We start from the raw sequence: 72089 nt of genomic DNA on the forward strand, positions 1-72089 counted from the left end.
TTTGCAAGCAACATAGAAAAATAAACATAACAATACAATAAACCAATGGATACTCCCATCACAAAGCTGAGTTTAGGATCCATAACTATCCAAGGATGCCGTAACAAGTTCAACTTGCTAAACATAATCTAAGAATCAAAAAACTAAGATTATCTACAGGAAAATCTGTAAACAAGTCTTTTCAACTTTTTTCATTAAAGAAGTAGCCTAATATTGAAATACCGTGAACAGATAACTAATAACAACTCCATTGCATTGAATAGCATTACGAGGGTATGAAGTGCAGCAAGTAGTTAACGGTTAAATAAACATAACTCTAAAAACACAATAAGTAGCAAAAGCGGAATATGGTAGCCTACTGTAATGTGCTTTTGTAACAATACGGTGTAGTTTCAATTGCCACACAAGCTGTCGTTGCATTACCTGATTCTGGCTGATAAAACACATCTCGCAATGTTCAACCAGGGGTAAAGAAAAAAGGTAACGGTGAGTCCCATAATTGAATCCAAGCATCGGAGGATGAGAAGATAAGGTTCTCATTATACTAAACCAGCGATTCTCAGCAAGTGGGCCATGGCTCACTGGTGGGCCATAGAAGCATTTTGAGGTGGGCCACAGACGTATATAAAAATTTGAGAGATTTGTTGATAAAATTTGTTTCATTTTTTTCATTATAGTTAATTATACACTTGTGTGTTTGTTTAGTAGTTTTAATTGTAGTAACAATGAATGATGCTGCTGATTTTAGCTGCAAAGTTGCAATCATTATTCTAATCATTGCAACACACAGTAATTAAGGCGATAAACTTTGTAATCCCTATCCAGAAAATTATTCTTGGAGATGAATGCTGAACACTTATATTTACTTTTCTGCACTAGGGTCCGTTGGCTATCAAAGGGCAATGTTTTAGCAAGAGTTTTGAACTATAGAATAAATTAAAAAAATTTGTGAACATGCAAGGAAAGTACGAATTGGAATCTTTATTTAGGGATAGTACTGGTCACAGCGGTAAACCATAATCTCTTCTTGGGAAAATTTTAACATAAAGTTCCCGAATCCGTTCGTCTGTATATAATGACCGAAGAAACACACACTTGAACTTCTTTTCAAACAGTGTATTTCTGTAAAATTAGCCCGAGGCTATCGAAAACGAGGGGGGTGCAACGCCGTACACCACTGAAAAACTGTCACTACAGAACAGATTACTTGGATAAAAGACGGAACCTTTGTCCAGCTAGCAAGCACTAAGCCAACAGTTAAATGTGCGGCCAACTTTCAAACAATCATTTTACGAATGACCAGAATAGATAGCAATATCTCAAATTCACGTATGCAGTACTGTGACGCAATAATGAAAGACAATTATGAAGTCATTCCAACAAGTGTTTAAAGCTGATGTAATATTTCCTGTTTAAACAGGCCCAAACAGGTTTGACACAATTCTTATGAACGCTGGTGCAATTTTGGCACATTTTCTAGCAACTTCCATGACGTAATATTCAGTAGACTTGAACGGTTTTTATATGACGTTTGAATAGGTGAACCATTGTCTGGAACAAGTACCTTCATGTTAAACTTGCTTATCTAGTTGATATTTTTGACCAATTAAACCGCTTAAATCTCAAGCTACAAAATAAGGAATACAACTGTACTTGACTTTATCGACGCTCTAAATCTTTGTCTAAATGCGTTTGTGCAAAAGCTTAAAAACTGGAAACGAAAAGCTGAGAAGGAAAATTTTGCAATGTTTGAGACCCTTTCATCTGTGATTGAAGATGACTTGGTCACGAATTTATTGTCTGAAATATTGCAACATCTTGTCAGTCTCCGGAAAAAAAGAACATGAATTTACGACTGCTTGTAAAGACATGTTTGAGACCTTATCTTTGCGAGCATTAGGCAAAGGCTTGTGTTTCTTAACGTATCGGTGAAGAATATAAAAATGCTGCTGCCTTTCAGCAGTATGTATTTATGTGAAGCAGGGTTTTCCACTTTGGTGCAGATGAAGTGCTAAATTGAAAGGCTCGGAACCATCTTGACTTGGAGGATGGTTCGCGTTGTACGCTATCTTCAACTTCTCCATAAATTCATATGTTGGTAAGGAGCAAGCCTCTCACTAATGATCAGTTAAATAAATAATCCGCTTTGAAAAATGTCCTGCTATTTTTTGTTTATAAACCTATTTTGTAGTTTTTTTCTCATATAAAAACTTAATGGGCCACAGAATTTTTACGCAATGAAAAATGGGCCACGAAAGAAAAAAGGTTGAGAACCACTGTAATAAACCTTCGGCACTAACGAGAGTAGGGTGGCCAGCTCCTTTTTCTCAGCCGCCTTTGCTTCAGCAACTACGCCCCACCCATAGGAACTTATTTTAGTTTTTACTCAAGAAAACTAAGCGTCGCAGCGTAGGCGCATCCACATTATACAAAATAATAGTAGCCATGTAATGGCCTGCACTAGATTTCGCGCTAAATCACTAATACTTGATAAGAATTAAAGCATATTTATGACATATTAAAGACTTTATCATTGCAGGGGGGGGGAGATGACTTACTAACGTCATACGGGGTTTTATTTTTTCTCCACAACTGAATAGTCTACACCAGGGCTTCCCAAAGTGGGGGTCGCGACCCCCAGAGGGGTCGCGTAACGAACTTCCGGGGTCGCAGAAAGTATACAAATTTTACACAAAGCACTGCATATTATCACTTATATGCAAAATGCTGTGAAAGTTATTAACTATTAAGAGTCGTGCACTCAATAGGCTACCCGTATTTTTTAAATTTATATAGCCTATTGAAATATGGAATAGGAGTTTAATATCCTCTTTTCTGCATTGTAAACGTGGATTTCAAAACTAAAGCCAATGCTTTAACAAGTTATTAGTGTTATACAGCTTCGGTAGAGAGTTTGTCTTGTTGAACCATAGGCATACGAAGCCGAGCAACGTTATCAAGTTTAACATATTAAAGATTACTATATTTACAAAAAACACAAAACTACGCAACAATTAAATATCGAACGTTTTCGACATCACAAGATGTCCTCTTCAGGAATAATATACATATAACTTAACTACATCTGAATAAAATACAATGGTTAACTAAATCTATAAACAGGAAAAGACAAAAAAAAAACTGCACAGTACTTCTGACTAGCTCAAACTCAACGATAGGCTCCACGAGAATCAAAGGTAACTGCATCAAAAAGTGTTTAAACAGATCACATGATGTGGTAGAAAGGCAAGGTGCGAAAAAACTAATTTTAAAATACAGAGAGCAAGAAAGACGAGCCGCCAGCATACAATTGTCTGTTCAAAAGTGGATTGTGATGTTTTATGTATTAGTGTTAAAAAATTAAGTCGTGAATTTTCCAACGGAAAAGTGTAGCCTTTGTCCACCGTGTTTGTAAAGACGTTTTTGGAAAGGCTTTTCAAATTATGCTATTTGTCAGGTTTGCCTGAAAAAGGGAAACGAATTTAATTTGTCTTTCCAAGGAGAAAAACATTTATGTTTTTACATGGAAATCTAAAGTTGGAGCGTTCATCAAAAAATTAAACATCTAGAAACAAAACATTGAAAATGATTTATTTAAAATAATCTCATTTACTGAAAAGTTTTTGGCTAACAATGGCGTGGAATCAAGCGTTATTTAGCCTCTGGTTATCGACACTTCTCAAGACTGTTGAAAGAGCTTAAAAGTATTTTCTTCCAGAATTGGACAATACTTTTAGATTTGATCCAAAACCCATTTGGTGGCTTGTTTTGAATCTTAATCAAAATCCGTAAAAATTTATGTTTTTAAAAATGCGTTAATTAATAGGCTATAGTGTTTTTGCGTTCACTTGGATAAGAACGAGGCCCTGAAATGTATTTGCAGTTGAGAGACTTTGTATTGTTTGTGAAAAAAATTGCGAATGCGAGTGAAGGGGAAAAAAATTAGCCGAGGGCGCAAAAAAAATTTTTGCACGCCCCTCCCCGATCTAAAAGTGCCCCGAGCCCCCCATCAGCTAAACCAGGCCTTGTGGAAACCGGTAACCAAACACGGCTTACCTGCAGGGTAGTTTTGGAGGCCATTCAACAACTTCTCGGCAAACATGGCCGCCTGGAGCTTAGAAGCCTGCGGCCATCCTACTTTCGTTAGTGCGGAAGGCTTAGTCTTAGTGCGTGATGAGAACCTTATCTTCTCATTCCCCGAAGTTCCATATGAGTGTGTGACCATCTTCATCTGACTGTAACGGAGTTTAACCAATGCGATATATCTTAGCACTACCTTGAACAAGACTTGTCGACTAACCACGACCACGTATTATCCCAACTATTTAATCCCAGCTTGTCCTCCTTCAATAGATAAGGTCTCAGACAAAATTACGATGTCCTCATATGCTCAGCGACTACCATTCTGCATCTAGCCTACACGACTTACACTGTGATTCCCGAAACAGATTTTTGTCTTGCATAACTCCTGAGAGATGGCGCAGGCGCAAGTCCATGTTATGCCAACAAAATAATAGGCTACACATCGACACTCTTACTCGGGTTCGAGACCGGATAAAACGTCGTCTCCAACGTGGTGTGGAAAGGCGAAAGCACGGGTTACTCAACCATTCAACGAGCGCTTTATGCAAATGAGGTGCTAAAGCAGATACGGAAAATTGTCTCTTTTTTATGGTGAAACCTGCTTTGCCGCCGATCTTGTAGAAATTAAACATAAAGCAATGCACAGGAATTTATGTTAGGCTATTCCCATTGATATATCCTGCTTTCAGGGCAGTAACATGTAAAACAATTTAAAAGGGGGGGGGGGGGAATGAGAATGATGCCAGTGAGCCCGAAAGCGACCCACTCTAGATTCCAGGGCCTAGAAGGCAATTGCTTCTTTTGCCCCACCTGACTACGCCCCTGCTTGCTTCGACCAGGTACATTTTTTTAAATAGATTTAAAGTAAAAGTAACATGCTGAGAGCTACAGGAAACAACCAAGCCTACATTATGCGATTTCTAGCATTTAATCTCACACTGAACAAAATTATAGTTGGTAAGAAGCAGTGTGAAACATTCTGCTGCAGTGTAATTAAAAATGAATTAAATCAAAATTAATCGAAACAAATATATTTTTATGCAATTGTGTTCGTTATTGCTGCAGTTGAAAAGAAAAATGAAACACGTGTTATGTTGTGAACCTTGCGTTCCGAAAATTAAGTCCGTGAAGTAACCTTGTTATGTTCTTCGATGGTTGGGTCTATGCTACTAATTAAGCTACCACCCAGACAGCCACTTTGCATGTCTTGTCCAGATCCGTAACCGATCTCGACCAGATCAAAAGGCTATCTGAGCGCTGCATAGGCCTACCTACAGGTTTCAAAATAACGAAAGGCTTACTTTTAAGTCATTTTCGTCACAAAGATATATTCCTGGCAGTTTATTTGTAGTTTGATATAAAAATAATTAGTTCCTAACTGATATGCAAAATAGACAGTAAATTGGCATTTCAGGCAATCTCGTTAAGTTTGAATCACGTGTTGGAATTAATCTTGGTTGTATGCAGCCATACGCTCGGTGGTTGAAGAGTTAAATTAAATTGGCGAGAAGGCAAGAAAGCCAATCTTCGTTTCGTCTACCTTTGGTTATGTCTTAAATGTCCTAACACAGCCGCATGCTCTTGAGCGGTGTCGAACCAGCACTCTTTCGAGTGCCGTACCTTGGTACTATAGAGCTCTCACCAATTGGATATGCAGCCAAGATCAGCCTGAGGTCGGCAGTAACAACTTTCTCACGTAAGAGTAGCCTAATTCACACTAGGGTTGGGATTTCGGGATCAAATTAGAAATCCCGGGATCGGGATTTTTCGGGATTAGCAAAGTAGAAAAATACACGTGCAAGCTACACAAACCACATTTATTTATGCTAATGCTGACACAAAAACATGAAAGCATCGAGAGTATCATCGTTAAGACGATTTCTGATTTTGCTTGCAAAATATGCAAGAGCTGAATGTGCGCGTTCAGCTTCAACAGATGTTGGCTTAATAATTTCAATGCCTCATATATATCGTTCAGGTTTTCTGGCCTTATTTTGCTTGCTTCATATAGGCATAGCAGCATTTCTTTTTGCATTACTCGAGCGCCAACATCACAGTTTTGTGCTTCTTCACTTTCATCTTCTGCTACGAAAGCATGCGCCTCTTGAGCTAAAGTCATTTCAGTGTCATTCCTACTACCTTCTGTAATGGCATTTTCATGCTATTTAGTAGAGCCTCGAATCAATTCAACAGTTGGGATTCGGTTCGGAACAATCTTTGAAGAAGGTTCGTGGCCCGGGCAGCAAGTTTCTGACGTACTATTTTATGACCAGGCTGATTCTGCGGTTGATCAATGTAGAGAGGTTTCTTGAGGTAGGCTACCCAAAACGTGAACCAGTTCGGCATTCCGACGCTCGTCGATTCGAACCTAAAGCTTATCTTCAAGTCCTTTCTAATTTCCAAATTTAGTTATTAATCCCTTTGTACTGGACGCTGAAGCTTCTTTCAAAACGACTTGATAGAAGTTACATTTTGCTTTTTCTGTAGATTAACAATACAAAAAGTTTTGCTAGACCTCGGATTTTCTCTTTAAACTTACATCTTCAAAATTCACCATTTTGAGCTAAATTTTAACTTCAAAAAGATAGGGCAGAATTAACAGAAACTGTCCGAGTAGCCTATGCTAAGACTGAAGCGATTGCGTAGTTCATTGTTATGCCATGGTTGTTATTATTATCACACTAATGTGGAGAGTTCAAGATAACCATCAGCTGATATTGTAAAGCTGCTTTAAAACCAAAATAATATGAGCGTCAAGCGATATGGCGCTGCATCAGCTTTTGTAGATGTTTTCTAGAAATCCAGGGATTTTAATAAAATTAATCCCGGGATCGGGATCATAAAAACGGGTTAAAATCCCGGGAATCCGGGGTCGGGATTTCCCGGGGTCCCAACCCTAATTCACACCACAATGAAATACGGTAGGCTACTGACCTACAAATCCAATGTTGAAAAACTTTCATTTCTTTCTAAAGAAATCACTGCACCAGTGCAGCTTCAAAACTAGGCTAGTGATAGCAATTTATGGACCTAGTCAAGTATTTAGTAGTAACGTTGCGTACCGTAGCCTACCTCTCAAAAAGAATCACAGTAACTTGTAAAATTTCATGCTTAAAAAGAACTAAAATAATTTGTTACATCCTACCTCTTTCAGAAATGTCGACTGATGCTTGTAGAAATGAGAAAGCTGTTTCTCAATACACAAATGTTGAAATGTTTATTGCAGATTTTCTCACTTTTCTAAAATACTTGTAGCCTACAGAATTAGACTATAGACCTATGTGAGGAGGTGACATGACTTTTATCTCACCTAAACAACTCAATGCATTGACTAAAGTTGAAAAATAGTTTGCCTAGTAGAAGTATGTACAATCAGACGCTTTATTTTCCAGGATTTATACTACTAAGAAAATCAAAAGTTTTAAGAAGCGTCAAAAGTGGCTCCAAACTACTTGCTTCACTACAGTACAGGGTTGCCAGACTGAAATTTGAAAAAAAGGCCAAACTCAACAAGAAAAAAGGCCAAATTGAGGCCAAATAGGTAGAAAAAAGGCCAAAAATAAGCCAAACTTAAACAAGATAAAATAAGCATTTTAATCAGGGTTGTCAGACTGTGAAAAGGTCTTAATGCCAAAATAATACAAGAAAAATCCATGGAAAATTTTCTTAGGAGGTGTAGGCCTAGCGCCTGCGGTCTTGTTTCATGTTTGCTTTGGACAGTCTAATTGCCGTTGTGAAATTTGTGCTTGGTAGGAATTTGAAACGCTGGCTGAAAATTAGGGCGTTTCCTCGGAATTTTCACCACTTATTAGGGTTTGATTTTACATATGTAGTTTTACGTTGTTGTAGGTGTTACGCATTTGACACATGCTGCCAGGCCCGTAGCCAGCCGGGGGCCAGGGGGACCTCGCCCCCCTGAAAAAAAATTTGCCCCCTGGCAAAATCCCAACATTCTCGAGCAACAGCCACAATTATAATGATTTTGCCCATTTAAAATTTTTCGGCCCTCCCTAAAAACAGTTGAACCCCCTTGCTCTGCGGTCTGGCGACGGCCCTGCATGCTGCATTGCTTGAAGCAATAAGCCCCTTTAAATCATTCGTTCAGCGTTAAATAAACACAGTCAGTTTGTGAGTTTCCAGTATGGTTTCTGTCGGCTAGTTGTGTGGTGCCTTATTTTCTCAGTCAGTTTGTCACGGATGCCTTTTTCGAAAGTCACGGTGTTAGTTTAATTATGGTTGTAGTGTAGTTTTTCATGTTCTGAATTAGTTTAGCTCGTTCTATTTGAATTCAAGGCATTATTTGGCTACAACGTTCCGACGTGGAAGTTCATTCATTTCTTTGTAATAAACTCTTACTCGCAAAAAAGCAAGGTATTGTTCTCAAGATTATCCCCACTACACGCTAGTACCCGGGATGTTGCTGTAGCAGCTACAGCTAGGTATGGGAGGATGTTTAGACCACTCGACGTCCGCTACAAAGGCAATACCTTAGCAAGGTATGAAAGGAATGGTCCAACAGGAAAGAGTCTTACTGTAGTGTCGAACAGACCTGAACACTTTTCATAAGAAGGTCAAATATGAAGGCAATCAATATTAAAATGTTGTCAGTAAATAAAGCTAAATTCATATCGTCATAATTGAATAATTTATGTTCATGTCGTCTAAATTCCTCAATCGTCGTAGGCTACTGCGTGATGTGCAGTCTGACCATGGGAAGAGCTCAACACTTTGCTCTCCTGGGCCGCATCGAAACGGGCTTTTGCTTAAGGATGGGTTTCTTTTATGCCTGGTTTTCTTTCTCCATCCTATTTTTATTATGATGACTGCTCATCCACATTAATATTGAAACTGGCAAATGCAAACCACAACACTTTTCATTAGGCTATCATTTATTGCTACATGTGTGCTTCTGTTTGTTTTTTGGGTTTTTTGGCCGTGCTAACTACAGACATACAGGCTAGGCTATACTACATGATTTACTATTCAGGCACGTTTTAAACCTTCCAAGGTTTTGCCACCATTTCCCGTTCATTAACGTCCTGGTAGGCCTATATCGACTATTGTAGTTACTATACTTAGTTAGTATCTTTTTCGTCCCGGACGCGTTAATGACTAAAAATAAATGAATGAATGATGTATGTATCATTTAAGTGAACATTACTACAGTAATTATTAAAAAAAGATTCTTTTGTAACAAGTCTATGATCAATAATATATTTGCTCATCACAAATTTATTTATAACATCACAATAATGGTAATTTGAAACGCACTCAATTGCACAACCACGAATCACTTGTATTGCTCAACAACTGAATTTCTGAAAGCATGCTCTGCTGGCAAGCCAGCGGTTATGTTGGACTACCGATCGATCGAAAATGCAGCTGACTTTAGTGACCTTTTGGTCTTTCGCTGCCATCCTTGTTGTGCGAATTATTTGTGTTTATTGTGTTTTTGTATATTTTTGTTTTTTTCTTTTTTACCAACAAAACAAAAATAAATTGAACTGAAAAGTGAACACGATAGTCGTTACATTTCTGTGTAGGCCACCTACTTTTGAGCGTTAACATTATAATTCCAAAATAATGTCTATAACATTCATATTTATCGATATCTTATGACTTATAGCGGATTTTAATACATTATAGCAAAAATAATTCTGAAAGTAGCAAGTATATGTATATAATAAGAGGACTGTAGCAGATAAGTTTTAATCCGCTACAGTGGTGACATCTGGCACCACTGGCTGGCTTAGAGGGGAGCGCAGTCTGACTCGGCGTCACATTACAAGTATTTAACAAGTATAGAACATGTATTGAACAATGGTGAATACGGTTTTCATCTGGTAAAGTTACGATATATGAGAAATATTGATTATTATGCATTTTAAAGATTAAATTAAAAAAAGGCCAAATTTAAGGCCAAATCTAGAAAAAGGCCAAACGTATAATTTCTAAGGCCAAACGGCTTTAAAAAAAGCCAAATTCGAGAAATTTGGCCTTAAAAAGGCCAATCTGGTAACCCTGCTACAGTAGGCCTACATTCTACCATAGATATCTTATATATTATTAAATTATATATTAAATAAATTATATATTTAAGATATCTATGATTCTACAAAGCAAAAGTACCACCAATCAGATAGATCAGTGTTGCAAGATGTCCACCATTTAACTTTACTATTTACAAACTTTTCCAAATCCTTAAAAGTTTTTCTAACTTTAGTTACACAAAAACATGTTTTTAAAAAGAAAATAGATTCTTACCAGTTTAAGACTATGTTTTTGCTGAGAAAAGTTTGCTAAATTTGTCCAATCATAATCTTCAATTTTTACTAAACATGGCAACACTGAAATTAACACTGTTAGTTGTAGGATGTAGGCTTCACGGAATTGTTGCTAGACTTTTTCAATATTGAAAAGTTGTCTCTACATTTTTTAATTGGATTAACCAGGTGTTCTAACCATTTTGCTCCTAAGTTTTAGATTATTTACAAATATTTTGTCAAGGTATCTCGGGAAGACTTTTATAATGCTAATGCTGCCAGAGTGCCAGCACCATTGACTTGGAAATCAACAACAACCACCGTTCTAATCACCCGGAATAAAATTTATATTTGAATAAAACCACAGGACTTCACTTGAGGATCGCAGCAGCACCATGATTTTTTTCTTTCATTAATATTATTGAACATCAGCCTATCTTGTTTCAACGTAATTTGCCGATGCTTGACATTTATCACAATTAAGAACTGGGAAGCAGCTGACTCTATGACTGATATAGTCTTTCGCTGCTTCCTGTCTGTTGTGGTATTTAGATAGCTATGGTACTATTTTATTCGTATTGTGTATAATTGTACCGTACTATTGTCGCAACAGACAAAATAAAAGGTTTCTCTTTCTCTCTCTGTACACAGCTGATAAGGTGTCAAATACTTTACTCAGGTCAGAAAAATGGGAAAAGTAAAGTTAATGTTAGGCTTATCAGTTTTTGAATAAATCATCAATTCAATTTTTTTTCTCATTTCAAAATAAATCATCATTAGAGCAAGTAGGCCTAACGTCAATTTTTTTAGTAAGTTATCGGGGTGTGGTTTTTAGTAGGCTATGAGTTCTGAAGTACGCGTGTTACCACAATTGTCTTGAGTACGCGCGCTACCACAATTGAAGTTTCTTTCGGCATCGACGTTTCATGCGGTGGTACCAACACCATCACACAAAAAATTCATCTTCGGAGTCGTGGTTGGTAGACTATCACTCTTGTCGGTATCAACGTAGCTTGATGCACTGTTGCCACTTTCTTGTACTGGAAAAGTACCAGATTTGACTGAAAAAAACTAGATTCACAAAAAAACACTAGTGTAGAATTTTGACGCGAATTCTACGTTAAAGAATATCTTTTTCACTGGCGCCAAACAGTGGATTGGATTATTATATGCGTCGCTCAGTTAATACGGTTATGCGCCTACAACAGACAGAAAAACAAGCCAAGTAGATTGAATCTGAACGCGGTCTTGAGTTCTGTTAGTTTATTGTGGCAGATAGGTTGCAAGATTACGAGTCAGAAGATCACAAGGTCACAAGATCACAAGTTGCAACCTATCTGCCACAATAAACTAACAGAACTCAATACCGCGTTCAGATTCAATCTACTTGGCTTGTTTTTCTGTCTGTTGTAGGCGCATAACCGTATTAACTGAGCGACGCATATAATAATCCAATCCACTGTTTGGCGCCAGTGAGAAAGATATTCTTTAACGTAGAATTCGCGTCAAAATTCTACACGGTTTAACAAACTCAACCAGCAAAATTCTCGCTTGGTTTTCTATCTTTTCTGCCTTCAAACGCGTTGTATGCTAAGAAGCGGAAAACTCTACAGCAAAATGGCCGCTGAAAATCTTTCTGATGCGGCCAAGCAATTAAGCGATTTCTATTTAGAAATCAACAACTTAATGAAAAGTCCTCATTGTTCAACAACAGTGCGTGCCCGGCTTTACGACCTAGACAAGTTATTTAGCGCCCTGATGGATCTCTGCACTGACATGCCTGATGACACGCCTTTGCTCGAAGCTTCCTCTCTTACAAAGGATGATTACATTCGAGGTAAAGGCGAGTTCATGGCCCAAGTCGACAGCTGGCTACAAGACCAGGACGAGCATGAGGGTAGTCAGGCTCACTCTTTGCATCTTTTCAATGTCTCCCACCATTCGAAATCGGGCTCCAGAACTGGAAGCCGCAGAACGACGACAACAAGCTCCAACAGAAGCTCTAAGCAAAAGGCGTTGCAAGCTAAATTAGAACTTGCACGACTAGCGGTGCAGCATAATGAGCAGCGTCGTCTCGAAGCAGAGCGTGAGAGACAATTAAAACTGGAACAAGAACAACGTGAGAGGCAACTAAAGCTGGAGAAAGCAGAACAAGAGGCGAAATTGAAAGCTGACCGAGCCGCAGCTGAAGACCTTCGCCTTTTAGAAGCGGCTAGGGTCGAAGCAGAAGTATGGGAAGCAAATTCTCAGGAAGGTTCTGTAAGAAGCGTTCGTCACCTGTCAATTCCGCCCCAAGTCTCAAACCCTAAACAAATAATTAATGGTTCACAAATTTATGATAATTTGCGATCAAATGATCAAACTTTAATTTTATCTCAACAAAATGAACGAAGCTATAATGACAATGTAACTCAAGAAAAAGCCAAAGTCGCGTTTTCCACGAGCCCGTCACGCCCAAATAACTTCGAAATTAATGACGAACCCCACTTCGGACATCCAAGCTACGGTAGCCGGGATATGAGGTACTCAAACCCCGACATCGATGTTTTTCAATCTCGACGTATTAACCCATATAAATTTCAGGCCGAAGTCAGTGAGCGACTACTTCCCAAGCCTGACATAAGAAAGTTCGAAGGAGACCCCATGGACTTTCGTGCCTTTCAACACCGGTTTGAGACTCATGTTGGCAGTTGGCTTCCCTCAGAAAAGAAGTTGTCATTTCTTTTGCAACATTGCGGCAGGGGTGTTCAGAAACAGATCCAGCACTTTGCAGACTGTCCTGACCGCAGAAATAACTACCAGGGCAGTTAGCAATAGAAGAACTTCGTCACAGGTATGGTGAGCCCCATATTATAGCCCAGGCCTGTGAAGAAGTTCTTACTAACGTACCGAAATTCACGCGGTACGACCCAGAACGTCTTACAAAATTGTCTGTGCTTTTAAACCGCTGCAGCGCCTCCCTATTTCGCACGCCTGATGGCAAGGTGTCTGCCGTCAGCTTAGACAGCGTCAATTTTATCACGATGTTGGTGGAAAAATTGCCACACGCCATGCAATTAGATTGGATAAAGAAATCATGTGTGATAATAGAAAACAATGAAGGCAAGAAACCAGCTGGATTTCTTGACTTCGTAGCATTCATAGAAGAGAATACTATGAAGCTGTTGGTGGCTCACACTTCAAAGATGCCCCTTGTCCAAAAGAAAATAGCACAAGCCTTCTTGTTAGAGGCGCTAAGTGGCCCGTAGATACCGAAGACATCCAGGACTTAATCATAACCGACGAAGGAGAAACAATTTCACCTTCAGTCGACACAGACTTATTCGACATGGAAAGCCTTATGAAATTCTTGCAATCTCATAGAGAACTACTAGAAGAGAATACTATGAATGCAAACTCCGTCTACGGCCGAAAGCTACTATCGAGTAATCCACACAAGTCCAGTGTACCACAATCTGGAAAAAATAAGGTATCTTCATTTAGCACTAACTTTGTACAAAACCCTAAAACTCCTCTAACTAAGCCTAGCAAACGGCAAGAGGATTGGAAGTGTGCATGCTGCTTAGATGCCTTTCATAGTGTATTTCGATGTAAAAAATTCCGTGCTCTATCTTATCGACAACGAGTACGCCTTGTCGAAGAAAAAGGCTTATGTAAACAATGCCTAAGCCCAAACCATTTAAGTTCAGCGTGTACTTCAAGGTTTTCGTGCCAAATAAACCGTTGTGGGAGCAGACAACACAACACTCTACTACATTCACCTAATCTTTCAGAACAAGGTACGTCAGGACCTGCAATACGGACAAAAGACGATACCTTCCGTCACAATGACCACCATTGGAATTCTAAAGTTATGAGCGACCAATGGCACCGTAATCCTCGCAGTCGCCATGACAACACATTAGTAAAAGCGCCTAACTTCGCCGTGCGCTCAGAACCGGAAGAGCTAGCTAGCCAAAACTCGTACCTGGACATCGTTCCCGTAAAGGTAACTTGTGGTGAAAAAACTGTCGAAACCTATGCGCTGCTAGACTCTGGTTCTGACCGTACGTTCTGCGAAGAAGCACTAATAAAACTTCTGGATACCAAACCAGAGTGTGAGCGTAGTTTTGCTCTCCAGACGCTATCGTCTGAGAGTCCTCAACGTTTGAAAGCCCCCGTCGTCTCCTTTGTAGTGTCATCTTTAGATGAAGAACAAGACTTCGAGCTACAAGAAGTCGTCGTAGTCAACAAAATCCCTGTTGATCCACAACTGAGCCCAAAGCCGAAAACACTGCAAGCATATCAATATCTGCAAGGTATTGATTTGCCTGCAGTCGAAAATTGCTCAGTAATGTTATTGATTGGCAATAACTATGCAGTTACCCATCGATGTCTTGAAAGCAGATTTTCGCCACGTCCAAACGAAAGTCCAGATGCTATCCGCACTCCACTAGGTTGGCTTCTTCGTGGCTCACACTTCAAAGATGCCCCTTGTCCAAAAGAAAATAGCACAAGCCTTTTTGTTAGAGGCGCTAAGTGGCCCGTAGATACCGAAGACATCCAGGACTTAATCATAACCGACGAAGGAGAAACAATTTCACCTTCAGTCGACACAGACTTATTCGACATGGAAAGCCTTATGAAATTCTTGCAATCTCATAGAGAACTACAAGAATTTGGTTTTAAATTTTCTCGTGAGGACCCAATTGCCTACGACATGATGTGCAGACGGTTAACCCGCTCTGATGGTCACTATCAGCTGCCACTTTTATGGCGCAATGACTGTGCTAAGCTTCCTGACAGCCGCGAGATGGCGCAAAAGCGCCTGAAAAGCTTAAAGAAACGTCTGCTTGCAGACAATTCTCTTTTAGAAAAATACATTGATCAAATGGAGTCAAATCTAGAGAAGGGCTACCGGTACACTGAAGAAATACCAGAAGACGACATCGACAACACTAATCGGAAATGGTATATACCGCATCACCCAGTTATCAACCCAAAAAAGCCAGACAAGGTAGCCTACGTGTCGTGTTTGACTGCGCTGCTACCTCTCACAATCGATGTTTAAACGATTACCTCATGTCTGGTCCCGACCTAAACAATTCTTTGGTCGGTGTATTAATGCGATTTCGCAAGGGCCGAATTGCAATAGTCTCTGACATTGAAGCAATGTTTCACCAAGTAAAAGTTTCACCATGTGACCGCGATGCATTGCGTTTTTATTGGTGGAAGGGCGGCGATCTAACGCGTGAACCCACCGTGTACAGAACAAAGGTACACTTGTTTGGAGCAAAATGCTCTCCTTCTGTAGCAACATTCTGCTTGCGTGAAACCGCTCGAGAGCATGGAAAGTTGTTCGACCCTCATGTCGCTCAAACCTTACTGACGTCATTCTACGTCGATGATGCGCTGCTAACAGCTGAAAACGATGAAAGTGCATGTAAGCTCGTAAAAGACTTACGAGCAATCCTTGGCATGTCTGGGTTCAAACTAACAAAATGGCTATCCACCAGCGATAAGGTAATGAATTCTATCCCTGATGAAGAAAAGTCCAAATCGATAAAGAATCAGCTGCCTGGAGAAGGGCCAAAGCAACGCGTCCTGGGCATGGAATGGGACGTACAAACCGACGAATTTCGATTCAACGTAGAGCCGTCTACAAAACCATTGACAAAAAGGCAAGTGCTATCAGTTACAAATGCATTGTTTGATCCATTGGGATTAGTAGCCCCAGTAGTTCTTGAAGCTAGACTCATATACAGTGAACTTTGTCTAGCAAAGGTAGGGTGGGACGACCCTGCCGAACCAAACACTCTAAAAAGGTGGAGATCATGGGAAAACACTTTAGAACGTCTAAAAGAAATTCGTATACCTCGCTGCTACAAGCTGAAGTCCACCACTGCGACCCCGGAAGTTCAACTCCACTTCTTCTCCGACGCTTCAACATTAGCTAGGGGATCTGTGTGTTATCTACGTTCAATATTACCTGATTCAACCGTTCTTTGCAGTCTGATTACAGGAAAATCCCTTCTACCCGGCGCTGGAAGACACACGATCCCGCGCCTAGAACTAGAAGCTGCTTTGGACACCGTCAACCTGGCTCGGACCGTTAAACAAGAGCTCGAGCTAAGTGATTGTCCATGCATTTTTTGGACAGATTCCATGATTGTCCTGCAACCTTGTGGCCGACCTTGCGACCTGCAACCTTGTGGCCGACCTTGCGACCTGCAACCCCGTAGACCTTGCGACCTGCAACCCCGTAGACCTTGCGACCTGCAACCCCGTAGACCTTGAGACCTGCAACCCCGTAGACCTTGCGACCTGCAACCCCGTGGACCTTGCGACCTGCAACCCCGTAGACCTTGCGACCTGCAACCTATGTGACTGAACCTTCGACTTGCAACTTGTGATCTTGTGACCTTGTGATCTTCTGACTTGTAATCTTGCAACCTATCTGCCACAATAAACTAACAGAACTCAATACCGCGTTCAGATTCAATCTACTTGGCTTGTTTTTCTGTCTGTTGTAGGCGCATAACCGTATTAACTGAGCGACGCATATAATAACCCAATCCACTGTTTGGCGCCAGTGAGAAAGATATTCTTTAACGTAGAATTCGCGTCAAAATTCTACAACTAGTATCATAAATACACGATCACTTACACGCACAATATACAAAAATTACAGCCAATGGCGTTAGTGAGTGTTACAAGTCCTTAAAATTTCAAAATAAAACTGAATTTCCTTGAAAGTGGGAGCCCTGAAGTCATAGTGTAGCGATCCATTATTTCAACATATAAGTTTTCCTGCCTTTTACTAAAGTTTCTGTAATTTTCCATGCAACTGCTCCCAAAGAAAATAGAAAAAAGGGCGCACACAATAAAATGGTTTGTTCGTCCTTTGACGAGAGCTCTATCATATCAAACCAGCTCAATTAGACAAAGAGCTCTATCAAATCGGACTAGCTCACATCAAACCAGCTCAGTTAGACCAGTTCAGCTCTCAGAAAAACATTAAATTGATTGTTTAATTAAAATGTAATAACTCGTGATAATGTTTCACTATCCCGTAATTTCATTATTCTGTACTGTTTAAATTCAAATTGTGTTATAGACCTACAACATTATACGAACACCTTCTGATAACTTAAAATTATAATTCGAATAACAATTGTGTGGAAATTAGTTCATGGAGTCAGATAGCCAAACTAGATAAATTAGATAGATAGAAATTTCATCAGGCAGTCAGACAGCTTTCATCTTAATTCAACTTATAAACAAACCATTCTCATACTTAAACTCATATTTAAATAACCTAATAAAATGTAACCACAATAGCTGTAGGAGAGTAAAATATTTTAGGGGGGGCGAACAAAATTTTCCCAAATTTGGCCTTTGCAAATATATTGTCAAAAACGCAATATTACTCACAATCATCTCTTAGGTAGTGTAGTCTAAGAACTCCACACTCATTTAATGTAAGCCGACAAAATGTAAGCCTCCGATACCATATGGCAGGCTATGCTACCAAACCTACTTTAATCTACTTTAAACACTTTTCACAGTCATTTACGTGTATTTTTTAAAGTATTTATGCTAAATATCTCAAATTTGGTCATCGTTGGGTGTAACTAAACAAAAAACTCATGTCCACTTTGAAAAGCACTACAAACACATTGGTGCAGCCAAACACAAATAGGTGGGGCTACTTTAAACACTGTCCAAAGTTATGCACACCAATCTAAAAAAACACAAAAAATCTAAAAAAAAAACACTAAATAGCAAAAAAAAACACTAGAACTCTAGATGCAACCCAAAAACACTAGATCTAGTGGAATAACACTAGTGGCACCACTGGCTTGATGTTACCCGCAATAGCCGAATGATTTTTGCTTTGATTTTTTACGCATTGTTTCCATAAAAAATCTGCAAAAACGAATTATTTTATTCACATTGGAAAGTATAGTAGGTAGCGGGAGTGCGTCTGTAAGAAATGCTGCGCCTCTCCGCTACTGCTACATTGAAAAAAAGTAGCAGTCCTATTGCAGCCGCTAAGGTCTATTTGTAAGAGAATAAACGTTTTCTGTTACCTAACAAACGCCTTCATTGGTACATTTGACCATAAATGTGTTTTGCAAGAAATCTTTCCTGATGTACTCAAAAAGAGTCTGATGATACCTGTACCAAAAGTTAGTTCACCTTTACACTTTACAGATTTGCGACCAATTTTTTTATTGCCAATTTCTGCCAAAATTTTCGAATTTTTTTTATATAAACGGATGATGAAGTTTATTGACAAATATAATATTCTAACCCCAGCTCAACATGGTTTTTGTGAAAATGATTCAACAAGCTTAGCATTGACAAAAATCTATGATGATTTACTTTCTAACTTGAATGATCACAAATAGACATGCTCGGTTTTTGTTGATTTAAGTAAAGCTTTCGATTTAGTTGATCATGGCATACTTTTAAAAAAAACTTCACCATTATGGCTTTCGTGGCAAGTTTTTAAACGTTTAACATCTTATCTAACAAATAGAATGCAAAGTACAAAAATTAACATTAATAATTCTAATTTCAATGATGTTAAATGTAGTGTCCCACAGGGGTCAATCCTTGGTCCCTTGCCTTTTCTTCTTTATGTGAATGATCTTCCAAATGCATCTTCTTTTTCAATTACACTTTTTGCTGATGACTTAAACTTTCATGTCTCAGATAAATGCCTGTCATCTCTCCAAAAAAATGTCAATAGAGAAATAGGAAAATTGATGTGTGGATGAAATCCAATAAACTTTCATTAAATTATAGTAAAACTACTTAGCCTATATGATCTTCCTCTGCAACAAAAAAAGTGCAGCAGAAAATTTTAGTCTGTCCATCAGTGGCCGATCCATCAAAAGGAAAAAAGTATAAACTATCTAGGTGTAACTTTGGATGAGCGATTGACATGGGATATTGGGATAGTCATATTATTAATCTTAGAAAGCAGCTTGCAAAGGTCTGCGGCATAGCATTTAAGCTGAGATACATTGCCCCTTTAACAATATTACAAACTTTATATTATGCTTTGTTTCAATCCAAGATCCAATACTCGATTATAAATTCGGGACGAGCAAACTCTACATTGCTTGCTCCACTACAAGTGTTACAAAACAAGTTCATTCGATCCTGCTTATTTTTGCCGAGGTCAACAAATACAACTGTTCTTTATCACCAATTTAATGTGCTCAGAATTGACGATATTATTAAATTAGAGACTGCAAAATTTATGTACAAATAGGTGCACAAAATGGTGCCCCGGGCCTTTGCTGGCTGCTTTATTTTTGTAAACAAAATTCACCATCATAAAACTCATCAGAACTAAAAGAATGATTTATATTGCCTTCTACAACGTCAAACTCTGGTAAGAAGATGCTATGGAGTGAAACTATGGAATCAAGTACCAAAGAAAATAAAATAAAAATCTTATAGTGTTTTTAAATTTAAATATAAATGTTTATTAAAGAATTTGTACAATGATCACTCCTGAAATGTATCATCCGCTTATTTCTCTACACAGCTTTTTTATGTTGCCCTGTGTTATTCCATTGTTAATGTATTATGTAAAGTGCTGGTATTGTGCTTATATTATATAGGCTATGTGTTAATGTTCTTAATTTTGGGTCTTTTGTTTAAATGTTTGCATGGCAGCTGACTTTGGTGACCTTTTGGTCTTTCGCTGCCATCCTTGTTGTATGAATTATATTGTCATTATTGTGTTTTTGCTTTTTGTGTCTTTCTTTTTCGCCAACAAAACAAAAAATAAACTGAACTGAATTTAAAATTTGTAATCGGGCCATGTCCTTCTCTCTTCGAAAATGTCGATTCCTTATCGTTGTTGTGATTGTGTAGTGCAAACATGCTATTGTTCAAGAGTGGTCTTCGGTAGCAGGGCCGTATTAGCTGCACCTCGTACTCTCAGGGGGGTCACGGTTGTTTAGGGGCCCCTACCATTTTAATTTGTTTATTGTTTTTTTGGCTATTGGAAATGAAAAAAAATGGTGTAAATATTGCCACAGAAGTTCGATATTCAATAGCTTAAATTATGCAAGACCCTATTTTCCGCTTTCAAAACCCCGGTTAGTAGGCTTACATCTCTGTTAGCTCATCTCTGTAAAGGCTCGCCCACCCATATTCATATATGACAATACTGCTACGAAAATTCGAATTTCATAGTTTAGGATGCTTCCATCATTTTTGTATCGCTAATCATCATTTTGAATGACTAGGCTATTTTAAATCAGCAAAACCAGTAAATTGGTTGAAGTTTACTGAAAAAATAATAGACCTACTGCACTTTAGCCTTCTTTGAAAATATCTCTCCACAGTTGTTAACATAAAACTTGTCCAAAGTTACATGCTCGTGAAATCACGAAGATGTTCAATAATGACATCCAAAAGTGTTGACAGGGATTATCCAGCGTGTACTTTTACATTCGTGATAATTTTTTTAATTCAGGAGGAGATGAGATGATGCTCACACTGTAGTGCAGTCGTGGGAGCTTAAAAAGTGGTGTTTGTGGGAAAATTTTTTTATCAAGCTGATACGTTGTTCAGACCTTCCCCCTATTATGCAAATGGCTCAGAAAAAAATCCCCATCAATCGGATGATGGGAAACCACTTTTTGGGCTCTTTTTCCAAATGACGTCACAATCCCTTTTGGGTCCAACATATGAAAATTTCAAGTTTTTCAAAATAGGACATATTATACATCATTTTTTAGATTTTTCAAGGGGAACAACTTTTTCTATTAACCAGAACACTAAAAATGTACAGAAAAATAGTTATTACCGATTAAGCAAAAGGATAAATCCATGAAGTTCAGGCAAATTTGAAATTATTCGTCACTGTTGGACTTATTCTTCTGTATTCTCAAGAATTAAACAAAGTAAGCGAAACATAAATTGAAGCTATCATCATCATCATCATCAAAAACGTCAAAGATGTTGCTTTCCTCCTCGTCTTGTCCCGTTTCATCTTCATTGTACGAGCATTCCTCTTCTTGAGTACCAACATCGACGTTTTGCAGAAGTGAAGAAAAGTCTTCATTCTTAAGTTTTTCGTCTAGTCTCTGGAGTATGTCGTTCATACTAATGATTACTTTGATACAAAAAAGATGTGAAACTATCTTTGTATTTCAAGCATACTTACTATACTATCACATGCAACACCATGACATTCACCACACGAAGAAACACATGCCATTCCATAGTTACGACAGGTGCAAGTTTTCGTTCCACATGAATTTTTCCTTGATTTCTTACATCTGCATCTAATTACTTTGGTCAATGCTTCTGGTGCTATATGCATATATCCGTCATTATTGGGAAAAGTTCGTTGTTGCTATTGTTTCTCCATCCCCATTCACAAACATTGAATTTAAATTTTTCACCAAGTAAAGACGTAGCCCATGGAAGTAGGCTGCTCTTTGGCTTGGTGTTAGCTTTTCCTGTGCAATTATTTACTTCGTCCAGGAGCGCTTCAACAAAGCCTGGAGCATCAAAAAAGCCAACCCAAGCATTAAAGATATCAAAGAAGATTTTCTTTTTCTCCATGCATGGTCAGGATGCGACACAACGTCATCGATATTTGGAAAAGGGAAAGGAAGTTTGGTTACGAGTTTGCGAAAATCAGAAACGCTGAAAGAGAATTCTGCAATTATCAGCAATGTCTGGAGTTCCCAAAATAAGGTCAGAGAAGCATCTATAGCTGCATTCAAGATCTGGTATGGTGACAATGAAAATTCAACGCTTACTACACTCAGGTACGTATTTTTACGTAGGGATTATATAATAATGTTTACACTTTTAAGATATTGTCCAATTTTAGATATCCTGTATGTAATATTTATCTTTGTTTACTTTTAGACATGGCAAATACATGCATATGGCATGCAAAGGGATAACATCATGAGTGCCAGTCTTCCAATGATGCAGTAACATAATAACTACATCAGTATCATCAGCAATGGCATTTACTGGACCTTTTCGAAGAGAAGCATAACCAAGGGATTTCGCTACAATGGAACTGTCAGCATCATCAGAGCAGTTGTGAACTTCAACTTCGGATTGTCTCAGCAGGGTAGAAACAAACTTGATGAATTCAGCCTTGTTTTCGATGCAGATGAGGTAGCTATCTTGAGCAATGAGCAAAAGGAAGTGAATTGCTCGGATCTATTTTCACAAATGTGCTCTGTGGAACGGAATTTCGGCGCAAAGTGCTCGTAACTTTTAGTACTTTCGTCATCATAGCCATCAAACACAACAACAGCATGGGTATAATGGTTTTGGATATATTTCACATACGAATTTCAAACTTCCGAAAACTTCATTCCTTTTTTCCAGCGAACTTTATGTAGTAATGCACCACCGTAGATAATAGAAGTCACTTGCTTGTTGATTTCCTCCAAGGCATGCGACGAAGAACCAGGCAGAACTTTTCGAAGGGAGGGTTTGTCAGGCATTCTCATCATGCCTCCCTTGAACATCGACATTGGCTCTGAAGTCTACTCGAATTCGAAAAATTGCCATCTAACACAACAACAGCATGGGTATAATGGTTTTGGATATATATATTTCACATACGAATTTCAAACTTCCGAAAACTTCATTCCTTTTTTCCAGCAAACTTTATGTAGTAATGCACCACCGTAGATATAATAGAAGTCACTTGCTTGTTGATTTCCTCCAAGGCATGCTACGAAGAACCAGGCAGAACTTTTCGAAGGGAGGGATTGTCAGGCTTTCTCATCATGCCTTCCTTGAACATCGACATTGGCTCTGAAGTCTACTCGAATTCGAAAAATTGCTCAAGGCTTTCCACTCTTTCAGCAGCAGCAATCATCCTATTGAACATGACTTTCGGACCAATACCACTTGCACCACTTTTTGTTTTGTTTACTTCCATTAAGGATTCTAATGGCTTGATCAATCTTTGCGTTTGATTGATGCGTTAGTAATGGCTACCCCATCTAAACCTTTCTGGATATTTTGACCAATTTGCTCCGCTTGTTCACAATTGACGTCATCTTTTCCATCAATGGACACTAGACCATTTGAAAGAGAAGATAGGTTTACAACTGGTACCAAGAATGGGTGTTTCGTTGTTAACCAGGCCAGAAATCTTCGTAATCCCTCTTTTTTCTTGAAGCACCCAACTCTTCATGCTGGTTGCTTCATAGAAACTGAGCCTTGCTTAGTTGTGTCATTGCTTCATGAATACTTGCCGAGTGACTCACACTATAAACCCAAAGATGTCAAACACTTTCTGTCATACTTTTCCTTCCGTCAATCATCCACACGACTTAATTGCGCGCATAAGAGTTTGCTCGATCGCAAGATCTGTCCAAATTCCAGTGAAGCTTTTTGCTGTCCTCTTTACTGTGTGCTGCTTGGTTTGGAATTGATCGTACAACCATAGATGAAAAGAGAATTCTGCAGTTATCAGCAATATCTGGAGTCATGGTGTTGAATGTAATACTTTAGTAAGTATGCTTGAAATACAAAGATAGTTTCACATCTTTTTCGTATCTAAGTAGGCTAATCATAATTAGTATGAACGACATACTCCAGAGACTAGACGAAAAACTTAAGAATGAAGACTTTTCTTCACTTCTGCAAAACGTCGATGTTGGTACCGAAGAAGAGGAATACTCGTACAATGAAGATGAAATGGGACAAGACGAGGAGGAAAGCAACATCTTTGACGTTTTTGATGATGATGATAGCTTCAATTAATGTTTCGCATACTTTGTTCAATTCTTGTCAAAGAATATAGAAGAATAAGGGAATGTGGGGAAATGTTGTATGGCAGAAAATTTTCACTAAGGATGAAAGGAAAAGTATATCGGAGCTGTATGCGGCCTGCAATGCTATATGGTAGCGAGACATGGGTATTGAGAGAGAGTGAACTGGCAATCCTGAGAAGAACGGAAAGGTCAATGGTGAGAGCAATGTGTGGGGTGAAAACGAGAAGGGAAAAAATGACTGAAGAATTGTTGGATATGCCAAAGATGAGAGAGACCATAGACCAACTGGCAAGGGCAAATGGAGTAAGATGGTATGGACATGTGATAAGGAGGGAGGAAGGAAGTTTTCTTAGAAAGGCACTAGATCTAAAGGTGGATGGGAAAAGGAAACGCGGTCGTCCAAGAAGAACGTGGAAACAACAAGTGAAGGATGAGTTTAAATAAGTCGGACTGAAGGAGGAAGATGCAAGGGACAGGGTGAAATGGAGAAAAGGGATTAAGACAATTGCTGCGCGAAAACAATCGACCACCCCCACTAGTGGGGAACAAACCGACGATGGATTATGATGATGATGAAGTCCAACAGTGACGAATAATTTCAAATTTGCCTGAACTTCATAGATTTATCCTGTTGCTTAATCGGTAATGTACATTTTCAGGGTTCTGGTTAATGGAAAAAGTTGTTCCCCTTGAAAAATCTAAAAAATGATGTATAATATGTCCTATTTTGAAAAACTTAACAATTTTATATGTTGGACCCAAAAGGGATTGTGACGTCATTTGGAAAAAGGGCCCAAAAAGTGGTTTCCCATCATCCGATTGATGGGGATTTTTTTCTGAGCAATTTGCATAATATGGGAAAGGTCTGAGCAAAGTATCAACTTAATAAAAAAATTTTCCCACAAAAAAGCTCCCACGACTGCACTACTGCCCTACAGGGTCAGCCTTTGTTTTGTTATAAATGTTGAGAGTGCGACAGTTTGTGTTTAAAGGCATACTAAATGAAATTTTTAAACGGGAATTAAGCATTAAAATGCGTAAACTGAACATTCAAGAATACATTTCAAAAAAAAAATTAACGAAAAAAATTTGTTTTCAATGGCGCTGGCAAGGCCCAAAGTTCAATGTTTCATTTATTTTTAATTTTTTTTAAAATGACCAAAAAGTGGAAACACTGCTCGAGAATACGTCACAAAAGACAGCAATAACAAATGCCACGTTACCACATCTGATGTTTTAACATCAGATCTGATGTTTTGAGCAAACTGTTTGATGTTGAAATCTGATGTTTTGATGTACATACATACATAGCCTACAGTTAAATCGCCGGCAGTAACAACTATTGCTCGATTAACTGATTGCTTGTCTATAGTGATGTAGACTTTACAGTCGCACGCTTCGCTGCTCATTCCCATACCCGTTTTGAAAGCTTCGATAAAAGCACGTGCGGAATACTGATCAGACGCAATGGGGCAAAATTTTATTGAAAATCGTTTTATGGTAGCATGTTATACACAAAGAACGTGTAGAGGAAGGTGAGGATGGTTCGGACAAGGGGATACCCCAACAAGCAACTTCCGGTTTAATTTTCACAACGCCACACAGTTTGCACGCCAACTTTCACCATTGGTGAAAGTTGCCAGCTGCGTTAGGACTGCTTTAAGAACTTCAGTTGTTCAAAATTAGAAGTTTAGATTTTTTTCTCAAAGACGTAATATTTTCAGTGAACGTCGTAAGCTTTTATAAAAAAGTTTGTGCAGTAAAGCTTTTAACCTTTAGTGTAGTATATACGTTGTAGATAGCAGGTTCTTTACAGCAATAGAGTTTTCTAGCAGAGCATTTGTACTAGTAGAAATCCGCCATTGTTTGCTACACGTGACCATGGGGATACCGCGGACATGAAATATCTAAGTGTCCGGGGTATCCCCTAGGCTATAGACCTTCTGTAATTTTTTTGATATTTCGTTATTCCCTTCAACATGAAACAATTGCAGGATTTCTTTGTAAATATTATTGGTACAATAGGCTACATGTTATTCAAGACTATTTTCAACCATATTTTGGTTTGTCCGACATAGCCCCATACCTTGTCCGAACCTACCCCCTCATTGGGGTAGGTTCGGACAATTCAGTGATGTCAGCATTTTAGGAAAATTAATAAGAAAACAAATTTTGAGAAATCTATGCTGTGCACCTTTTTTTCAAGAAAGACATAGCTATAAGTTGACATAAAATTTAAGCTTCAAAAAAGTTTAAAAAAATTTTTATGGCCAAATTTCAAAAAAGTGGCCGAACCATCCCCACCTACATTAGAGATGCAGCGAACCTAAAAATTTTATCCGCACACCGCACCGCAACTGAATCATCTATCTGCACACCGCAATTTATTAACCTACCAGTACAGTTGTGCACTAATTGACTAGGCTAACCAGATCATATTCTCTCAAATCAGCAATGCATCTAAGTTCTAAGACATCATGCTTTTTCAAATAGAATGTTCCTGCATCCAGTATCAGCACTTTTGAACACTTTTTGTAAGTTAAGCATAAATGCAATTTTAATGTCAGTGGCTGTATGAACTACACACACAAGAGAGAGAGAGAGAGAGAGAGAGAAACCTTTTATTTCGTCTGTTGCGACAATAGTACGGTACAATTATAAACAATACGAATAAAATAGTACCATAGCTATCTAAATACCACAACAGACAGGAAGCAGCGAAAGACTATATCAGTCATCGAGTCAGCTGCTTCCCAGTTCTTAATGTGACAAATTAGTCCAGTCGTTGAAGCGAAAAAAAGGGCCGAACCTTGACTTAATTGGTGTAAAGCTGAAACTTTGCACATTGTTTCAGTTGATTATGCACATTGACCAAAAAAAAATCCCCGTGAAAATCTTTTGGTGAAAAAAAGTTATCCGCCTTTTTTGAAAATCCGCCATTTTTTTTCTGAAATTGGCGGAAAAACAAAATTTGAATATTTTTTCGAAGTATCGTCATACTATGGCTTCTTTAAAATATGATATTATCATTGTCACAATTAATAAGCAAGTAGGTACTCAATAACAGCTATATTTGACTTTAAACGAAGTGACATTAACAAAATATTATATAATAGCCTGCCGGTACGATAATGTATAATAGTTTCAAAAACGATAATTTTGTTCACTTACAGTCAGGTAAATATATGGTTTGACCCTAAAAAATTGCTACAAAAGGTTTTCTAAAGTTTTTTTTCTAGTATATTTCATCAAGAATAATATATTAAAAATATAGGAGCATCAGAGCACTGGAAAGTTGTCATTTTCAAGATGGCCGCCAAAACAGTATAATGACAATAATTCACTTAATATTCATGCTAGACCTCTAATTCTGGCGTCTATCCCTAGGTTTAAGGTGGTAAGGAATTCAATAAGACAATTCAAAATGAAATTAACTAATTAGTTTAATGGAAAGACTTATATGACAAAAAAACAATAGTGAAACACTGGCAGTACAAGAATCGCACACCACTTATTAAGTTATTTACATTCAGTTGCTTAATAAGTCCTGGTCATTATTTTCATCCAGTATAATGACTGATTGTACGTATTGTCACAGGCATCAAGTAGCACTGTCCACATGCTGAGGTACAGAGTAGATTATTCTGCCAACAGCTACACCTGGCAGTGCTACAGGCAGTTGTGCAGTTGCAGTGGATAATCTATAAGAGGGAATCTGGGGCCGCATTTATGTCCGACTCTGTTGTCACAAACTGACTGCATTTCAGTTTCCAACCCCACCCGTAAGTTTCCATATCACTCTTCTGTCCTAGCCAGACCATTATTTGGTAGTAAACCCTTAGACGATGAAATTTTGTCGATGACTCAGTAGGTGGTAGGCGTTCTGGTGTCACAAATGATTGGGAAGAGACTACTTGTTTTCTTAGTACTCTGTAGTGCAATGACGAGAGGGAATCCGCCCGCGTGCCCCCAAAAATCACAGCCATCGCTTGACAATCTTTGTTCACAATGGATGCTGCTGTCTGCTTTGGAAGAAGGAGGTAATTGGCACAGTCTTTCAGAATAGCATCACCCTTTACCAGCTTGTGAAAGACAGATTTCTTACCCACACCAAGGTCTTGATGTTGTGTCATATCCGGTGTAGGCATGTAGAAAAAGTAACTGGGAACATAATTCTTCACCCATCACCGTTTTCAGTTCGTTTATATGATACACTTTGTCAGCATTTTCCTTGTCGGAACGGAAATATAGATCTCTGTTTACTTGTTGCGCATAATGAAGAAGCAGGACCAACAGAGCTGTGTCTTCTCTAATCAACGTTGTCGAGTGTGACACTGCATTAAGAACAGTAGCCTTCACAATCGGAACATCAGCATCCCCTGGGGCATTGATCACTTCGCAGCCTTTAGACTACCCCGAAATGTTTTACTAATCAAGTCGATCATTTTTTCGTTTGTTTATGTTCATGTACATTAACGTTATCCTCGGCCACACCATTCACAATATTGCTCAGGGTTTGATCTTGAGAAAAAGGTAGGCTACATAACCAGACGGTGATGTCTTCTGCGCTTCATTGGCAAAGCGGAGTTTCATGATTTCAATCCTAGTCTTCTTTGTGATGTTGAGTTGTGATATGTTGTGCCTTGGAATTACACGGTTTGCTTTCTGACCCAGTGTCAAGGCAGCAATCATTCCCATCCCGTGGAAAGTCCCCTTCCTATCCAGGGTGATAATATTATGATCAACATAATCAGCTGCAAATAACATTGTACTTTCGAGTAGGTCTATGTTCTCTAGAACAATGGATTCTGACGCTACACAATCAGCTGCATTCTTTTCAAACCTCAGGACTTCTGCGTAAGAAGAACGATATCCCATACTGTGTAAACTGTAAAGTATTAACAAGAAATCTCGACCTGTACAAATGATGTCCTTGAACAGCAAGACCAATTTGCAATGGTGCAATCACCGCTCGTGGTCTGACAACTTGGCCAATAGGCCTACTTGCAACCTTTTGCTTGGTGTCTTTTCCTACTAATAAGGAACTCAACAAAGTTTCAGGCAAGTGGGCTACATTAGAGCAGGACCGAGATTGAGTCTCGGTTGCGTAGCCGAGTGGTGAAAACGTCTGCGCGACGTTCGAAAGGACGTGGGTTCGACACCGCTCCAAAGCACGCGGCTGTGTCTCGGCAAAGACACTTAATGGCAAGCCAAAATAAGGGGAGCAGCTGACTCGAAGACTATGTGTCACTTCGCTGCTTCCTGTCGTCTGTTGTATCGCATCTGTGATCGCAGTGTTACTGTATGTTATGTATCGCAATGGGGGCAAATAAAACACGATTATTATTATTGAGTGCGTCTGTGCTTGGATACTTGGATAGTGATCATTAACAGATGGAACACCATTTTTGATGAGCTTTGCCGCAGTTTTAATTATTTCTCTCCTTTGTGACTCTTCATTATCCTCATGCCTTGTTTTTAGGAAATGAGATCGCAGGATTTCGGATGTCTTCTCTCTCATAGTGACAATGCAATGAAGGCCCTGACCTTCATTTACATAAATAGACTCACCGCACTATTTCTATAATTGGGTCTTCAGATATTTTGATCCATAAGGAAGGCAATCATCATTTGCTAAAAACTCCTTCATTTTAGATCTGAGGTCTGATATCGTTAACTGTTCTTCATCATTCTGTTCAACATGGGAACACATTTTTAGAGATGCCTGGTCCTGTTCCTCATCCTTCGGTCGCCCAAATTTTCGACGTTTTGCCTCAGGTACTCCGCTGCATTGCAAGGGTACGATCCATATATAAAAGTAACACTACAAGAATGATGGTATAAACAGTCTGCAGAATGCTAATCGCTACCGTAGTATTCAATACGACCTTTCACGGCGCATGACCAATCGTCAGAACGTCTCTCACAACACTCTAATATAGCCCTTGCAAAAACATCTGTTTTAACAAAACTAAAGCCAGGTCTAGTATCCGTGAGAACTCGAGTCCCACAAAACAAACAATGAGTCTTACTGTGGAAATTGCCATCAAGAATTCGAACACTTCGTTTCCTCGTGACACAGGACCCACTTTCCTCTCTGTTCTTCTTAAGCTGTACATCGATTGGCTTAGTAGGCCTATAACGTTTACGACAGTCTATGTGTACTTTTCGACCAGCTATCGCAACAGTGTTGTCCCCTCTATTAGTATTGGCAGCATTAATTCCATCAGCACCCTTTTGACGCAGTATACTGGAGGCTTCGGAAGCTTGAATTTCCTTGTCATAGATCGTAATTTCTTTGCAGGCATTTTCCCTGAACTCTTTTTCCGTGTATCCGTAAACTTCCTCCGGCAATCACGGCGGACCAATGCTTTACCAATGTGAAATACTTGCAGTATGAAATTTACTTTTAAATGAGCACCAACACTAACAATAATTTCACAAAAATTGAATAATTCAGTATTTGTACATCCGCCATTTTGAAAAAAATGGCGGAATTTCGAAAAAAGCGGATAACTTTTTTTCACCAAAAAATTTTCACGGGGATTTTTTTTTGGTCATTGTACACAATGAAAAGAAGCAATGTACAAAATTTCAGCTTTACACCAATTAAGTCAAGGTAAAACCCTTCAACGACTGGACTAAATGTCAAGCATCGGTAAATTACGTTGAAACAAGATAGGCTGATGTTCAGTAATATTAATGAAAGAAAAAAAATCATGTGCTGCTGCGATCCTTAAGTGAAGTCCTGTGGTTTTATTCAAATATAAACTTCATTCCGGGTGATTAAAAATAGGAAAAACTTTTGAAATCAAAAACTTATGTAAAGAGTAAAACTTATGGCCTGAACTCACTGAGCTAAATGTTATAGTAACTAATGCGGTAGTTCCGCTAGGCCTATATAGCCTGGTAACTGGGAGCTGAGCTCGCTAGGCTATTAACCAAAAACACTCGTACAGCTTCCCTCACAAGTCACCCTCTAAACCCTGTCAACTGCAAACCATTTGCAGCTTTAAAAAAAACTGATCCGTGTTTCCAATTTAAATTTAAAGTTTCATAACTGATTTTCTTGAAAAGTTTACGTTTACGAAAGTTTAATTTCTTGAAAGTTTAGGCGGCAAGCGGCGCGGCTTTGTCATTTCAACCTTCCACGCGGCGCGGCACGCGGCGAAAAAGTCAAAAGCGGCCGCGTACGCGGCGCGGCTTGCATCACTAGTGTACATTGTACAATCGCCAAGTCAGGTTTTTCCTTTAGTAGGCCTATCTGTTTCGGCGGGTCAATTGCGCTTGTAATTATAATTGTAAAATTGTGATGAATTTTTGTAAAAGTTGAATTTGCGTTGTTTCTGTGTTCTACGTGACGTGGTTTACCTGACTATAGTGACTACCAAGACATGTCAAATCTGATTGTCGCTTTTTGCCGCGTGCCGGGAGCCATTGTTTCTGGACACCATTTGCCTTTGTGTTGGGTTTCAGCATTGGTAAAGCAAGCTAGCGGAATGTGTGATTTTGGATTTAAAGGCCTACTAAATGAAATTTTCAAACGGAAATTAAGCATTAAAATGCGTTAACTGAACATTCAAGAATACATTTCAAAAAAGGTTAACGAAAAAAAAATGTTTTCAATGGCGCTGGCAAGGCCCAAAGTCCAATGTTTCATTTATTTTCATTTTTTTTTAAAATGACCAAAAAGTGCAAACACAGCTCGAGAATACGTCACAAAAGACAGCAATAACAAAAGCCACGTTACAACATCTGAGGTTTTGAGCAAACTGTCTGAGGTTTTGATCTGAGGTTTTGAGCAAACTGTCTGATGTTTTGACGTTGAAATCTGATGTTTTGATGTACATACATAGGCTACATAGCCTACAGTTAAATCGCCGGCAGTAACAACTGTTGCGTGATCAGCTGATTGCTCGTCTTTTGTTACGTAAACTGTACAGTCGCACGCTTCGCTGCTCAGGCCCATTCTGGTTTTGAAAGCCCTGACAAAAGTACGCGCGGAATGCTGATCAGACCGCAATGGGGCAAAATTTTATTGAAAATCGTTTTATGGTAGCACGTTAAACACAGAGAACGTGGAAAATCGCCAAGTCAGGTTTTTCCTTTAGTATCCCTTTGGTCACAGCGGTAAACCATAATCTCTTCTTGGGAAAATTTTAACATAAAGTTCCCTAATCCGTTCGTCTGTATATAATGACCGAAGAAACACACACTTGAACTTCTTTTCAAACAGTGTATTCCTGTAAAATTAGCCCGAGGCTACCGAAAACGAGGGGGTGCAACGCCTACACCACTTAAACTGTCACTACACAACAGATTACTTGGATAAAAGACGGAACTTTTGTCCAGCTAGCAAGCACTAAGCCAACAGTTAAATGTGCGGCCAACTTTCAAACAATCATTTTACGAATGACCAGAATAGATATCAATATCTCAAATTCACGTAGAAAGTAACTGTGACGCAATAAATGAAAGACAATTATGAAGTCATTCCAACAGGTGTTTAAAGCTGATGTAATATTTCCTGTTTAAACAGGCCCAAACAAGTCCAAACAAGTTTGACACAAGTCTTATGAACGCTGGTGCAATTTTGGCACATGCTTTAGGAATTTCCATGACGTAATATTCAGTAGACTTGAACGGTTTTTATATGACGTTTGATTTGGTGAAAATTGTCGGGAACACCCTTTAAGTTAAATCGTTAAGAATTATAAGTGTGTACAAAAATTCAGATTTTTATCCCAACTCACTAAATCAAGTCATACGCAATAATTAAAAATACAAGAAACCATTGCAAGCATGGTTGAGGCAGGAAGATGAGGAATTGTAGGAAAGCATTGAGTCCCTACTTTTGTAACCAGTATCCCTTTAAAGCACTGTACGGTAATAAATTGTATTCGATGCTTAAGCTTTCACAAAGAGGTTCCATGTAGCCTATGCTTTAGTTTAAGGACATTGATTGTCAATTGAGCTATTACAGGTTTTACTTCTCGGTTTTTAAACCTACTATCACGTTTTTCACATTCACTATCTAATAATTTCATTCCGTTGGTCCTGGGCATGGCGTTAAAACTGCAACCGGTGGGAAAGGCTTCAGTGTCGGAACTCTGAAGTTATGGGGAATATGGAGTTATACCCCTTAGTTTTTCATTACTCCCAGGTCTGCTCTGGCCCGTAGTAGTAGCACCTGTCAGGACCTCGGATATTGGTCAAATAACACCACTCCGGCTTGTCACCTTATTCAAACCTAGATGTGTGGCAGACTGTGCGGAAGAAGCTCATCACTGGATATTGCTCAACACAGGGTTTCCCAAACTTTTTTAGGCCACGAACCACTATTTGTGAAATTTTTTGGGCCACGGACCACTAATTTTTTGTAAACAACTTTTTAACTGCAACGAAGGTGCAACAAGTAGGCTAAGATTTACGATACTGGATAGCAAAGCTTTCGAAATCATTTAAGTTGTTGGTCACAGCGGTAAACCATAATCTCTTCGTGGGAAAATTGTAACATAAGATTCCCAGATCTGTTCGTCTGTATGTAATGACCGAAAAGAAATACTCTTCAGGAAACGTCTATTCGAGAATTGTATTTCTGTAAAAATAGCCTCAAAGCTGTCGAAAATGGGGTGCAACGCGATACACCACTAAAAACTTGTCACTACAGAACAGATTACTTGGATAAAAGACGGAAATTTTCGTCCAGCTGACAAGCACTAAGCAAACCAGTTAAACATGCGACCAACCTCTTCAAGCAACAATTTTAAAATGAATGACCAGAATAGATATCAATATCTCAAACTCACGTACGCAGTACTGTGACGTAATAGTGAAAGACATTGTCACGCAATTCAAACAGGTGTTCAAAGGTGATGATGCAATATTTCATGTTTAAACAGGTTTGACACAAGTCTTACGAACGATGGTGCAATTTTGGCTCATGTTTTAGGAAAAATTCTATGACGTAAGATTCAGTAGACCTGAACGGTTTTATATGACGTTTGATTTGTATAGAGATTGGCCGTAACAGTTGTAAAGAACTGCGGCAACTATCTTTGATAGGGTACGTAGGCTACTGTACAACGTATATGTGTGACTTTTTTATTTCTTGTCATATCGCCACGTCATATCGCCACGCCTTGTCATATCGCCATTATTTTCTACCTGTGCAGTCGTCGCGGACTACCAATGGTCCGCGGACCACAGTTTGGGAAACCCTGGCTCAACGGACAGGAAGGCACCACCCAGTATCACAGTTGCAGGACGTGCCCAAGAGCATGACGTGACACGTAGACGTTGTGGTCATCCTACTGCATCTCATGCTTCACCCAATCGTCTTGACCATGTCTTGCCATTGGACCCAGAAACCTGAGACAAGAGAGTGAGGTTGGAGTTCTGCGCAGCCCTCCCTCAATTAAAACAAAATCACAAGCAAATCATGATTTTGGACCAAAGCTTCATCTCAGTCTCATTGGCCATTTTTCGGAAACGAAGGGCGAACATCATTTGTAATAGTTCAATCCAAAATTGCAGTGACATACGTAGGCTAAAGCTCGTAAAAGTTATTCACCAACAGATAGCCTCGGCTACCAAACTTTGGTCAGACTATGCTACTGTGAAGTAGCATTTGGCTGTTCTGAATAAAAAAATGTCAAATTATATCGAACGTTCCCTTCTCCCAGTAGAAATCCTGCATACCGTACGCCACGGAACGTACCCTCACTACGCGTGGTTCACTTCGTTGAGTAAGCAAACTACGTCGTCTACGTAAAACATTATAATATGCGACTTCAAGTCAAGAGGGTTACATCCAATTCTTTTTTCTTTTAAAAAATCCATCTATATGAGTAGAGGCAGTGTTGGGCGCGATAACTCATTTTTCAGTTAAGCGATAACGATAATCGATAAACGAAAAATGCCTAAAGCGATAACGATAAACGATAAATTAAAAAAAAGTTAAGCGATAACGATAAACGATAAATTATCGCCGATAATGTCCGATAACGATAATTTTTTTTTCTTGATTAGCGCTGCCCCACCCCATGCAGCACGAACTGTTTTCATCAACATGACGAAAAATCGAACATAATGTACTGTAAAGGGACAAAACTTTTTGTAAGTTATGCATGAATAGAATCGCAACAGCGGCAGTAAGTATCGAATCTTCAACCTCTTGATCCAGAATCAAACCACTGAGGTAACCGCCGTGCTTATAATTATACCTTCAGATACCAGTTGGATGCTTTTATCAATTGAGTTACACTGCCGCTTACGTGCAGTAGGCAAAATAATTAAATCAAATGAAAATACCATAAAAAATTCCAAACTTTGTATTTTGCTTTCTACGGGCTGTTTACAGCAAAGTCAGCAATAATTGAAAAAATTCTAAAAAACGCAAAATGCTTGAAAATTTATCAGTAATCTTAACCGTATCTGTTACTGGCGTAGACCTTGTGGTCTCGCCCTCTGCTAATTCAGCAATTTCACATAGAAGCAGTGACGCTAGAAACTTGAGATTTCTTGACTTTTAGTTTATTTTCTTGCCCCAACTTTTAATCCCGATTATGCTGGTATCCGATAATTGTGAAGTTTACAATAAACCTTTTGTCACAGCCAGTTATAAAATGCAAGAAATTTCCTGATATTCAATAGCTTGATTGACAGTTTACTATTAGCGTGCGGTTTCATTTTGTGTTTGTTATTCATTACGCGACAGCGCTAAAATTCCATTCTCCACCCAGGCAGCAAAATCCGTCATTTTTACATTGATTCAATGTCGATTTTGCTGTCTGGGTAGGGAGTTGGTCTTTGACGCGATATGAGTCATTCTTTGCTGGCGGACATCAATTAGGAAGGTAATTTATTATTTGCGCAAATTGCTTTGTAGTGCAAAAAGTGCATGGAATACTGTTTGTACAGAAACGGAAAAACAAAATTGATGAAATTCTGTGTTCTATGCAAGAGGACTTTCTAAATAAAATGTGAACTGAGAAATTTGACCAAGAAATGGCGTAAATAGGTCAAAAACCAAGTCTTTATCACCTTTTCTACCTAAAATACACAATCACGAATATATTTTGCGAAATAAATTGATTGAAGTGATAGATAAGGCTTTTGACCAAAGGCATACTTTTTCCCGTTGTTATTTGATATAAGCCGACGGAGTAATTAGCAATAAGAGAGACGTAGACCTGATGGTCTCGGCCAGTAACTCTTGCCTCCAAAAGGAAGCAGTGACAGATACGGTTAAGCGTTATTGGTAGTAAAAATGTGCATACTGTGAAATCCATCAAGCTTGTCAAATTAGTCGTGTTTGTTCAAGAACAATAACATAATTATTGTAATTTACTGATAATTTCAGATAAATTTTTCTGTTTTCTTTGTGAACACCATCATTAAAGCAATGGCAGAACGCTGAGTTGTTGAGATAAGAATTACAATATAGGCACTGTATTATTAGTGGGAATAAAAATATTTGATTGAGCGTTGGCTATGTCGCATAGGTAAATCGTCGTCGTATCCAGGCTTACGCCCGGTGGTTGAAGATTTAGATTAAGTGGACGGAAAGGCAAGGAAGCCAATCTTCATGTGCACCTTCAGGCTACTTCAGGCATGCCTTTAAGTGTCCTGCGAAAGACAGTGTCTTGCCCTTTCGATTGCCGTTCCAGCGCTCTCACCACTCGGCTATGCACAGCATAGGTAAATGAGAAAGGTTATACTGTGTTTAGCATAATTTTACCACGCAACTCGATGCGCCTATTGTCATGTAAAAACTACTACAACATGCAAAAAGTGTGATGTCGGTCTGCATGTCAAATGCTTCAAGCAATATCATATTCTGCAATGACTTGTTTCAGTGATGGTGGCGCGAAAGACCATGTTTCCGATGTAAAAGCGACCTCGTATTGCGACACTTTCATAAACCACTTGCCCATTTCTGTCGCTTCGTTTCAAAGGAATCTGTACCGCCTGTGCGCTTACATTTTAATTGTAAAATTCACTTGCGATTGCCCATTGCAGCAAAACAACAAGAGACTTGTTGCATGCATTTCATTGCATTGCAATTTGCAACTCTAAAAATTATTGTGTTGTCAGGGCCGTCGCTGCAGGGGGCGTGCCCCTCCCATGACAACGATCTGGGCACACACACTTCAGGCACTGAAGAAGAACTGGTTTTAATTTTAGTTTCATGAACTAGGTGGCTAGTAAAAATATTACTTTTCATGTTCTTTCCACTTGTGTGTTGATCCGAAATCAAATTTATCGGCGATTAATTATCGGCGATAATCAAATATTGCCTTTGGCGATAACGATAAACAATAACTGAAAAAATAATTAAGCGATAACGATAAGCGATACAAATTTATCGCCGATAATTATCGCCGATAAATTATTGCCGATAATGCCCATCACTGAGTATAGGCTATACTAGTTGCTGCAAACTAAAAAATCATCGTCAATGCAAGCTGAGTATGAAAGGTTAATTTTACACAATATGACTTCCTGGTTGTTATCAGCAAATAGGCGTTTTTTCAATTCATTTTAGTTTAATTCGAAATGCCCCCCTCCCTCCTTTGACAAAACCCTGCGTAGGATACGCCACTACTCACCAGTTCATCCACCTTTCAAGTTTTAACAATGATAACACTCAAAGAACCACAGAGGAAACACGTGATTCATTTATCGATTTGGACCAAATTAATATTTGATAGCCTACGTTGTTTTTTATTGCAGCCAACGAATTCAGTTGTTGACAAGAAGCTTTGTCTCTTTCAGAATAGCGCCGTACACGCTACCTGGTCAAGTGCGTTAACCAAATCATGTTGTGACCATTTTTAATGTAAAAGCTGTAATTTCAGAGTTTCTAGAGTTCTTGTCAGATGAAGTAGCCTATAGTAAAAGCACTTCGGCAAATGTGGCTGAAAAATATTTAGATGTTTCTAACCTACCGTAGTTTTATGGTCTAGCTATTTTGAACCAAGTGCAATGAAATTACAGTTGCTGTAACTAAATTAGCAAATAAAAAAGAGTGTGTATAGAAATATGGCTCGGCCATCTGTAATTTAGCTTGCAACTCCACAAATTGCCATGTTGCCTGAAGCACATGCTCGGTGGCGGTATTATTAGGTGGTTCGTGCAGTGGTAGACTTAAAAAGAAAACTTATGCGGCAGCGCATCAAAGAAGCAAAAAATTGGCAATGAAAAAGTTGTGTTTCAATGTGCTGTAGCCAAGGCATCTGAGAGAAATTTTCACTAGGGGTACGAAGAGTCATTTTGAGTCCCCCTCTCGCTTCGGGTCCCCTTTGTCTTGGGCAAAAAGTGTGATGTTTGCTTAGGCGTATTGCACACCACACAACATTTTACTGCAGAATTGGGCATCTGTGCGCAACAATGGTATCAGGCTGCAATAAAACTATTATTTTCTATTGTCCATATCATGTGATCTGTCCCTTGTCAATTTGTGTATCCTGCATTGAATTCGTGTGTCAGTTGTTGATGGTGCTGTTGAGAGGTATCGCTTGTTCATCTTTAATGTAAAATTTTTAAATTCATTTCTTTATTTCTCTTAGATGTAGTTTATAATTATTTCTGAAGAGGACACTACCGGTATGTCTTGTCGAAAACGTTGGATTTAGTAGTTTTTTCATGCTTTTTTGTGTGTTTAATGTTAAATCAGTTATCGTTACTAAGTGTTATATGTATCTGGTACAAGCCAAGCTCTCTATCAAGGCTCAAACGTAACGTTTTGTTAAAACATAATCAAGTTAATCATCTGACCAATCCTAATGTTTCTTCACTAACTTTTGCATTCGCCACATGCCCAGCACTAGCAGAGGTAAACGAGAGAAGTCACTTTTTTGACTCCGGCTCCGGTCCTGCCCCGAAAGTATTCTACGGCTCCTGCTCTAACTCCGAAATTCATTTTGAAGTGAAATAAGCGTGAAACTACCTTTGTCAATTGAAACGTGAAACTACCTTTGTCAACACCCGGGCTTTTTGCCCGGGTTTTTCTCAAACCTGCATTTGCTACATTATGCCCCTCCCCCTCCCGGACAGGAATAATTAACTTTTATGATTTAATTTAGGGTGCTTTTAACGGAACATTTTTGCACGTAAAGCATTAAATTACCATTTTGGGCCCCTAAGTTGCTCGCAAAACACTCGATTATCTTTCTGGACCCTTTTGCTAAATTACGGGTCCCCAGGACTAAAGAATAACAACTTTTATGCTTGAAATCAGCTGTTTAGGATGGTTTTAACCAAACATTTTTGCGCGTAAACTATAAAACCAAAGTTTCGGGCCCCCCAACAAACACAGGCCTGGGCCCTCAAGGGTACGCCGTATCCCCTTATCATAGGACTTGGCTGTAGCAACCAAACTGGTAGGGAATCTGGGGACTTACTCCCTTAAATAATTGTCACAAAGTCACGCCCTAACCAACTGAGCTATCGGGGCGAACGTGCGGATTTGACTATCCAACTCTGTTAAACTATTTCCACACAATTATCACTCAAATTAGAATTTTAGTTATCAGAAGGTGTTCGCATAGTATTGTAGGCCTATAACAAAAATAAAATTAAACGTTACAGAATAACGAAACAATATGAGTTTACGAATTATCACATTTTAGCAGTCCTCCAAACTGTAGGCCTACAGGTTCTAATTTTTATTCTTTCTCGTGTCTGTTCGTCTCTTTCCGTCAATGGACGAATGTAAACAGTTTTATTTTCTGTTCCCTTTTTTTCTATTTAAAGCAGCTTAGATGGAAAAATGCAAAATCTTTAGAAAATGACGTAGCCTATGGGTTAAAATGGTTCACTTGTTAGGAAGGAAAACGTGTTTGGCATGATACTGAATTCAATTCAATTGCTACAACAATAAAGACCGCATTCACAGCGTTCTGGTCACCACACAATCTGGTTTGGGAGTGTTCAAATATTACGTAACGCTGTTTTTCTGAATTTTTGACCCCCCCCTCCCCCATGTGACGCCAACGTAACGTTTTTGTCAACCCTCTTCCCCACGTGACGCTTTTCCATTACAAATCCCGTTTTGCCAGTTTATATCAAAATTATGACGTGAAAACACGTGCTGATAAAACATCTTGGTTTGTGTGCACCTAAAGCTTACGTTTGAGACATGACATTTTAGCTATATTCTTTTTTGGAATTAAAACGTTATGTAGGCTACCTACTGAAAACGTTTAGTAGCCTACAGCAAGCGGATGGAAAGTTTGCATTGGTGTAGGCCTATGTGTGGTAATTGTGCCATCATGCGGACAATAATCGAAAGCGAATGTTGCCAGGAGAATGACTCTGTGTTAGCCAAAACCAAAACTGTTTCAAAGTCTTGTTGTTTTCTCGCTTTGCTATTCGATCCAAACGCCCGATCGTACTCACAGACCTGTACCTAGGTCGATCGAGTTTTGTGGGTGGGCTACTGCATTGACAGTGGCTTTCACATATCTTGAAAAATTAAAGACAGAAGGAACAGCTTCAGGGATGAGCAAGTGTCTGGACTTGGTGCCTTGTAGCTCTGCCTGTAGATCACGTTAGTAATCGCTGACCAGAAAATGATTGCTGCACACACGGCAGTGCTTGTTTACAGGTGGGTCTTTGAGTTTCATCGCCGAGATCCATTTCTTCAGCTTGTCGTCATTATTCAGAGGTAAACGATGAAAGGATACCCCTTTGACGATTCCCCGGTTAATACAACCGGGAGCCATACAAGAAGCCACCATCTTAAGGGCGTAAAAACTCCCTTAGCATAAAATTGTTCGCTGTTTCGGTAGCCTACGCGATTTGTTCCTTGTGTTTGCACGCAAAACAGTAGACCTTGGATGCGGCGTTGCCAGCCAATGACGTCATCAAAAATTTTGACCAATCAGAATCATTCAAATCAAAAAAGGTTTTTTAATTAACGGTAACACAAAAAATAAAAAAAATTGTTGAAAACCGTTTTATTTCAGAAAGATCTACAAGTACAAAAGCCATGTATTTTCGTTGCAGAGCACCTTTAAGTTTAAAGCATAAAGACCAAAAACAGTCTTTAATGAAATTATTAACAATTACAATTAACGTAATGTACTTCAATAGCTGCTGAAGTCAATGAGACATTTTTGGTCGATCAAAGTTGTCACTTTCATTGCAAAGCAAACATACGGTAGCCTCCTGCTTTCTTGCCGACTTGTGTGAAAAAGCGCTTGAGCATATTTGTTAAATTGGCGACACTCCTTTTCAAATTTATGTTTCTTGACAAAATCCATAGGAAAATATTTAGTGTAAATTCAAAATCTAATTCTAACTGAAAACAGATAAACTAAAAACACAAAGAACTAAAGTTTAACCAACAATCACTATTATTTGTATGCGTTCCCGGTTTAATTATTACACTAATCAGCCAAATTTCACTTTGATCTATTTTTCCGGCTTGAGACTGAAGCAGATTCTTACAAGAGACAAAGAAAAAGAATGGAAGGCCCGTTTATGACAGAACATAACATGTTTGTCACTTGACTAAAAACCGAAAACAAATAATCAAAGAATTAAAAAATAACCAACAATCACTATTATTTGACGTAGTAAGCAAGTAGTGGTGGATTGCGGCAGAGTGTGGCCACGGGCCACATTTATGTAAAGACCGGAAACTGTCTGCGGGCCGCTTAAAATCCCGTCGCGGGCCGGATCCGGCCCGTGGGCCGTATGTTGACAGTCCCTGACTTAGAACCTGTATGGAATTACGGGAATTACAGTATCGTAGTTGATACTTGATAGAGATTTTGTTGGTGCTGAATAGGTGCTGTTGGATATGATTTCAGTTCAATTTAGTATCCAAACGACGATACCAGCCAGCACAAATAAATTACCGTACCGTATGTGTAAGCGTTACGTGTCGTTTTGCTTGAACTCCCTCCCCCCCGATGTGACGCTAACGTAACGCTTTTCATAAACCTCCCCTCCCCCTCGATAGCGTTACGTAATATTTGAACGGTCCCTTTCGTAATGTTCAATAAAAAGAATTAGCCAATCATGGAAACAGCAGCAGCTTGTCTTCTGACAAAAAAAAAAAACAGCCAAAATACCTGATTTAAGCTTACTCTAATCCAGAGGTGTGCAACATACGGCCCGCGGGCCAGAGCACGGCCCGCGGTACCCATTTACGTGGCCCGCACATTCTTCACCAAGTAGCCCATTATTTTTAAATACTTTTCACTGTTAGATCGGAAGATGTTGTTATTTGTAACATCATCATTAGCGTTATTGACTTTTAGCATTATTACATCATTAGCATTATTGTTGCGTCATTAGTAAGCGTTGTAGAAAACCGCCTTGTTCTTCTGGCAATGATTCAGTAAGGGAACGTTCAAATATTACGTAACGCCTTCGAGGGGGAGGGGGGGTTTATGCAAAGCGTTACGTTAGCGTCACATCGGGGGGAAGGGGGTTCAAGCAAAACGTTACGTAACGCTTTCGAGTACAGAATGGAAGTTTTTTGTGCTGAATTCGTAGTGAAAAAGCGTTACATGGGGGAGGGGGGGATTGAAAAAAGCGTTACGTTGGCGTTACATGGGGGAGGGGGGTCAAAAATTCGGAAAAAAAAGCGTTACGTAATATTTGAACGTTCCCTAACATAAATCTTACTTTATGGGTGCAGTGTGGTGAATATATTAATATTTATTCTACAATAAGCTTAGCACAGTAAAAATGTCTACAAGTAAGAAAAGGAAGGTTGATTATGAAAGGCGGAAGTTCAACAATGAGTGCTGTATAAATTACTTCGTTGTTCAACACAATCTAGATGTTGTTTGCCTGATTTGTCAAAACACTATAGCAGTAGCCTAATGAAAGAGTACAATATCAAGCGACACTACTGTGCAAAACACTCTGCTAATTATTATAGCATGATAGCATTGCATTATGAGAGCAGTTCTTTTCAAAAATGAAGATGTTCAAGACAAAATGCAGGAATCAGCTTTCAGATGAGCACTTGTCAAGTCAACTTCGAGTTGCCACTTCCTCCGTCAAAGCTGACATTGGCAAGATCTCTGGACAGAGAAGATATCAGACATCTCATTAATCACTCACTCAATGTGTAACGATTGTGTGTACTTTTCCATTAAATAAATTTTTCATATAAATTCATGTGTTATTCGATAGACTGGCCCTCAGCTTCATTATAATTGTACGTTGTGGCCCATTGAGATAAACAGTTGCACGCTCCTGCTCTAATCGATGATGTGCAACTTTGCGTCATCATTCTTCGCTTACTTAAAAGAGCAGATGGAGAGGATCATAGTGTCTTGGATGATGAGACAAAATACTGGCGGGCAACTTTTTGCAGCCCGAGAACATGTCGGATTATCTGGTGCAAAAATCCATAGGTATTAACATGAGGAGTTAATTGGTGGTACAAAACTTGAAAATTGTGAATAGAATGTTGCCCAATGCACATAGCAAGCTGCAGGTTTTCGTCTGACTAAGCTCCTGAAGAGAGTCAGACGAAAATCTGCAGTTTCGAGCTATATACAACCTTCAACTTGCGATTTTTAGGTATTAAAATCCTAAATACATCTACGTTTTACATAAATGCATTGTAGCCTTAGGCCTAATAGCCCCAGCACAGCCCTAAATATAAGTCGCACATCATCAAAGTGCAGGTGAATAGGTAACTATTATGGAGTAGCAATGTCTTTTTACGATTTGTGGCCACACAGATTTGCGTTGAATTTTGCTTATTTTTGCTAGCATACACTCTCGAATTCAATTGCCAGTTGGTTAACTTAGCAACATAAAGTATGTAGTCAAGTAATTTAGTAATAAAATATGTTTAAAAAAAGTGTCATAGAAACCAAAAAGCCAAACGTTGAACACAAGATATCTGAAACAAGTCATACGAGTCTTCTACAAGTCAGCAGTTGTGAATTGATTGAGCAAGTGACAATTGAGCTAGCTAGCAACATTTAAGCAAGTGGCAAGCCATAACTTGGAACATAGCCGTACGAGCAGGGGGGCAGCTGCCCCCCTGTTGTTTCAAAACGTCGCGAATTCGGGCAAAATCTTGCAATTATTAGGGCAAAAATTCCTATATGAAAAGCTACAAAATTGCATGAATTAAGAAAAACTACAAATTAGTATTTTTTACCTATCAAACTAAGTACGGTACAGCCTCTTATTTGCACAAGAAATGTGCCGCAAAATTTTTATTTGGCACACCCGTATTGATTTATTGCATGGTGATCAAACTGTAGCCAGTGTTGTACGTTGACGCCGTCAATTTGACGGCGTCATTTGACGGCGTCAACTTTTTGTTGACGCTGAGGCTAGCGCCGTCAATTTATTTTTCAGTTGACGGAAGTGATAGCGCCGTCAACTATTTTGCCGATTTTAAGCGTCAAGCGCTTAGCGTCATTTTTTGTTTTCATGGAAAATCTCGTTTCACAATAAGAGTTTCACAATGTATTCTGGCCAGCGCGACTCATCCGAATTACCGGCTTTTGCGTTGGTTGGAATGGCTCCCTGGAATACATGCGGAAGAAGTTCGCCAAATTGGGATCACCCATGTATTGAGAACGAGAGATCAGAGACAGAAAGCGAAAAATCCATGAATGGCATCGCGGACGTTGAATATACTTTATTTCAAGAGCTCTATGACCCCTGAAAAGAGCGATGTTGGTGTAGTGGACCTCGTTAAAAGATTTATACATGCTAAACTATCACAGCACGCTTGGAACAGTGATACCTTTCCGACTAAACGTTTTCAACTTGTTTTTGAAATACCACACACCAATACCAACCAGCGCTGCTGTGGAACGCATGTTTTCACTTGAAAAGGACAATATGCGCTGGAGCGCCGGAAGCTGGGGGAGCGGATGCCCCCCTGCCCTCAATTTTTTATTGATGGGGAGGAAGAGGGGGCAATGGTGCCCTTTTAAGGTCATGTAAGCTACTGCACACTTTGCAATATAACAATTTTTGCTATTCGCTTTTAGCCTAATTATAATGTTCTATTTTTGCCTCAAAATAATATTCACGACACAAAATTCTCCATCACAGTAAGTTATATTACATCATTATAAAATAGAAGGGTCGAGGTTTGCTATATGCATTAAATTACAGTTTATACTGGTCCGCAAAGACGTTAAACTAGCGCAATGAAGTTCCACGTCGATATTGTTAACGCAAGTTTCTCCACGTGTTAATTTTATTCGTAGGCCTTTATCCATTGTTCGTTCAACCGTTTCGCCACTGTCCAAATTGTTTGCTCCACGTTGGCAGTGATTGACGTTGTTTTGCAATGCCATCGCCGTCAACGTGGAACCTTTTTCGCTATAAATACCAGTTCATTTGTAGTGTTGTTCATTCGCAATTCAAAAGTTGTACTGAAGAGAGCTAAATGCTCGAAATCCGGATATACAACAAATTCATGCTGTGTATGAATTGGAATTAACAGCGAATTGAAGTTCATCTGGTCCTTTGTCTCCATTCATAGAATTTGAGCATACGCTGACGACGACGACGACGAAAATAGCATGATGCCCTTCCGTGCCATTGTTCTTTGTATAGCGGACATTTGTATCATTACTCGATAATGAGCTGATAGATGAGCATTAGCGCTATATCTTATCTTAAAACTTACAAAAAAAATTGGCCTTTCAGAAACAAAAGTGCCCTTTTTTCATACTCCTGCCTATCCAGTCAAAAATCGCTCCGGCGCCCCTGAATATGCGTCCCAAACGCAGCAGATTGTCAGACAAACCTTTTGAAATGCTTGTTTTTCTGCAAGGAAATAACTAATAGGCTGAGCAGCTAATTACAATACAGTCTCAAAACATAATACCTGCTCTTTATTTATAGCTATTGTTAGCCTGAACTTGGTTGAAATATTTCCGTTTTATGAGACGCTGGCAAAAAATAGCGCTAGAAATTAGCGCTGACGCTGACGCCGTCAATTTCTTTAAGAGCTTACGCAGTCCTTTACGCCGTAAAGTTTTTAGGCAATTCGCGCTGACGCTGACGCCGTCAAATTATTTCAATGACGCGTACAACACTGACTGTAGCCTAGTACGAAATGCATTTAACCAACTGCATCATGCCAATTTGGGCAGCCACCAAAATATGTCTTTAATACTTTTGTGAAACTGCCCAAATCAAAGCACAAAATTTGCTATATAGCTAATTTCATTAATTTCCACAAATGCATTGTGTTGATTTCGCCAGCTGAAAACATGAAATTAGGCTATCTGATGAAACTGATTAGTCTGTTCATACTGCCCAAATTAGCGTGAGGCAGTTTCCCCAAAATGAACAAATTCATTAATTTTTCCCATTTACATAACTGTATCGTTTAGATTTGAGCAACAAAAATATATGAAATTATCTGATCATAGTCGATTTATAAAACTGCCCAAATTGGCATGATGCAGTTGCCTCGGCATCAAAATTTACAGTCTTTAATTTTTTTCATAATATCCATAAATGCATCATCTTGATTTGGGCAACTACAAAATATGAATTTATATAAATCCGGTGAATACTTTTATAAAACAATGGGATTGATTCTATTTTGTCGTTAGCGTGGTTTGAAGTGGTTCTTCTCGCCTTTCTATCATGTCAGCATTGTGTTGTTTGAGGAAAAAAGACAATGTGAATGGTCGATCAGCGTCTGGCATCGTAATGATGTCAAACGCAGCTTACCAAGCGATTAAGGTGAAGCCTAAAAAAGAGTCAAACGCAGCTTACCAAGTGGTTAAGGTGAAACCTAAAAGAGAAAACATTTATTTGTTTTGTCTGCGGTGAAAACAACAGGCCTGACACTTTTTCAAAGGAGCATGTGTGTATTGTTTGTTACAAGTCCTGTCACGCCGACTTCTACCAAAGTTGCGTTCACTTTTTGTGCGTAGAAATGCTTGCAGACTTACAGAGTTTCCATGTTACCTCAGTCCCTAAAGTCCTAGACGGTCGCTTCGACTATCTGGTACTCAGTCTGTAGTCATCCTAGACACGAGACTTTGTGGTTTCATTGATGTGATGAGCTTAGCCAAACTTAAATAAGCTTTGTGTTAATTTCCTGTTGCTACCCAGACAGCAAAAATCATTCGTTTTACATTTTACAACGTCTGCAGACGTTGAATCAATGTGAAATGACGGATTTTGTTGTCTCGGTAATGACACGTATACGGTCACGAAAATGCTGTTGTTTTAGCTATTTTGAGTCTCCAGCTTGGTACAATTACTTCAGAAAGTAACACTGCATGCTAGGGAGTTTCAAGCTCAAAGTTTTAAGTAACTAAGTAGCAGTTTTGTCAGGCTAATTTCTGGGAGATTAATTCATTGCAGTCTTTGCTAAATATTAATCTTCTTTATAGTAGATGTATCAAGCCTTACAGTAGTTAGGGAGTAGGCTACAACAGCCATGTTGGCCTGCAGTGTTGGAAATGAACCCGTTTTCATTCTGCTCTCGTGTTGTCGCCATCTATCAGAGAGAGAGAGAGAGAAAACTTTTATTTCCTCTGTTGAGAGAATAGTAGGCTATAATATGGTACAATTATAAACAATACGAACAAAATAGCACCATAACAATCTAAATTCCACAAAAGACAGGAAGCAGCGAAAGACTATAAGTAGTCATCGAGTCAGCTGCTTCCCGCTCATCGGTTAGCCACTGACCGGTGTCATCGTCAATGGAGACTAGACCCTCCATACCATGAGGCAGTGGCGTATCTTGGTTTATTTTGGTAGGCATGCAATAGAAGGAGGGTCATAGCCAGTGTAGGGGGTCTGGGGGCATGCCCCCCCCAGAAAAAATTTGCAAATTTGCCTTAGGTTTTATAGCTTTTCTTGCAATCTGACCCTTACTTAGCTGATAATTGTTTGAGCTGTTTTGCAAAAAATGAGGTTTGGAACGCACCATGAATCCAATGTCTTAATTTTATATCTTTATCCTGCATCGCAGGAAAGCGGACGTGAAGCGCTAAGCAGCGGTGTATGGCCTTCAGCATACACCCGACCCGTTTTCTTGATGATCTTTTAAACTACTGTGCTTAGGTCTCAAGTATATCATACTATCTGCAGTAGAAAACCGCAAGGACTTAAACTATGAGAACCAAAAGAAAAAAGGCCAAACAAATGCCAATCGGAAAACTAAAAAAGACCAAGCGTCCAAACAAAAATAGTTCGGCCAAACACTTTTTAAAAACCCCGAATTTCTGAAATTTGGCCTTAAAAGACCAATCTGGCAACCCTGTCTCGAGATCGTGATTTTTTGTTTTGCATGCAATTTCAAATCTTCATGCCTTGGTTCCATTTGCGCCACGCTGTTGTAAAAGAGCGGCGAATAGGCAATTTGTATTATCAACGCATGCTGAGCTCGTCTCAGCATGCAGAGTTGCCAGGGTCGCAAAGTTTCCAAATTTTGAAACGAACAGTTGTTTCGAATATTGAAATTAAGAGAGCGAGGTGGTTCTGCTATTAACATTTTCAATTTCTACGCATAAATTCGTTGCTTCTGAAAGATTTCTGATTTCATCAGAATTGTAAGGCATGCAGTGCATGCCTTGCATGCATGGAGAATACGCCACTGCCATGAGGGTTTGTACAGCGGCAATTCTAGATTATATGGGCTGCCGTCTGCATTTCACCACACTCACATGTCGCATTCTGCCAAGCCCAACGCAACGTATCTGCGCCATAGCGTCCAACACCAGTGAGTAAACGGTTACGCCTTGACGAGGCAAGTCTAGATTATCTAGCCAAGGCCCAGTAGGCCATGACCCAACTGGTTTGAAGATGGAGATCCGAATACTTGATGAAGTGGAGATCTGCTGCTTGACCATTGTTCACACCACGTCTCAATGACACCCAGAGATGGGCACGGTACAATTTAAATGTACCGCGGTACCGGTACGGTACTTTTTTAAATACAAGTCACAAGACTTAGAATGATGAATTTTTTTTGTGATTGTAATCGAAATAATCTTACATTTAAAACCCCAAATGCGATTTACCTCCATCCCAATTATATTAACAAGTAACAGCAACGCGCCATGACGAAGTCCATATTTTACACAAAGACTGCTCAACCAGCCCTTTGGTAGGCACGCAAAGCTGAATGGAACAGATCGGAAAATAAAGTCACAAGTCTCTTGATTTTGCTCAGTATAAATGCATAAATTTAAGGTAGGCATATTGATACTTGTTAGTTTATAGACTTATAGTCATAGCCGTACGAGACCAAACCATTTTTGGGGGGGGGGGGGGGCCGAACGTAAATTTGCCCAAATGTGCACGCTTTTATAGAAATTGCCCAAATATAATGTATGCGGTGCATGATAACAGTGAAAAACTAACATAACAAGATCAGCAGCAGTGGAGTAGCCAGGAATTTTGAAAGGGGGGGGGGGGGTTTAACGGCGTGTTTTGCTTATGGCGACACCCAGCGGCTGGGGGGCTCCCCCAGAAAAAATTGAAAAATTACTTTGAATTTGGCGCATTCTGAGAGTATATTCAACAAAAATGTGGGTATGAATATTCCTGTAATATGATGCTGTCCGGTATCATAGCAAAAGGATAAGATCATATTTTCTTCGGCATTTTTCGGAAATAAAGCTGTAGCCTACAAGTCTCTATGTTTTCTTGTTGCTAATTCCTGGCTGAGATATTTGAATGTTTGGTAATGGTAAAACTCGCTCTTTGCATGTTTCATTTAAAATTAGGCAAACTTTGTTTTAGAGGCATAGACTAAAAGCGTCATCCTCAATATCGTGACGTCACACGCGTGCCAAGGGGGAGTTGCAACCCCCAACCTTGACTACGCCACTGATTACCAGCTAGCTAGAATTTTTTACCAAAGTAATCAAGATAGAACAACTGATTTCATCTTTGAAGATACCTTGCTTGTGCATTGCTCGATGTTCTGCACTTTGGCATGGTAGGTAGGAGTAACAAATTTAATATTGTTTTACACACCACAAATAAAAAACAACCCCACTTAAATATTCAGCTGTGATGTCATAAAAGACTCAGAAAAATAAACATTGCAGGAAACCGGCTCAGAGTGACCACTGACCCTGCGGATTCAGAAAAAAAAGTACATAACAATAGAGAAATTATAATTAAATGTAATAAAACACAGACATACTACTTCTGTTCAAATAAACTTTGTTCAATCAATTAAAGTAGTTTTGATGATACGAATTTTAGTACAAAAAATAAAAAGGTCTGGCAGCACTACTTCTAAAAATATAGTTAGGCTAGGTAATTTGATGACAAAAATAACTAATATATTGTAAGTTTGCATACAGACGGTGACGTGGGATTCAAAGAACCCAATTAGCCTAACAGTTCGTATTTACATTGATTCAATGTCTGAATATTGAATAATATTCAATCGTTGGATTTGCAGAAGGCGTCGTTGGATTTTCAAAAAAAATCGCCGAATAGGGAACTCGCCGAAAAAGGCTCTCGCCGAATAGTAGCAGACCCAGAGGCGTAGCAACCGCCCTCCAATCGGAGGGGGCCCGCAAGGAATGAGGGCCCCTCCACCGAAGTTTTTGGAAGACTATCGAAATACAGGATTATGCTTACCACGTAGTCACAAACGCAGCGAAATAGCAGAGCTTATTGGTATTGAGCAGGTGTTTTAAAAAAACACGTGGTCTTGAGCGGGCACGTAACCACTGAGCCTAATGTAGCGGACAGTGGAACTCGACAATCACTGCAAAAAATTAAAAGAAAAATAGGAGACATTGATGCCAACGAACTAATAATGAAATTGAATCGTTTTATTTATGTCATCGAGAAATAGAGAGGACTTGTCACGGCAAGCATTTTTTTAACGTACCGGTACAAGAACAGCCTTCAGGAGATATATCTGAATCTTTGCATTTGCACCAGAATTCTTGTGACCGACCACACCCGCAGTTACTGTCGCGAGTGCTGAAAGGACCATCAGCAGAATGAAACTGATCAAGAATATCCTGCGCTTAACCGTGGCAGATGACAGGCTTTCTGCTCTTGCAATTACCATCGAAACCAAGATTGCTAAATCCCTGGACTATGACCCATTACAATTTGCGCAGAACAAGGCTCGAAAGAAACGCTTTGCGTAATTATGGAATATATGTCCACACTGTCACTGTAGACCTATGTATATTGTATTGGCCTACACAGTGGTGGGCGCAGCTAATGTAAAAGTTAGCTTTCAACAAAGAAATCAGCTGATTTCCAATAAATTTACTTTCGCTAACGAGCCGCTAAAATTTCTAAATATTAGCGAAAATGCTAATCCGCTAACCAAAGCGTTAGCATCACTAATTAGCGGTTAGCGGAACTGTGCCCTCTACTGTGTAGCCTATACATAATATGAACCCTGTATATATGAACCCTATTGTTTTAATATGAACCCTGTATGTTGTGTAAAATAAATACCACATTCCAGTTTCTGCGTTTGAAGGGGCCCCGGACTTATGTTTGGAAGGGGCCACGTTCTTTGTTGCTACACCCTGAGCAGACTCTTTTATAAAAGTAACCAAACAAAGCTAAGCAACACCTTAACATTACTTTTAACAGGTAGGCCTATAACATTTTTTTGTTAAGCTTAAATGTTGTGGTGTTGCTTAGCTATGTCTGTTTATGGATGAAAAAGTACTGTAACCTCTCCACCCGAATTGTTTTATAAAAGTATTCACCGGATTTATATAAATTCATATTTTGTAGTTGCCCAAATCAAGATGATGCATTTATGGATATTATGAAAAAAATTAAAGACTTTGTAAATTTTGATGCCGAGGCAACTGCATCATGCCAATTTGGGCAGTTTTATAAATAGACTATGATCAGATAATTTCATATTTTTTGTTGCCCAAATCTAAACGATACAGTTATGTAAATGGGAAAAATTAATGAATTTGTTCATTTTGGGGAAACTGCCTCACGCTAATTTGGGCAGTTGCATAAACAGACTAATCAGTTTCATCAAATAATTTCATGTTTTCAGCTGCCCAAATCAACACGATGCATTTGTGAAAATTAATAAAATTAGCTATAACCGGGGCGTGTTGTCACAAGGGGCGTGTTGTCACAGCAATTTTTTTTGTACTTGCACTGACTGCTTCGAGTCTATATTTGTAGCACGTGCTTCGTTAAGAGTATTAGAGACATATTTTGGTGGCTGCCCAAATTGGCATGATGCAGTTGGTTAAATGCATTTCGTACTACAGTTTGATCACCATGCAATACAATACATCAATAGGGGTGTGCCAAATGAAAATTTTGCGGCACATTTTTTGTGCAAATAAGAGGCTGTAGGCTACTTAGTTTGATAAGTAAAAGATATTAATTTATAGTTTTTATTAATTCATGCAATTTTGTAGCTTTTCATATAGGAATTTTTGCCCTAATAATTGCAAGATTTTGCTCGAATTCGCGACGTTTTGAAACAACAGGAGGGCAGCTGCCCCCCTGGCTCGTACGGCTATGCTTATAGTTAAGGGCCAACCCAACATGCCGTATAGAAAGCTATTGGAAGTAAAGGCCATTCAACATCAAAGGTGCAAAGTAATGAAAGTAATGTTACTTAAGTAGCAATAAAACAAAAAAACTGGTATCCATCTAAAATGGACTGGCTTGCAATTAGCATAAAAATTACCATAAACATAAAAGCAACTTGCAAAAAATAAAAGACAGTGACACTATAATTCCTTTTTACTTTTATGTTAAGTAGCAATGTTTAGTAACTAGTACTTTTTGAGTAAGCTAGTTTTATTTTTCATTACTTTCACTGGTTTAGTTTTATGCCAAAGTAACGTTACTCGAGTAATTTTATATTTTGTCAAGTAGAAAGTTGTAACTTTGATAAAAGTCTGTTAAAAAGGTATCATTTCTAAAATAAAAAAATATTTTAAAGAGAAATCGTTAAAAATGAAAAGTTGTGTAAAAAGAATTGTTAAAACGAAAAGTTTATCTTCCTAAGACCTAAATGATTCATTAAAAATTAAACTATTAAGTGAGATATTTTATGACTAAAAATATTGGGATTTTGAAATATTTTTTCTAAACGTGATGAAATTACAGTCCCCAACACTTTACAAAAAAAAATTTGATAAGACCCTAAAGTTATAGGCCTATTACTTTATAACTAATTGGGTATTTAGTAAAAGTTGGGGCAAGCCTGTTCTAGGCATTCGCTCTCAAAAACAGTAGCATCTCAAAATGAGGGTCACTTAATCCATGCTCGTTTCGGCCTCAAAATGTCTTTAGCGGTGGAAAAAACTCTTTCAATAGCAGCACTTGAAGGGATTGCAGTGTTTGTTTTAATAAACAATCTTTCTATCGTCGGATGCTTAAAGCATGCATCTCTGAGGACTCATTTTGAGAAATTCATCAACCAGGTTAGATGCACTTTGTCGTCGGCTTCTCGGTTGCTCAAACAAAAAACCGAAAAACTCGTCTTGCTGAGCAACTTCTTCATTCTGACCTTCTTGTTCAAGCAAAGATTCAAGCTTGCTGATCAACTGAGTCTTGATGCTTTTCGCTATGCTTTCCGAAAGAAATGAATATCGTTCATCCATGTTCGACTGTGGGATCAACGAGAACCGAAAATGTGGATGCAACGCCATGGCGAGTTGATGATCAGTGCTGTGGAGTACGTGATGAAATCTCGTTTGGATGGCTTCCATCAAAACTGTCACTAACGGCAAGTAAACACCAACGATATTGTTAGATTTCAGTTCTTCTAACTTTTTCAATGCCGTAAACACGGATTAAATCGTTACGGAGTTAACATTGTTGAAAAAAAGTACCTATAAAAGTACCAGGTATTTTGACCAAAAAAGTATTGGGTATTTAGGCAACCGGTACAAATTTCAAAAAGTACCGCGGTACCGGTACACAAAAAGTACCGCGGTACAATTGTAGCCTACTCGGTACTGCCCACCTCTGACGACACCACTGTTTACTAGAGTGATAACGAGAAACTGCCAGCGAGTCGTGTACAAATGGTTCTCTTGATTTTATCCGCTGCTTTGGAGGTTTTCCCAGTGTGGTGGCATGTAGCAGGTGGCCTGGGGCTTTACGGCTTAGGGAAAAGACAGCACGCTAGCGCCGTAGTGTAGCTGGCCCAACATCTGCAAGGACAGGCAATCAGTCAGTTGGAGTTGGTCGGAGGCAACCAGTGACAGTTTGCAGGCAGTTGTTGATTGGCGCATCGACTGGGTCAGTATGGGAGCTTCTGCAACAAGTAGCAGCACAGTGTTCTTCAGTCAGGCGTAGATTAAGGTTGGTTTGTACAAACGTGTTGTTAGAATTCGAAAATTATTTACCTGAGCTCAAAACAAGTGTGTGAATTGTTTCAATGGTCTCTCTTTACTCAAAGTCAATTTTGCAGTGGGTTAGAATACTTCTTCTTCTAGCCTTTGCTGTGTTGATGAAACGAGCTTCTAATCATCTAATTCTAATGCATAACAGATTTCAGTTTAGTTGTCGTTGCGTTTGACCTTCATGCATGGCTGGACACTGGACAGTAAAAGCATGATTTTGGCACTTCAAGTCAAAAATCGTGGTCGCATGTTCTGACAATATTCTTATTGGTCGGTGTAGCACACTGAAAGTGATTGTAAAACAATGTAAATTAGGTCTTTATCAGTTCATTTTTTTTGCATGAAAAGTGCAATCAGTGCAGCAACATAAGAACATATAGCCTAGTGTAGCCTATGTCTATGTGCAGTGTATGCCATAGTGTATGATTGATAGCAAGGAAATAAATAAATGCTCGACTGTATCACTCATTACTAGTGATGGAACGACCTCTGGCTCCGGCCAAACTCTAGCCACCTTTTTCAACTCCAACTCAGGGCCGCAGGTGATAGTGGCTCCGGCCCGGAGATGTACAATTGTGCATGCTGTGTGTGTGGCTGTGGTCAGGGATGGAAGAACCATTTTAAAAGTAGGTGGGCCCAGAGGCGCAGTAATCAAAGTTAATCCAACTTCTGGGGGGCGAGACCCCCAGACCCCCAATAATATTGTTAATTGCATTCCTAATACTTTAGATCGTTTATACGGATACCTTTCGTGCCAACAAGCAAAATTTTCCATTTTTGGCCCGATTTTGCCAAAAAAATTTACAAAATTCCTCTATAGCGTTATACAAAATATGGCGATGTACACACAAATAAAAAGGCAACAATATACACACAGTTATAATACCACATCGGAGTAATAATCTGCAGCATTATAGGGCATACAGTATGTGCATATGTAATGACATTACATAGTAATGATATCATTGTTTTAACCATAGAGACCATAAAGAATAATGAATTGATTGATTGATTGCTACACCAATAACATGCAACCACACACACACGTGCTGCCCATCAATAGTGGGCTCAACAGAAAAGTTTAAAGATTGGATTTCATCATTGAGCTATCAAAGATAATCAAACTAGTGTATATCAAATGAGTGAAGACCTTTTTTGGAATTCCCTCTCTGACTTGCCGTTTTCGCTACTTATTCAAAGAAATTTGGCTTTCAAAAGTGGGCCAGGCCAGGCCAGGTCCACCCAGAAAATAAAGTAGGTGGGCCCAGGCCCACGTGGTTCTTCCATCCCTGGCTGTGGTCAAGTTCATTACATAACATATAAATATAATAGTGCAGTCGTGGGAGATTTTTTGTGGGAAACTTTTTTTATCAAGCTGATACTTTTCTCAGACCTTTTTTCTGAGCCATTTGCATAATAGGGGGAAAGTCTGAACAACGTATCAGCTTGATAAAAAAATTTTCCCACAAACACCACTTTTTAAGTTCCCACGACTCCACTATAATTTTTTTGTATCATTGTGGTAGACTACTGCAGCAATACAAAAATAGGCTGCGCATGTTGCTTGTATCATTGGTCAACCCGTAGCGGCCAAGTAAAAAGCCAAATTATCGGAATTTTTTATAAAAGGTGTAGGCTAACCTAGCATCACCAATACAAACTATTTCGCACTACAACGTGTTGCAAATTTGCAACATTGAGCTATAAAGAGTCTCTCGAAAGTATTTTGTTGTTTCGTTTTCTTCACAAACATTCATTCTACTCTCCTAAAGTCATGTAGGCCTACTTTCCAAAAATCTTTGTTACATATTTGCAACAGAGGGCGCTACGGGGAATGTAAGATTGAAAACGGGATCAAGGAAGTCGATCAAAAATCTTCAATATGGTAAAGACAGTAGGGCTACTACACCGGGTGAATAGAAAAAATCGCTAAATTTTTAATCTAACCCAAAACTTTATTCCTGAGTAGATCCTTTCAAAGGACACTAAACAGTGCCTGAGACACTTTTTAGAGCGCGTGGTAAGAGTGGTATAAAACCCTATAGTTGGAAAATTGATTATTTGAAGTGGATATTACCAAAGGTCGGAGGTTCCGGCTTCCAGCTAAAATGTTGCCTCCGGTGCATCACTACTCATTCCTAGAGTCAACAAAAGTCATTAAAGTCATTTTTTGGTAGTACAAAAAGTTGTGAAACTAATAACAGTGAAAGAACTACGTTGTTATGAGTTCTATTTCTAATGAATACGTAGTATGAAGAATTTTAATAAAAACCAGTTTGTAAATGATGTTTCCAAATCTATTGATAACAGCATGACCACGACCTACTAGAACACGGCCAAACATGTTGCTATTTGAGGAAATTTCTAAGAGTCTGAATTGTTACAATCATAACTATGACAAACCTGTCATTTTCCCACTTACAGAAGTAAGTAAAATAAGCAATATTTGCACCTAGACATATGTTTGGCTTGTTTAACCGAAGATTAGGTATGTACGTTGAGCACAGTTTACACAATAATAATGTAATAAGTTTCTGGGCAGCCGATTGTAGCATCGAATAGACAGCGATAGACAGCGATGCTACAATCGGCTGCCCAGAAACTTATCGTTTATTGGAGGTCTTTATGGCTAGCGTGGAAGCTACACCGTTCTGGTTAGCGAAGCGTTACTGCTGCTCGCTGTGCTAGCGAGTGATCAGCCTTGTGCTGATGGCCGGGAAGAACACCCCTTCTTCACAAATAATGTAATATGTGAGACTTTCCAACCGGGACTACAGAGAAGGGGACTTCCGACTCAAAAACGGCATGGGCCTTAAGAGGGTTACTACTGCTCAAACGAAAATCGACAAAAGATAACATCTAAACGTCTTTCTGTTTCATGTAACAACTTTTAAGGGTACTCAGCACAAAATTGAGTAAGCTGTGGCTATATTTACACTATATAGTGTAATAATTACCTCAATAGTGTTGCCAGATAAGGAATTCTGCCCTAGTTTGAGAAAAGTTTAAAGCTGTTGAAAACAAAAACTTGAATTTTGTAAGTTTTTTTAGTCCTGGGCAAAGATGAAAACGCTAATCTTATTCCTAACTCTAACCCTTACCTTAACCCTTCCTAACTTTAATCCCAACTCTGGCAACACCTGATTGTAACCACGGCATTAAGTGTGGAAAAATAGCCACTTCCAATTGAGTATATAGTGAGAAAAAATATGCAAACACTGATAAAACGTAACTTTAGTATTATATATTTCACTATAACATTTAAAATCATAAGGCTACATGGAATCGCCAATACTATGAGACCGTATAACCTATATTCATTTTTTTGAAAAATTAAACAAAGATGATTATAATACTGCCGCAACGCCAACATTGTTAGGCCTATGTGTTTCCGGAGGCTCCAGGTCCCCTGCTGCCACGGCAAGCATATTAACCCTTGAAAGGGGGGTGTCACGACTGCCAAGTCGCTCATTGTTGCCTGGTTTCGGAGGATGTTTGAAGTACCTTGATTGGGGTAGGATCTCTACACAAACATATAGAAAATAATGTAGTGCAGTCGAGCATCTGTAGGAGCAAACAAACCTCCACAATCAGCTAACTCAAACAACTGGGAATATTCTTCTGGTACACAGTCTTGGATTTTATGTACATTTATAATCTTGCACAAGCAATTCTTTGCAAGCAGAGCACTTTCTTCGGTGAGATACACTAAGTCCAATGTATCCACTAACAAAGCACGTAACATTAGCATCAACAATTCAACATCAGATAAATCATCTATGCTAACTACAACAAAGAAATCATCAAGCCATTTGAAAGAGGAAGCGTCTGAAATTTCCGGGGGAGATTGGTCAGAGGATACCAGGCAAGATGCTGATACCAAAGCTTGTTGTTGTAACAAACTTAAACAACGAACTTTTTTTCTGACTCGAGCAGCTGCTTTACTGACATGAAGAAGTTACCTCCATTGGTTTGACAATACCAACCAAAGCGCGATTCAATAGGATCAGACATAAATTTTCCACTCATCAGGACATAATCATGCTTCTCCTGGAGGTATTCAGCAAGTTTCGGAACTGCACACATGCTCTGAATACAAGCCGTAAACGTTTCAGTGGGAAGTCCATTATTGCTGGACTTTTTCCACTTCATAAATATATAATATCCATTGCTTTCCAAAATGCAACTTTTTGTTTTCAACAGCTTTAAACTTTTCTCAAATTAGGGCAGAGTTCCTTATCTGGCAACACTATTGAGGCTATTATTACACTATATAGTGTAAATATAGCCCCAGCCTATTTATAAAGTCATTTCACTGTAATGGTTCTTAGTTGGATGAGTAAGAAAGCCTACCTGTTGCATACATGGTTGTCAAATTCACATGCAGTAGCCTATTTTGAATGTAATGAAAGTGAACACTTTCATCTTCAACAACTTTTAAGTATCCTTCAGGCAAGATTGCGTCTTGCAGCTAAAGCAAAAAAGAATTAAAATCACACAGAGCATCAAGTTGAAACAATGCAAGTTTTTGCTTTTCTATTCGTTCGTTTTCTTTGTCACATCAAGAAGCAGTACCGGTACTAGATGTTGTTGGTCGAGACATAGAGTGTTTTTTGACAAATGCCTTGGCAGGTGAGGAAAAATAGATCTGGAACAGCATTTTCCTTTAGTCGCAACGTTGATACCCTTGGCGCCCAAGTGCTTCACGCCGGATGCAACCTAATTCATACCATGAAAAGATCAAGAGAAAAAATAGCACAAAGCCGAAGTCGCTAATCGGAGTTTCCACAAACATTTTAAAGTTAGGGTTAGAGTTAGTGTTAAAAAAAATTAGGGTAGGTTAGGATTAAAAAAAATTAAAAAAGCCAAAATAACACACGGATCAGAGTTTCCGCTTAACCCTAACTTTAAAATGTTTGCGGAAACTCCAATTAGCGACTTCGGCTTTGTAGCGATCAAGGCTTTGTGCTATTTTTTCTCTTTACGAATTGGTCATGGTACGAATTAGGTTGCACCCCTTCATGCCGACTCTCTTTATGTATTCTTCCCGAAAATGCTCTATGCACACTCTGTGCGAGTTAGTTAATGTCCAATCTTTACGCAGAATTGCTATAAACCATTTTCTTTTCAACTCTTCATTCTTTGGAAAGACAAACATTGAAATTTTGGCATCTGTCGGTTAGATTTGTGACCTGACTGGCATTGAGGTACCGTAGGCTACACAAAATGTTTTACGGTAACCAACTAAATTGCTGATAATTGTGACAAAAAATGTACAAATATACAATAAACACTGAAAAACATATATGTTTGCAGGTAATTTATAGAATACATCAGCCAAAATTGTTAAAAACATGTTCTGTCAATAGCCTCACAGCAATTGCAGTTGAACTGTCTAAAAAAAATCAAAGAGCTTAGCCTAGCCTGAATCACCATTTCATAACGTTGCTTGCTGTATTGCTTTTTGTTCAAGTCTTTCTCACCATTACTCTGCACACTTGTCTTAACTTTAAAGCAAAGCAAACTTAGACTACTACATCACTTCATAAGTTAACCTACTACATCACCAGTCTTCAACTGACAAACCAATACTGAACAAGCGAACATGCCACTAAGAGGTTCGCGCATGCGCACAACGACCCTCTTAAAGCCCAAAGACAGAAGCAAAATTTTTTCAGTCGGAAGTCCCCTTCTCTGTAGTCCCGGCTTTCCAATTACAGCCTTGAGGTAGTATCGTTTGGTGAATCGCTTTTGGTGCAATTGCATGTTTTGTTCAAAATATCAAGGATTTTTTGTGGATTCCATGTTGTAAGCTGACCATTTGATGTGCCAATTTATATTTTAGTTCGTTTTGTTTTTCGCCAAGTTTAATTTTGCAAGTAACATATGGCTATTGGCGAAAGATTCTAACTTACTATACAAAAAAACCTAACGACTGTATGATGAGACTACCTCCAGGATGCAGTTGGAACATATTTTGCATTTGCATAAATTGTGCTTAACATACAGATTTAATCTCCGGCAAAACAAGCCAAAAATATGTCTATAGATGCAAATATTGCTTATTTTACTTACTTCTGTAAGTGGGAAAATGACAGCTTTGTCATGGCTATGATTGTAACAATTAAGACTCTTAGAAATTTTCCCAATAGCAACATATTTGGCCGTGGCATGACATTCAATATGACACCACAAGAGAAAGTAGTAACTTTGGAACAGATTATTAATGATGAAACCAACAAGCATATGCCATATATTAAACTCAGCAAAAAAGAGAGCCGGTTATATTTGAGGCCATGGTTGTCAAGAGGTATTCTATCCTCCATCAAAACGAGGAATAAAATGTACAAGCAACTAGTGATGCAAGCCGCGCCGCGCCGCGTACGCGGCCGCTTTTGACTTTTTCGCCGCGTGCCGCGCCGCGCCGCGTGGAAGGTTGAAATGACAAAGCCGCGCCGCGCCGCTTGCCGCGTAAACTTTCAAGAAATTAATTTTTCGTAAACGTAAACTTTCAAGAAATTAAACTTTCGTAAACTTTCAACTTTTCAAGAATCAGCTATGAAACTTCAAATTTAAATTGGAAACACGGATCAGTTATTTTTCCCTTCGGAAACCCTAAGATGGAAAGCTATGCAAATGCAAATTGCAAATGGCTTGCAGTTGACAGGGTTTTAGGGCTTGCTTGTCAGGGAAGCTGTACGAATGTTTTTGGTTAGTAGCCTAGCTGATAAGCTCAGTTACCAGGCTATAGGCCTAGCGCAACTACCGCATTATTTACTATATCAGTTATCCCAGTGAGTTCAGGCTATAAGTTTTACTCTTGTGTGTGTAGTTCATATAGCCACTGGCATTATAATTGCATTATTGCTTACAAAAAGTGTTCAAAAGTCCTGATACTGGATCCAGGAACATTCTATTTGTCTTAGTTTGTATTATGTCTTAGAACTTAGATGCATTGCTGATAAGAGAATATGATCTGGTTAGCCTGGCCAATTAGTGCACAACTGTATTGGTACTAGGTTACCAGTTATATGCCATGGATGCTTTTTCCTACAATTGACTTTCTAAACAATAACTCGTTAAAATATTTTTTTTTAATTTTGTAATTTGCGGTGTGCGGTGCGGTGCAGTGTCAAAGTTCCAGATAAATTGCGGTGTGCGGTGCGGTGCGCGGATAGATGAGTCAGTTGCGGTGCGGTGTGCGGATAAAAATTTTGGGTTCGCTGCATCTCTACAAGCAACTATGTAAATCTAACTTTAAGAGTAACGATTTATACACCAAGTACAAAAAACATAGAAATCTGCTTACTCATGTGAAAGAGAAATCGAAGTCTAATCATTATAAAACTTCAATAAACAAAGAAAGAAACAACTCTAGCAGCACATGGAAAATGATAAATGAAATTACTGGCCGTACAAACAAAAAACATAATATACAATATGCAACCAACTTTTCATTAAGTAATGGTCATGAAGTTACAACCGACCCGGTGCAAATAAGTAATACATTTAACACATATTTTACTCAAGTGGGACATATTTTACTCAAGTGGGACCTTCACTTGCAGCCAAACTCCAAACACCACTTCTAATCCATTGTCCCTGATGAGAGGCAGACTTTTCAATTCCCTGCACCTAGAAAATACTGATGAAACGGAAATTTTAAGCATTGCCAACAGCTTAGATAACAAAAAAGAAACTGGTCCAGATGGCATCACTATCAAAACAATAAAAAGATTGAAGTATGTCATAAGCTCAATCTTAGCTTCTATAATAAATGAATCTATGACAATTGGTAAATTCCCTGATAGCTATAAAATTGCAAGAATGATACCCCTTCATAAAGGGGGAGCAAAAAACAAAGTTGATCAATACAGGCCTATTTCCATTTTAACCATTCATAAAAGGTTAGTAAATTTTTTTGAAAAATTCAATGTTTTGTCCCAACAACAGTTTGGCTTCAGAGGTGGACATTCAACCACATTAGCTGCTACGGATATCGATGAACAACTACTACAATTTGTGACGATGGTTTTACTACATGTAGTATCTTTATTGATCTTGGACCATGAAATCCTTTTAAAGAAACTAGATTATTATGGCATCAGAGGAAATGCTTATAATTTATTAAGGTCTTACTTAAATCACCGTTACCAGTTTGTGCAGATTGGTACTACAAATTCTAAATATGAAGAAATCAAATGTGGTGTACCCCAAGGCTCAGTTCTTGGTCCACTGTTGTTCATTATATACATTAATGACCTTAATCACGCTTCTGAATTTGAGACTCGTTTGTTTGCTGATGATACACTACTATGTATTAAGGATAAAATCCCTAGTAGATTGCAAGAAAAGGTGAATTCTAACCTCCTAATGATTCAAAACTGGATGCATACAAACAAGTTAACAATTAATGTAAGCAAAACCAAATACATGTTGTTTGGGTCAAAGTTTGTCCGAGAAAATTCAAATCTAGAAATAACTTTTCAAAATACCAGTTTGCAACGCACAAACACGTACAAATACTTAGGAATAACATTTGATGAGTCGTTATCATGGAAACAGCACATCAATATAATCTCAACAAAACTTTCTCAAAGCTGTGGTGCTCTATATCGATTAAGAAAGTACGTAAATTCCCAGACATTAAGAGCAGTTTACTATGCTCTAGTTCACTCCCATCTAATGTATGGTATTATCTGTTGGGGTCGTGCCATGGGCGTCCGCACATAGGGGCAAATGGGGTCAGCTGACCCCCCCTGGAAAATTGTTGGATAAAAAATGAAAAAGCGAGAACATGCAAAAATAGGCATGAATTCAATGAAGCTGTTCGTAACATTGAATCATACAGAAAAGAATAATCAGTCACCAGTTTAGTTAATCAGTTCTTGAATAAAAAGTGAAGTCGACGTGGGTCTTTGCCGAATTTTTCGATGACTTTTTGGATGAACGTATTTTTGTCCCAGTTTATTCGGCTTCTGTGGACACTCATCATACACAGCCCAGATAGCCTGTCGTCAGACATGGTTGATCTGAGCCATGTTTTGACCCGCCTCATTGTGCTGAATGATCTTTCTACCGTACAAGTAGTGGCGGGGAGGGTCAGTAATGTTATCATCGCTTGACGTACAGCTGGAAAAAGTTCCATATTTTTCACCAAGTCCATAAATTCCAATTCTTCCTGGTCTTCGGACTGAGGAAATTTTTCTTTTATTGTTATGTCATACCACGACATGGCGTCCTGCTGAAAATTGTCAAAGTTGTAGAATTGGTGTATAGTTTTGACCAAGGCTTTGTAGTCTGAACGGTCAATTTTCTCCATCTGCGCTGGATGCAGTCGGTATAACATGAATGCCGGCATGTTCGTCTCTGAGAAGCGGCTTTTCAGAGACTGGATTAAAGAGTCCATGTAAGGAACGTAAATGGAGCGGCGATAGTATTCCTCATTGGTGCCACCAGTATTTGCTCTGAATACTTGACGGACACATTGCCGTGGGACAGATATGGTGACACCAATTTCTTCGGCTGACTTCAATGCCGCTGTATAAATGTTTTCTGCAAAAAGTGTTTCTGCATTTTGCCGATGATCACAAAACATGGATACGAGTTTGTCAATGTGTTTCTTGACACCTAACATGTTCAATTGGACTGCCTGAAGGGCTTGGGTGACAGGCTCCAAAATTGATGAATACTTAGCGATGATATGTAGCGTTACTACAAAAGTAGAGGTTCCAGAAGCGGTCCGCAGCTGGTGTGCGGTCTGCCGTCCCTTTGCATTCGATTCGTGCTGCTCTAAATTCTCCAACTGCCTGTGAATTTTGGTGAAATTTTCCGCGAAGAGTCTTATACTTTTATATTTTGCGATCCACCTCGTTTCACATAACAATGGCGTGTTTGGTATTAGGCATCTTCGTTTCGGGCTCTCTCTAAAAAAATTTATTATAGCCTTCACTGTTCCAATAGTGTTCCGTACATCCGAAACTGCATTCAGATCGTTGACCACGAGGTTAAGGCGATGGGCTGAACAGTGGACAAATACTGCCAACGGATACTCGTTTCTAATACGTGCCTGTACTCCATTTTCTTTACCTGCCATAGTGGAGCATCCATCGTATCCTTGACCACGTAGTTTGTTTAAATTTAGACCGTACTTATTACACTGATTTATTATTGTCCCTGCAATCGTTTCTGCGTCCATTTCGTTCAGTGACGTAAAACCAAGAAACTCTTCTCGAATGACGAGATTTTTTTCGTCGAAAAACCTCACTCCAATAGCCAGTTGCTCTTTTCCTGAAATGTCAGCGGTCTCATCCGCTAAGATTGAGAAGCCAACGGAATTGTTTGCTGCAGTAACAATTTCATCTCTAACCGTTTCTTCACACAAACTTATCATCTGGTTTTGTATACGAGCCGATGTATACTTAGCATTGTCACTTGCGTGCTCCATGTGATCTTTGAAAATTCCATCACCAGCTTCAATTCTAAAACTTAATAAATCATTCAGATTACCGGACTTGGAATCCTTTCCCCTTAATGCAATGTCATGAGTACTACAAAAGATGATGCTTGACAAAATCGGGGCTAACTTTGCACGGTTACTGGCAACTGTGGCATTGAAAGCATTATCCAATAAACTATCAACGCGACGTTCCAGATATTTCACATTTATGATGAACTCGTTAGCGTCCTCCTGAGCATGACAATGCCAAGCACTACTAACATGGCTTCGAGCAGAGTTATGGAAATCATTATACTTTATACATGGAGCACTGATGAATGCGCCAGTGGTGCCACGATGAATAGGCTGCCGAAAGAGCACACACAATTTGCACATGGGTCCTCTTAGGAGAGGAGAATACGCTAACCACTGATATTGCTGTAACCATGGATGTCGAAAACTTCTACGTCCCTTGGAGTCTAGTCGGAAATCATAGTCACTTGGTGGTGTGTACACATTAGTTAAGAGTTCGTGTCGCATCGCACTGGATATGGATTGGACGTTATTGACGTGATTCCCGATATCTGAATCATGGCGAACTTGAACAAGGTGAGAAATTGATATGCTGGTTGATGGTTTAGGATCAGGTGTGGTATCGCTGGTTGATGATGGCGGATCAGGTGTGGTATTGTTAGTTGATGGTTTAGGATCGGATGTAGCATAACAACTCGATGGCGTACGACCAGACGCAGAGTCGCTGATCGGTGAGTGTGAAGCATCAGCGACTTTTGAAGCGTTGAGCGTGGAGACGTCACCGCGGCGATCGCTGCAGTTGCGCTGTTTGCTCGAGGGTGCCGCCTCATCTTGCAGGGCAGGATTAGCGTCAGGTTTACGTTTCTTAAAAAAGTTCCTGATGTCCATCACTACATATGTTTACGTCTAAAATATAAAAAATCAGAGCTTTTTCGGCAGCAAACACATCTACAATGCTCTTAAGATCTAACTCTCGTACACAAGAACTTTCAATGGAAATCATTGCTAATGATGTAAGCCTTTCATGCATCATAGTGGATCTGTGAAATGTTTTGATTAGTTTAAGCTTGCTGAAACTTCTTTCAGCACCGGCCACCGAAACTTGCCAGCAAAATTCGAACAATAAGTTTGGATACACTTCCAATAAATGTTTTTGATATACATCAAAGCGTGACATAATCATACACTGTGTATCAACTCAACTCAACTTTGAGTGGGTCAACTCATTGCATTTAACGATCTTGGTAGGCTATTAGGCTAGCAAGTCCGCTAGGCTAACAAGGCTACCCAATCTCAGCAATCTGATCTAAACCTTCAACTAAATGATCTTAATAAGGCTGTAAGTTACTAACTAGCATTCAATTGATGGACCGGTTTTTAAAGATTATAGACTCCCAAATATCATCGCGTAATTGAAATTCTTCTTTTTCTCTGTTCTTACCTTCCTTTACTATCTCTTATTGGAACTACTAGCTACTAGCAGTCGGTCGCTGCGGAAACCACACAGTTATGACAAAACAAAGTGCATTATTACCCCAAATGTATATATTACACTTTACGCAAGGTTCACTTGAGCACGATAATAGTATCCAATAAAACGATTACATAACTCTGATAATTTTTGCTCTGGCCAATTTTGATAAAAATCCGTAGAAATGTAAACACTGATAAAAATGATAAATTGTCTGGATGGTGTAATGGTCAAATTTTCAAAAAATTTTGCACCCAGCCGAAAGGGCAGAGTGAACCCACCTTGACCCCCCCTAACCGAAAACCTGCGGACGCCCATGGTCGTGCGTGTAAAACGGAACTGTATCCTTTAAACCTGGTACACAATCGCATCATTCGTTGTTTAAACTTCACCAAGATTAAGGACAGAATTCCCACCAAATCTCTTTTCAATAAAAGCAACTTGCTACAAATCGAAGACATGTTTTTAATAGAAGTACGTAAGTTTGTTTATAAAAGCAATAAAGGACATCTACCAGTAATTTTTTGGAGTACTTTCGTCCTATTAATGAAACTCATAACTATAATACCAGAGGTGCTAAGAAAGGTATGCTTTTTAAACCAAGAATGCATACAAAGCTTGGCCAACGCTCAATTAAATTTCTTGGAACAAACACTTGGAACAAATTACCGGAATAGCTAAGAAAAGTTCAAACAATTAGTATGTTTTCTAAAAAATTAAAACTGCACTTAATGTCTGAGTACAAGTAATTGGTATAGTACCATCAAACTGTTTCTACTTATTCTCACCGTATCTCGCCAATTACTGTATATTTGCTTTTGTCTTATCAGTATGCTGTGTTGTATGTATATGCCATTTTGTATTTCTGCATCATTTCTTGTATTCCTGTTTTTATATTGTACTGTTAAATTTCGTATGTGTATTGTTTTTTATGTTGTATATAATATATATTTGCGTTCAACTTCGACACCGTTCGATGTCAAATAAGCTATGATACCTCACGGGTGTGGCAGACTTGATGACCAGTTCGGTCCTTCTGCCACTCCTATCATCATCAGCAAACAACCTAGCTCACTTTGTAATCTTGTATTGTTTTTCGTTTTGTTTTTTTCGCATATGCTGGTGATGCAAAATAAAAGAATTTCTTCTTCTTCTTCTATTTAAAAACGTAAAAAGTCATATTTTCTGTTTTAGATCATAAAATGTGACTTTTACTTTTTCCTTCAAAATGTAAAGATTGAACCTTAGTAACTTTGCAGATGTAGTTCAAGCAGCTCCTGCAGACATTAAAATTTAATAATTTGTAGAAGAGGGGTGCACTGAGAGTTCAGCCATCCGGAGTGGGCCAGCCATCTGAAGTGGGGCCTACGAGTGTAGAATTAATGCCCCGCAAAATCAACACGTTAAAAATTTACAAGAATTGGAAGCAACATTTTATATATTCTGTAGCCTATTAGGGCTTGCTGTTTGATGTCAATTTACATTGCCGTGACATCATCTTGACATTTTATTTTGCAACACACAATCTGGTCTCTGTTACCCATTTGAATTCTTGTAGTGATTTTGCAGTGAAATAAGTGTTTTGTTGGTTGTTTGAATTTGAATATGTTATTGTTCAAAATACATGTAAAAACTTGCATCGAAATTAGGTCATAAAAAACACTCATAATAGATTTTGCAATTATAACTACTCAACAATGATTCTTACTTTTCTCACCTGGCTTTAATCTGTGCGAAAATACAGTCTTTATTAAATTTTAAAAAAATGCAAGCTGAATTTGTATGATTTCTGTGTATCTGCCGGCCAAAAATAACACATTGTACAACAACATGCATGGGCCATATATATACGTATTGCGAGCCGCACTTTAGACACCCCTAACTTAGGCTAATGTTTAACAATAGCGTTACAAAAGGTAAGTCGAACATCAAAACATTTGTGTTGAATCCAACAATGAGTTTCATATTTTTAGACTACTAAGCAATGCTAACAGGACAAATATGTGTTTAGGTTGTATAGTAGCAACGCATCATCATCATCTGACGTTTCAAAATGAATGCAAAAGAAAATTGCAATGTTGTCAGTGTGCTGAAAAACTATTTGCTTTATAACGGCCCTCAGTTGCTGCCTGGGTTTTCTCGTATGAAGAAACCTGAAGTTGCAAAGCGAAGGTTCCAGTCTCTTTTGAATAATGATTCTGACATAGAAATTGATTGGGAACTGAAGCTAGTTTGTGTCAAAGGTATTGAAGAAAAAGTCTTTTCTAGAATTCATCGAACATTTGATAAATCAGCACGATTCGATTTGTTGATGACACACATACAGAGATATGAAAGAAATTATTTGTATCCATTCTTATTTGGTAAAACTGAAGAAAAATTGAAGGAAATTGCTCTTGACTATTACTGCAGAGCAGACAAAACTTGTGTTTGGGGTGACAGGGTGTATTTTGATACACCACAACGACCACCAGTTGTAAAAGACTACGTTTTTATTTCTTTTATTAGAAAGTTGTTACGTCCGAACAACTTTTCGAATCAGTTTGATCGTTCTAGACCTATTCAGAATCAAAGAAACCATGTTAAAGTTGAAAGTTTAGTAAAAGCCGTATTGCTTTCATGCATCCTGATGTATTTTTGTGTTTTTTGGATTGGTTGTACTGTCTTTTCAATTTATTTGATACTGAATATCTGCAAAGAAAATGAACAAGAAAATTTGATTGAACAGAACGGTAGAAATAACGAAAATCTTTTACCATGCGATGATGAAGTTGATTTCCGCCAAGTTTCTATAAAATTGGATACTTTGTATTTTTTCTTATCGCGTTGTATTCTAAGACCAAGGTTTAACTTAAATTTCTTACGCAAACTCATACGATTACACCCATTATTTTATTGGTTTAATCAAAATGTTGTCATCGACAATGAAACCGGTTTTAATTTTGACATAAATTTTGAAAGCGGCAAATGGAAACACTCGGAAAACAACAAGTGCGAAGCAAAGTTACTTTCTTCATACATGGTAAAGCAGTTTCTTATAAACGAGTTGCGTAAAAACGGATTTTGTTCATTTTCAACCCTTTTCAAAAAACTCTGCTCTGTTGATACACCTATTCAAGTATATGTATCAGTACAAGGTTGGACTATTGAACAGTTATTTCAATTTAGTTGGGATCACGACATTTTTTCTGAAGTAGAATGTCGGAGTGACGGGTTTCAGATAAAAAGAAACCAAACATGGGATAAACTTTGTACCAACCTTTTAGAAACAATAATTCAGAAAGAAGATCAGTCAAACACACCAAAGCAAGTCAGTAAATTGGTATCAACATTTCAACAACCTACAGCTATGAAAATGAAGCTAGATACTGAAGAGAGCACGTCAGCTACTAAAAAAGCTGTTACATTTTCTGAAAACATTACCAGCAGACAAAATTATTGCAAACCTTTGCCTAGTCGAAAATCAAAGGGCAAAACGTTTCAAGTAAACCACTGCAACAATGATCAGAAAAAAGCTAAAAACAAACAACATAAATTTGATAAAAATAAATGGCAGAAATCTTCGCAACAGAAATCATTTCCTTCTACAAATGCGAATTCAATGTACAACCAAGAAAGCAAAGTTTCGGTATTGGAAAGACGGCCTGACATTAATCAGACATCACAAAGCATGCAGCCAGCAGATGTTTTGAAACCTCAAAAGCATAAAAAAGCGTTGAAATGTGTGACCACACACGCAAAAGTTAAAGCGAGTGGTGCTGTTTCTTGTAATCCACCAACTCTACTTAAATGCAAGAAGAAAGTTGGGTCGTTGTGCTCTTCTTTGTCTGGCACTAGCCCTGCTGCACTACAAGCGTCTGATTTGATAAGTGATCCTCACAATATTGCAAAGAGCGGTTTAGTCACCGAAAACAACCATACTTCGTTCAAACACGAAGATGCAGTTCTGGCAACACATGCTCTACCCACTTGTTCCAACTCGTTTAAAATCCCCGAAGTTAAACCTGAAACACAGCAACAAAAAATACAATTATGTTCGGTTAGCAATCTTGGCAATGCGAAAACATTTCCAAAGCAAGCAATCAACGAAACAAAAAAATCCCATGTTCAGGGCATGTCATCGCCACCGCCCATAGCACAGTCAAGTAAGAAAAAATCGTCAACCAACTATACTTCGCGACTAAATCCAACTGCCCAGTATTTTGAATCCAAATTGGCGAAAGAACGTTTGAACAGTTCATATTGTGATAATGGTCAAAAGCGTAATACTAACGCAACCAAATCTGCTTTGGAGGTATTCCAAAGCGAACAAGTGACTAGAAACAGAGAATGCAATCTTTCTTCATCTTCTACAACATTGGCAGCAGAAATGAACGATTCTAAATTTTCTGCAACTAACAGTCAGATTCTTAAAGCTTTTAATGGAAAAGAAAAACTGCATATCAATGTGCTTTTTTTGCAACTTCAAGTACAAAAAAGAATGTTTAACAGTATTCAGCATTTCCAAGATTACTTGACAGGATTGAAACCATGGTTGTACATGAATGAATGCTGGGTGGAACTGAAGCAAACACGCAATGTTAGGCCTATTTAAACTGAAGTTTACCTTGCAACAAATCTTATAACAATTGAAAATTCTTTTGCTTCATGTCATGAACTCATGCATTTTCTTTGCTTAAAAATAGCTTAGCCTACAGTCAATTGAAGTCTCGTTGCTGTAGTGTAGGCCTATACTTCGTTGGATTCATACCATTCAGACAAAATTACATGCACAACACAAAAACAGCGTATGAAAACTAGCGCATGTTTTTTCGCAATAAAAATAAGTTAGATAACGCACGATTTCTTTTCTGGTGTGAATGAGGAAATGCCACAAACATGCGTTACTTTTCGAGTAATGTTTTGTATGATGCCGAGTTTTACATTGCCAATTAATAAATTGTCACTTCTGGCAATATACGAAAGCCACATGCTAGCACAGTGATACTCAACCTTTTTTCTTTTGTGGCCCATTTTTACCAAGCAGAAGTTTCTGTGACCCACTATCCTGTTCACACTGTTGTAGTAGCTTAAAATCAAGGTTCGTATATGGTGCAATACAAGGCATTGATTGCATATCAAAACTACTAAACTAACGCACAAATGTAAAATTAACTGCAGTGAAACAAATGAAACTAAAATTTTCAATGAATCTAGCATTTTTTAAATAGTTCTGCGGCCCATCTCAAAATGTTTCCATGGCTGAGAACCGCTGTGCTAGCACAATCAAAACAATAAAACATATGGGGCTCTACATTGTGAAAGTCAGACAAATTAGCATCAGTTCTGTAGTTTCAAAACTTTTAGCTTTGCCTCCTTGTTGCTACGAGATGTGTACAAGCCATGGCTTACTATATTACAGGCCTCCCAGACGCGCAGTGCCACCTAAAAACTGGAGGTGAGTGTTAAAATCACGTTTAACGTGTAATTGGTACAGACCAATCATTTTACCATTTGCAACCATTTTTACATTTCTGACTGTCGAACCTACTACTTCTACACAGAATAAATGTTGCTAGATATTGAAACAACATAAAACAACTGATTTTGCTATAGGTTGTGTAATGCTTAGAAAGCATGCAAAATTGCAATTTAACCAAATGTCAACAAAAGAAACTTAAAGTTTATCAACATGAAAATGTATGCATTACACTCTTCAATTCTTCAATACAC

General features: G+C 38.7%; 3 protein-coding genes across 4 annotated transcripts in view; 1 reads left to right on the forward strand and 2 right to left on the reverse strand.

Annotated features, from left to right (window-relative positions):
• Nucleotides 1–208, reverse strand: part of LOC145772246 (carbohydrate sulfotransferase 9-like) — a 6178-nt gene extending 5970 nt beyond the window's left edge. For both annotated transcript variants that reach the window (XM_082584104.1, XM_082584103.1), the window contains exon 1: nt 1–208. This exon is cut by the window's left edge and continues 22 nt beyond it. In XM_082584104.1, coding sequence (XP_082440230.1) covers nt 1–125 — 125 coding nt within the window. In that variant the 5' untranslated portion in view covers nt 126–208.
• A 15199-nt stretch (nt 209–15407) lies between these two features.
• Nucleotides 15408–51228, forward strand: LOC145772413 (uncharacterized). The gene is made up of 2 exons (XM_082584291.1): nt 15408–16458; nt 51041–51228. The coding sequence occupies exons 1-2, from the start codon at nt 15408–15410 to the stop codon at nt 51226–51228; spliced, it is 1239 nt and encodes a 412-aa protein (XP_082440417.1).
• A 12088-nt stretch (nt 51229–63316) lies between these two features.
• LOC145772414 (52 kDa repressor of the inhibitor of the protein kinase-like) lies at nt 63317–65794 on the reverse strand. The gene has a single exon (XM_082584292.1). The coding sequence runs from the start codon at nt 65792–65794 to the stop codon at nt 63317–63319; it is 2478 nt and encodes an 825-aa protein (XP_082440418.1).
• Nucleotides 65795–72089: the final 6295 nt, after the last annotated feature.

This window comes from Aplidium turbinatum, chromosome 6 (genome assembly GCF_918807975.1).
Source record: "Aplidium turbinatum chromosome 6, kaAplTurb1.1, whole genome shotgun sequence".
NCBI lineage: Eukaryota > Metazoa > Chordata > Ascidiacea > Aplousobranchia > Polyclinidae > Aplidium > Aplidium turbinatum.

What these genes read in the sequence shown, in the direction of transcription:
- LOC145772413 (XM_082584291.1), top strand. Translation starts at nt 15,408, where the DNA reads ATGTCTGGTCCCGACCTAAACAATTCTTTGGTCGGTGTATTAATGCGA. An exon ending in TAAACAAGAGCTCGAGCTAA is followed by an intron (nt 16,459 to 51,040) that starts GTGATTGTCCAT and finishes CCACACCCGCAG; the next exon opens with TTACTGTCGCGAGTGCTGAA.
- LOC145772414 (XM_082584292.1), bottom strand. Translation starts at nt 65,794, where the DNA reads ATGGACATCAGGAACTTTTTTAAGAAACGTAAACCTGACGCTAATCCT.